We start from the raw sequence: 72,089 nt of genomic DNA, 5'->3' as shown, positions 1-72,089 counted from the left end.
AAATTTTAACGACGGAATTAAAAACCGTCGTTTCTCAAATACAAAAAGCAAAATAGTGAAGTCCAAATTCGCTATTTTTCTCAATTTTCAACGACGGCAATAAAAACCGTCATTTTCACAAACACAAAATAGTGAAATTGAGATTCACTATTTTCACAGATTCCCAACGACGAAATTACAAACCGTCATTTCTCAAAAGAAAAGCAAGATAGCGAGATTCAAATCCGCTATCTTCACAAATTTCAACAACGGCATTAAAAGCCGCCATCTATATAAAAAAACACAATAAAACAAAATCAATAGCGGAATTTAAATCCGCTATTTTCACAAATTGTTCAACAACGCTGGCGAATGTCAAGCGAACGGCATTAAAAACCGTCAAACGTTCAAAAAGGGATAGTGGAATTCACTACCCTTCACCGATCTCAAATCACGGGAAGGCAAAATTAAAATCATCCTCCCCAAACACACATCAAACGACAGAATACGCATATGTCCTTTTCCTACAAAACAAGCGGCAATAAAAACCGTTATCTCTCTTCAAGATTCAAAATCACCGCCGATCATGGGGGCCAGGCTCACAAACCTATCCCTTTCTGGCGCCACAAATATACATTACAAACACTGAAATTCCCCAACAGGATATCAGAGGCTTCCTCATGGAGCCCGCTAATTCAAACAAACTTCCTGAAATAGGCCCATCCAACACGGCTATTTCGCACATTCAATATGGCTGGCGAGTCTCACAACGCGTATTCGATATGGCTGGCGAGCCTCACAACGCACATGGTCGGCGAGCCTCATAACGCACATGGCCGGCGAGCCTCACAAAGCACATGGCTTGGGAGCCTCACAATGCACATGGCTGGCGAGCCTCACAACGCACATGGCTGGCGAGCCTCACAATGAACATGGCTAGCGAGCCTCACAACGCACATAGCTGGCGAGCCTCACAACGCATCACATTCGCCGCGGCTAAAGAGCCCCTTTCATATACGCACCGCTGCTGGCGAGCCCCTTTCATATATGCACCACGGCTAGCGAGCCCCTTTCATATACGCACCGCTACTAGCGAGCCCCTTTCATATACGCCCCGCGGCTGGCGAGCCCCTTTCATATACTCCCCGCGGCTGACGAGCCCCTTCATATCCGCAACACGGCTGGCGAGCCTTTGTCCGCAAACAAGAAACAACTCAAGGACATATCCCGAAGATGCCTCAGGTATGAATCCTTCTTATGGCTGGCGAGCCTTTATACGTAGTCTAACGGACTTTAAACAACCCGCACGGAAGTCGATAGACTCTAAACTGTTCCCGATGACAGGTCCTCCGCTCGTACCCTCGAGTCGCCTTGGCGTCGCCCTTCCCGACGGCAGGTCCTTGGCCCGAATCCTTTCGAGCCGCCTCGACGTCGCTTCGGCCTCCACGTTGTAATCTTCGATTGACCTGGGGGCAATACTTTGACTTTCGCCCTGTCCAAGCCTCAGTCAAAGTGGGGGCTCAGTAGATACCCAGTATCTGTTGAGTCTCCAACAAACACCCGATGATTATCGGACTACAACATGCTTAGGAATCGCAGCGTTTGATCGACAGTTCTGTACAACTATACGTCGGTAAACTTAAAACGATTTCGAAAATAAAACATTTCAAAACTTTTCAAAAGTACCTGGAGTGTTTAATGCATGACGATGGGGTCACAATGACACTAATTAGAGTCAAAACCGACACTGAACCAAAAACCGACTCGAAAATTCAAATCCCGACTCCAACAATGAGTCAAATCGAGTCAAACATAAAAAATAAACTTTTCAAATACTTCCATGTTAAGGTTTCCCAAGTACAAATCAAGTTCATCCTAGGATAGAACAAATCATGATTACACTTGCGTGATAGTGACAAGGCACCTTGAAGACGCGCGAAATGGCTCGCGCCTCTTCAAGCAGCCCATGCGGCCACGTCGCTCAAAACGCACACAACCACCCATTTTCCTAAAAATACCCCTCAAATGCCACCATTTGAGAGTTACGCGAGTGTCCGCCCCCTCACCTCTCTCTTAAAATTCTAGACTCGACTTCTCAAGTCACAAACAGACACGTGTTTCCGATCTACCGATCGAAAACACAAGCTTTACACATTGTTTGGTACCGTCATCGTGTATTAAACCACTTGACCGACCATCTCGACCACTACACCATCACTAAACTTAAAACACTCTTTTACATTGCTAAAACGGTTTTTAAACCGAGTTTTCCGACCAAACAAGTTGATACACTTTCGTCGATTTCTCGTCTCAAGCCTAGCATGTAAGTATGAGGGTGTAAAAATCTTCTTCTATCATGTTCTTCATTTGTTTCACGATTATAAGATGCTAAAACATGCATAACATGGTCCAAATATAGGATAAATGAGCCAAAACCGGATTTTTGGTTGAGGCAGGGGCTGCTTGTATAGCAACCAGGCTCGCGCCTAAAGCCCCTCTCAGCCTAAACCCAACCGTGTTTGGTCTCTTCTTCCCCTTTTGTTTTCACTTCATATTTGTAATCGGTTTTTACCATTTTAAATATTTCAAATCATTTTTTTATGACAAATTTTTAACCATGAAACATTTTTCACCCTTGGTTCCTAATACCATGACGGTTTAGTCCGTGTTTCGGTGATAATACTTGGTTAATTACATTTTAAAAGGTATTTTAAAACCTTTTATTTCATTTCTTTACATTTTGAAAGGTATTTTAAAACCTTTTTTATTTCTTTACATTTTCAAAACAAATACATTAGTCACCAACACAAAATCATCCTTGGTTCTACATACCATGTCGGATTTTAACCCGATATGATGATAAACATTGACTAATTACAAACAAATGAACTTAAAACAATTAGTTCATAATTATTTTCAAAACTATTCATGTCAAGCTTGCAAAACCAAACTCGACATCGAATATCGTCAAAACAATGACAATTATTCAAGTCTCGTTCTTCACATCAACACAAAAATGGCCTAAACGGTCTTTTCAAATCAAGACGGGTTTAAACACTCTCTTTTCAATATATTTTACAAACTTTTTCAATGGTCAGAAGACACTCTTCCATCGTCTATTGACCCGCACCTAAACAGGCCACTCATTTTTCCATTTTCAAACCAGGGCAGACCAACTTGCACGCCTACTGGCTCGCGCCTATACTGGCTGCCTGGTGCATGGTCTGTTTCCTTCCAGCACTTGTCTAGGATGATCCCGACTTCGGTTAACCCGAATACAGGACGGATCAGATGACAAATCATCCCATTTTACATTATATTTGCAAAACGCCTTACTAAGACAAATGGATCACGTTATGCACCATAAACCTAACTCGGTAAATGGATGCTTAATTTCCGTCTTGCATGCAAATCAACATTAAATCCAACTTGACATCAAATATTTGATACTTGGATTAAAACAACCTACATAGAAAGCTCACATGTTAGCTTCAAACTCGTGGATGCGCATTCATGCATTTACCCGTTTTATCAACATTTGCATTTAACCAACAAAGATCGATCAGTAGAGGCCGCTACCCCGGGCGGGATTGGGTTTCCGATTAAAGGGCTTCCCAATACGTACCTTCACCTCTTACTCAGAAACTTTGGATAATGGACGACCTTATTCAAGGCATGCGAGAGTCATTCTAGAGATAGGATGCTAAAGAGGGACGATTCCTTATCTTTAGTACCTATGTCAAACACCGCTTTTTGCCTTGGTTGACCTAGGTATAAAGTGGATTCGAACGGGTTCCAAGCATCCCACAAATGCTTGGTGGCGACTCCGAACATCTCTTGCATCGTTTCGAGACCGTTGCCGAGACGAAACCGACCGATCTAAAATGATCCGATCGAAAGCAACTTTACACCGACGAGCGTGGCTTTCAAAAGGCCGCTATAAGCCAACGGATAGGCTTGGCATGTAGGTGGGCCATGTCCACACTTTGCATTAATTGATTGTTTCTTGTATTCTGCATATTCGTGATTGATGTGCATACATGTGAAAGTATGAGATTTGACGTGATATAGATATGTAATAATAATCGAGTTATACCCCGTGATATATACGCATACATAACCAACATGAGTTAGGAGTTATTTATAGGATTATAGATTGGAATCACGGGTTTGACCTGACGTTTAACCTTTGGGAGGCTTGTAGGTGGGGGCCCCTTAAAGAGGCTTCTAGAGTGGGATTAGAGCATGGAACCTCAAACATAGCCATTTGTGGAATTTAGTAACGAGCGTATAAGACCGCAGTTTAAGGATTGATAGGCGAACTTCGGGACGAAGTTCTCTTTTAGGGGGAGTAGATGTAATAATTCGGAAATTTAGGAAAGAGAAAGTACAGAATGTGAGAAAGTAGTGAGAATTGAGTGAAGAACTTTGGGATGAGTGTGATGTTAGAAAGAGCGTATACGGTTGATAAACATGTGAGGTGCGAGAGAATGCATGAGATTTAAGAAAATGAGAGTGTGAGGTGAACTTCGGGGACGAAGTTCTTTTTAAGGGGGGAAGATTGTAATACTCCGTATTTAATAATTATATAATAATAATATTATATCTCATTTATAAGAATTATGTTTGAGACGGAATAATAAAATAATAATAATTATTATGAGATGGTAATGATAATAATAATATGTAATACGTCACATGTATAATATATGTATACTATACTAACCTTATATACACTCTACCCTATCCATACTACCCTTATCCTATTGTAATCCCACAAAATCAACCATCCACCATACATCAAAGAGAGAAATAGAGAAAGAGAGAAAGGAAGAAAAGTGAAGATTTGCTATGCCTCGAGACCGTAAGGTAATACCATCTTAAACTAGGATTTATATTAATTAATTTATAACATCGACCCGCCCCGACCTTGACCGACCTTAACCCGTCATTTGACCACTCTTTTGACCACTGTTGACCACTCACAAACGAGTTGGACCGAGTAGATCTAGGTTCGTGTGACTCGGTTTAGGGCTGGGATTTTAACCCTTTTACCGCGACTAACTTAGGGTGGTTATGGGGTGGTTGTGTTGAGGGTTGAGAGGGGAGTATAGTGGTGGTTATGGGTGGCTGTAGGTGGCGGAATCGAGGGAGAAAAAGAGGGTGTACGGATGCCGGTTTTGGGTGTTGTCGAGTATGTTGCTGTCATTGCTGGTGGTTGCTGCTGGTGTCGCCGTGGTCAGGGGACACGGTAGGGGTGGCTGGCGTGACCGGTCGTGGCCGATGATGGCCATGGTGGGTGCATTTGTGCGGTTGTGTTGTCGTTCGTTGTTGGTGTTTATTGTTGTTGTTGGTGGTGGTGGTGTCGGTTGTTGGTGGGGCCTTGGGTGGCTGTTGCTGGCCGTGGCCACCACGACTAGTGGTGGTGGTCCACGGTGGCAGTGGTGGTGGTATTTGGGTTTAAGTCGGGTTTTTGAGTAAATGATTAAGACGGGTTTTATTTAATTAGTCGTATATGTATTATTATAAATATATTAGTATATATATACGTATTTGTATACATATTTGTATGATTAGATGAGTATATTTATACGTATTTGTATTATTATCATATTTTAGGAAATGAGTTTTGTGGGACGTTTTTACGAGACGGGCCTAGCTTGTGTGACGGTTTGCTTATGTGAATATGCTTTGAGGTAGGTTAATTCTACTCAGCTTTAATATATGTTTGAATGGTCATGTGAATCGTATTTTAGCGGTCATTGCATTATAACATGATATTGGTTAAGCCAATTGGATGAGTCGGTAATTGTTATGTTGTGTGGTATATTGCATTTATTGTTTTATCTTGTATGTCGGAGGACATGGTGGCTTACTTGTTGTTATGGAGACGTAAGGCGGTTGGGAGACCGTCTTACGCTTAAGTCGCCTCTTGGAACTTCCCACTCCAAGAGGGATGTACACATTAATGGCTTGAGTTACGGAGGGACTCGTGTGGTTGAGACACGATGTTTGGCAGGGGATCCGGTTGGCTTCTGAACCCGGTACGTCTGGGCATGTCCCGGTACCTGTTTGTGGTTGTTGGTATGTCCGGGCGTGTCCCGCTACCAGTGTGGTTGTCGGTATGTCTGGGCGTGTCCTTGTACCGTGGTGGTGGTAATTTGATAGTATGTCATCCATAACATAATCTTGTTGCATATTCACACACTCGACTTCGTCACACTTTATTTATTGAAGCTCACGTTTGTGTGTCTATGTCATTGTCACCTATCTCTTTTGGGGTGGCCTGTGTCGATCCATATGATATCCTTTGGTCATATGGGGAGCAGGTTCAGTACAGGTTGTTTGGATAGCACGTGGGAGACGGGACGAGCTCGATGAGTCACGAGACGAGTATAGTTGGCTAGAGAGTATAGTTGTCATGAGTTGTACTTTTATTCATTTGTTTACGTTTACGTAATTAACTAAACATTATATTTTTTTATAAAATGTTCTTTTATTGAAGTTTTGAAACACTACCTCGGAAAATGGAGATGGTAACACTCCAATTATCTTGGCCGGATAACCGGAGTGTTACAAGGTGTATATTTCCCCGCTCGGGGCTAATATCACCCTGCCCGGCAAATCAAGTCGAGTCTTCTTCGCTTCATTAAACACGTCAATCTCCAATGGTCATGACATCCAAGCCTTTATTCTTCATTCCTATGTCCGAGAACTCGTTCCTCATCACTTCTACCATGGGTTCCTTGTCAAGGATCGCTCGTTTTGACCTGAAATAAACACAAAACATACCAAAGCGTAGTATATATCGAAACATGACAAAACCATGCAAAGCTAATCTAAAATCATGCGAAGGGGAGTCAAAGTAAGGCCAAATATGCTACTAATAACATGTAAATTAAGCACTTAACAAATTCCCCCAAGCCGAAACCTTGCTTGTCCTCAAGTAAATACCCAGCAAACAATTAACAAACAAGAGGACAAGATAGTGAAATGGCCAAACAACTCAATTCTAAATGCATCACCCTATACGAAATTAGCATCATGAAAGTAAGAGCGTATTTCCTTGATAAATCAAAGGAAGTGGTGAAACCAGAAACATAATCAATAATCATAAGACGGTGCAACACCTCACTCCATGCTCAATCCTTAGTCGTGCAATACCATGTACTAGACGCTCACAGGATATCACTCAATCACTCATATAAACAGGGCAAGATTAATTATAGCACTCACATATTCAACCTGCAAGAAGGGTGCAAAAATGGCACTACGCCCACAACAAAGGATGGAATAACCCTCCAATTCAATGCATTCTGATCATACAAGCGAGCGAAAGGTTGTAATGAGGTTTAGGTTGATGGGTGAGAAAGTGGCAACGTATTTGGATAATGTGGAGTTAAATAGCTGGTAGTCGCGCATTTGTACTTACCAAATGAATATCCGAAAATGATCTTAAACCTTACAACAGAAGTGAAGTGAGAAATATGCTATAAAATTACTACTTCCCTTTTAAATCCCATTAGACACCATTTATCTAACACAATACAAGTAAACTCTAATTTGGACACAAACCCCAAAACTCAAATCAAGGACTAAACTCTTTCTTGAGCCCACTTAATGTCTCCATATCATTCCTTTTTTTTTCTTTCATGTCTTTTTTTTTCCTTCATGGGATAAGAGCAATAAAAACCGCAAAACCAAAGAATTAACAAATCTCAATATTACAACCCCAACAAGTGACTAGACAATTATACATCCTTACCCACCTTCACTAGCAAAATAACCACAAAAATACTACGCACGACTGACCCAGCTAGGGTCGGAAGTTTCAGAATGTAGCTATATAATGTGGGTTAAACAAATAAAATCAGGCTAGAAAGGCTTAGACGGGCTACAAGTAGAGGATTAATTCAAAGGGTAATAAATCAAGCTTTTTTTTGGCCAAATGGAGTTCAAATGATATCAAAAGAAACATGCCACATAGCGCTAGATGATCAAATGCACACGGGGAATGGAGGAATATGCCACACTAAAGTAAAGCGCATCCTGGAGGAAAAACTACTCACAATCCTAACAATAAGACCAGATACATGTTCGCCGGTCTTGGAGGCTCTAAATCCTCTCAATTTAAGTAGATAAGTCTAATACATGGTGTGGTAAAGGATCCCGCGTCCTATGAGGTTTCACGATGTCAAGACTCATCTAGCAGCATTTTCGAGTTGTCTTAGAAAGACAACTAAGGCCTAAAACATGCAATTAGCAAGCATACAAGGGCTAGCAAAATGAAATGAGACATAATCAAATGTTTAAGCATAGGCAAAATTCACTCACATAAAAGATAACAATTTTTTTGATCTTTTTTTTAATTAGATGAAAGGAAATGCAATGCAATAAATTACCTAAATAACTACAATGTATATATAATGAAATGTACCCTCCCCCAAGCCTAAACAATGCAGTATCCTAAATGCCTAAAGACAATAATCATAATAAGGGGTAGGGGTTGACCGACAATATGGTCAACGGCGCCTGGAAGAGCCGGGCGGATCATCCCACTCAAATGGGGTGTAGCAAGATGGTGAAGAGCCACAGAGGGTGAGAAGCACGTCTCTCATCAAGAGTAGCTTTCGGTGAAGCTCTAGGATCCACACAAGGGGTTTGGGGATTAACATGCTTTATCAATCAAAGCATTTAAAAGTCCCATTATCATATATTGGTTATAATCAGCCTTAGCACGCTGATAAGATAAACAAGTCACATCATAACAGAGGGATCTAACCTGGTTTTCAACTCGTTGGAGACGAGTGAGACGATCACTTTTTGGAACATACTCGGCATCCTCATTAGCTTTTTCTTGCTCTAATCCATCTTCGGTATCTTCTGTAAGTTTCAAAAACCCCTATTAAACTTATTTAATTGATTTTATAAATTACTCTTAATTTATACTCTTATGGATCTAGTTACATGCATAACAAAATTAACAAGGTTAGGAGAAAACAGTTTTCTTACATTGATAATGGACGAAATATGGGCACTAGGTTAGAACACCTTCCTAACCTAGATCTTGAGCTTAAACATATTTGGATGATCCTCCAAAATCTTCAAGTATTCATAGTGGAATACCTCCTCTTAGTTGCACTAAGACTATCCCTCAATACTAATATTATTACTAACTAGATAACAATATTAGTTACCTTAAATATTGATTCTAATATTTGTTATATTACTACCATAGTAATCTTATGTGAATATTAGAATTTATAAACAAATATTATGCATAAAACAATTTTATGTAGAGAGAAGAAGAGGTTTTTTAAGCATAAGCATCATCTTACAAAATGAGAACAATTATCTTATATTTTTAGAGGGGCAACCGATTTTGGCACATAGGGTAGTCCAATTTTTCTTCCTAATTTTGTCTTTTGTTCTTCACAAGAAAAACTAGAATAGGTGTAGGTATCTTTCATGCAATATGGTCATCATTATGTTTCAATTAGCATAAAATAATCACCCACTAACCCCTTCATAAACCAGTTTTATCCACTTAAAATGGACTCCATTTTATTTTTGTCATTTGTCATTTGTAATATGTTGTGACATGTGACATGTAACATGTCATTAGTAATATAAATTTATATTTAACTAATTAAATATCATTATATATTAAATAAATTACATTTAACAAATTAACAAGTAATTCACAATTACATGTATATAAAATGGGTTACATTAAGTCTAGTTAATATAATCTACAATATTTTGCAATTATGATTAACTAATTACTCTTATCTCAAATGTTTCATAAACATTAATCAATTTTAGTAATATAACATATTAATTACTAAATTGAATCTTATTTAATCAAATTACAATAAGATATAAAACTCTCTCTTATGAATAAAATTTGTTCAATTTAAGGAATTAATTAATCTGTATCGATATACAATTAATTAACTTTACAATTGAGGGAATCGTCCTTTAGGTGTGACCTTAAGGGATCAACTGACCACCACCGTCAAACGACAGTAATGTCAAACTTTAGTTAGCCAATCATTACCGATTAATGTTGATCAGTTGACTATATATATATTGAATCATCCCTTACGTATTCTTATCATGAGTTTCAATAATGTGATCGCACCATTGTTGAGGACACATACTCCAACAATCTCCCACTTATCCGAGACAAGTGTGCGTCACCAATTCTCTTGTCCTATTACAATCTCCCACTGAATCCAAGGTGTCTTGCAGGTCGTACTTGAATGTGATCATATCAAGAGTGGTTTCCTCGATCTAGAGAGTAACTATTTGACCGAAATTATCTACCGTAGATATTTTCCGAGCATGGCAACGCATTTCCAGTTTACTACTCCTCGAGTGGCCTGGAGATTTCAAATAACCCTGACAAAGGGTGGACAATTCCTATCGCACTATTCCCTTCGTATACCCACAGTTCATCATGACCCAAAAGATGCACTCACCCCTTTTGACAGAATGGCTTGAGGCAAAAATCAAAGTCAATCAGAAACTGTGCCGACTTGGGCGAACAGTCTCTAGTCAAAGAATTGACTCAAAGGAATACTATAGTAGCTCTCGCCATGACCAGGCTATACAAAATTGCCAGAACTCTTTAAGCGGTCACTGCCCGACAGAGTGTCCCATACAGTCTGCCTATGTGATCGACTAGTCATCCCTTATGACTCTATGGCAATTGAACTTGCCATCAATGGACTCACACTCTAGTCACTAGGAGATGTCACCACATATAAGTGACTAGGGGCGAATACTATTTTAATCCAGTTCACATTAATAGGGTTCAACATTGTCTCGACAACCTATTTGGAAAAACAAAGCATTAAAGAAATGAGTTTTGAATAAAACTCAAACGATGAGTGCATTATCACATATGTAAAATTGATACAATATCAATTACTACATAATCTATAATTCATTTTTAATCTTGTATATAGTGGATCTTCTCAATTTAATTGAAATGGCATGACACATCATGCTAAGCCTATGAGAAGGCTTTGGTTAGTAAGTCTTAGCAACACTTTGCACTTTCCTAACCTCACTATATACTTTTTCCCTTTGTTATGCATAATCTTTATTATAAAACTTTTGAGTACGTGTCTAGATCCAATCTAGACATAGGCTCTCTTGCCTTAAAATAGCTCCTACTGTCCTCACAGTGAGTAGGGATAGGACCTTCAGTTATTGGAACGAACTACCATAGTTCCTCCAATTCACAAAACCGAATCCTAATATGATCCCCTCCTTCTTGCATATCTCATTATTGCAAGTGTACTCAATTTCCGTTGTATATATTTCATTGTTCAATTCCCTAGGACGTTTCTAGCAGATTTCCTGCTTAAATAATATAGCCAAGATGGTTCTCTAACCATCTTTGTGTGTTTAGAATATGGTTATCGTGTAACACCTTGCACATAAATCTATATCATTTCTAATCACTTTAGCTTCATCTATTAATGCTTCATGAGTACTAACCAATGGACTATATGGCTATATAGAGATTCTCTCAAGGATTCTATTTGTAACATCTAGTCATACTCCAAGTATACGAGGTTTAAGAATAGTGATACATCTTAGCGTAATGAATTAATCCCGCAGCGGAAGCAAATGGATTCAATTTCTTCCTGTTCAATACTTTTGAACTTGTCAAGATTCTCATTAACATAAGAATATTAACTTAACGCTAATATCCTCTTAGAACTATCTTTATAGGTCTGGATACCTTATAGATGTATTATTCTTCTCCTAAGTCTTCCATCATTCACAATGATCAATATGTCGTTTACATATAAGACTATTAACACCATCTTACTCCTAATAAACTCCATGTATAAACAGAACTACTCGACAATTCGAGAAAAGTTTATCACATGATCAAAACATACAATTCAACTCCTCCACTTCTACTTAAGACTTCTTCTTAAGTTTTCATCCTACCTTAGGATAGTTGCGATTTTCAAAATTCATGCAAGATGATTTTAAAATCCAACTATTACAAATCCGAATTCAATGAAGCGTTGTTGTAGCGTGCAAAATTCTTTGCTATAAATCAACCAAGCTAAATAAACATCATGTTTATGCTCACTTCGGACTCTTATGGAGTTGAGACTAGATAAAGCATCTTAATAAGTTACAGGTTTATTACTTTCAAAGGGTAACATGACTCCTGTCCACTTTAGGTTTCGAAGAAATAATAACTGATTTTGACCAAGAAGGAACATCTTCCTACGTCTTATTCTCAGTTTGTGGCTCTTGAACATTTTCTCCCACTCTGTCTTTAAGAAATAATCCTCTTTTCTCAAAAGACAGCATCACGAGCCACAAACCTATTGTTCTCGTGATAGTTGGGTTACAAAGCCACATGTTTTCTTCCGAACTAAGCTACAACTTAGGCACCATGCCTAATCATATCATATATGAATTGTACTTGATTGCTTTAACTATGTTTTGTTTTAGTGGAATAAATAAATACTAGACAAACTGTGATAGAAACTACTTCCAACTTTATAGTAAAGATTCAATCATATCGTATAGGATTCTTTGTATCCTTATAATACACCTTATCTTTATAGGGGTGATTATGAAAGTGATCTTGTGATACCATATCACACTCTATTTGGTGTAACTCAAAGTCATTACTTTATTTTTCCATCCTTAACAAAGTACTAATACTTTGATTATATAATCTCTAGGTTTCGATACTTCATGTAAAGAATTCATTGAACTTATTCAAAGAATTTCTCTTCTTACCTCATTAAGTGGATATCAAGTATCTACCTAATTCGTTGGTAAAAGAGATAAAGAAGTAATAACCTTCTCAGATTTAAATTGTATTCGATCATACACTTCAGAGTGTAATTAGGGCGAATATCTTGCTCTATTCATAATCCTTTTCCAGAAAAAGTCATGAATTAACTTGCTTTGAATACAAGATTTGCACACACTGGAAGATTCCCAATAAAATGGTTTGGGAGACTACTCAAAACTAGTTTCTAAATGTGATTTTCAATCGAGAATTGAGAAATGATTGGGGTCACCAACTTGAGTCTTGTAAATATGACATTTATTTCTAGTTTGAATATAATTGCCTTGATAATTTATGGTCTCACCATAAACTTAATCGTGGGAAGTAAGGGCACAACGCTTATTTTAATTGCATAATAGAGAAACCCTTTGCGTTTTATACAAAAACTTGAATTATATTCGTATTTAGACTTATTGTACATCATAACAATTATTGAGGTACATTTCTAAATACAAAACTAAAATGAGTACACTACAACATTCAAATGTTCATGGATGAAATGGAAACTACCCTAGTTCCATTCATGCAAATTTCTGAACTTATTCTTGCTAGTCGTCACATGATAATGCCAAATATCATGACGAAATCCACAAATCTGTATCAAATACTCATGATGTAGTAATTGGCAAGAATGCAATGTCAATGTCATAGATATTCAAGAAGAAATATGTTGGAGTCACACGACCAACTTCCTTGATCTTTACTTGTTGGGGTTTGTATCTATTTTGGTGTCTAACACCTTCTGTTTCGAGCCTAATACTATCCTTAACAATTAAGATAGGTACTTACTTCTTATTGCTCTCACTGACTTCAAGAATTTCTACTTGATGAAGACTTATCTTAATATAAATTCCTAGTTAATCCTTCACAAGGGTTAACTCTATAGTGGTATTTGGTTAATCAAAATTTCCAACAAATTAATTTACCAATTTAACATTGTCATGTTCTTAACAACTTAAATGCTTGATGACAAGTGTTTAGTTTTAGCAATAAGACTTTTGAACCGTGGATGCATAGAGGATATTATCAAAGCATATTTTGACTAATCATCACTTCTATTCACACTTCTTCACAAGAAATCATACATAGGCATGTTAGGAATTTAAGATGCTAATTCTTATATGACATAGGACAACTCCTATGGAGTTCTATGGAATAGAACGATTCCTATGGAGCTAGTCCATGCCCTATTTAAACGGTTCAATTAAGGCCTTTTAGAAAGAAGATTCTATTTGTCTTTGGCTATAGTGGTTTATCGGAGACATTAGTAAAAATCGAAATGATATCGTATATTAATAGGAGAAATAATAAAGAGCAACATAAAACAACGAAATAGTGGGAAAAGAAACATTCATCGTTAATATATGAAAACATTTTAGCATGTTTTAGCATTTATATAATGACCTCCACCCAATTATATAAATGATTCCGAGATCCATCTTTACACAAACATGGGCACGGGAAATCGATATATCCCATACTTGCATAAATTCGGTGAATTAACTCTTTAATTGATTCTACCTTAGAACTCTCGATCGATGAATTTCATAAATTCCATCTCTAGCCCCGGAACATAAGACTAGTCTTTATATCCCGTTGATTCCAACCAAATTTCGCGTGTAATAACGTTTTATTACCCCACTTACCCAATGAAAAATGAAAGTACTGGGTCCTACTATTTGGAAAGGCTAATCTCAATTTATATATGTGAGAGGTCTTGTCGATTTATTATATATCACTTTTATGTGAACTATATTAGTGAACTAACGATAATTATAATCGATACGGTCGGAAAAACGATGTATATATATAAAAATGCATGTGATGTTAATGGCGATTTGGTAATGCATGCAACATATAAAGAAAATGCAAAGCAATATATAAGTTTCCTAGTATGGCCTTACCTAAAATAGGAAATCTAATAATCTATTACAAATTCGGAAACCAACTCCTTTGGTCCCTAGAATCTTCAAGTGGCACACTTCTCAAGGACTCCGTCTTGATCGGAACGCCTTTCCGATTGGCACCGTCTTGAAGGAACTCCGGAATTACAAATATAATAAAATACATAGCTATTCCTATTATACATTTGTAATATGAAAAACTAGTAAAAATAAAAGTGATACGAGATAAAATTAAATTACAACCAAATCAATATCCTCTTACGTTACGGGAAATATCGATTAAAACTAAGGCCATACTAAAATAAAATTACATAATTCAAAATTACATAAATAAAATATGACATTCATAAATAAAATATGAAGCATGAATATATGTGTCTAACATGCCAAATTAATGTGCCAAATCGCCCTACTAAAATCTTATATCGTATATAATCCGGTTTTGTGGAAATACGTGATAATAACTTATTAAAATCACAAATCAATACTTAAATCAAATTTAAGCTCAAGTTAATTACCCTAACTCTCTTAGGACTCAAAAATTAGTCTTTACTCAATTTTTTACAATAATTCAACTTAGTTTTCAATTATTGCTTATTAAACTTCTCTTAATCATAACAATTATGAAATAATTCCCAATAAATCATAAAAATTTGGAAAAATTCGAAATCACATTTTTGTAAATACTGAATATTATCACGATTCCAAACACTCAATAAAATTTGCCCACAAAATATTTATAATTTACTTCATTAATAAATCGTATAAATCATAACTTTTACCATTTAATCCAAATTAAACATAAAAATTATGAAAAAAAATCAAAATCAAAATTTCAACAAAAAATTTTATCACATAAAAATGGCAAAATTTCAACCAAAAATTTCGAATTAATTTTTTATGACTAATAAAGTTGCCCTTTTATCGATTTTATCACATAAAAATCAATAAACATACCAAATCAATCAAAATTAATCATAAAACTTTAGATCTGATGTCCATATCATATATACAACATTAGGGAAAAATTTCATGCCATAAAAATTCATTTTAGCTATTTTTGCTAAAAATAGTCACTATTTATATCATTTTAACCATTAAAATTATAAATCATGCATAATAAATCACATTTATCTCAAATTTTACATACAATCTCTAAAATATGCATGTGACATCATATTAAAATTTTATGGCCTGCTTCGAAGTTTAACTAGTTTTAGTCATTTAACCTCCATTTATACCATTTTTATCACAAAAAAATCATAAAACATGCAAAACTAATCACAATGTCCGAAATTTTACATACAATATGCAAAATATGCATGTGAGGTCATACTAAAAAATCACGGCCAGTAGTAAAATTTAACTATTTTTAGTAAATGAAAGTTTTTTTTACTCATTAAAATGTAATTATTTCACTAAAAATCATTAAAATAAGCAATAATCATCCATATATATTTTAGGACCAGAATATATTATATGCAAAAAATTTCGTGGCTTTATCCTTATAAATCACAAATTTTAGTTTTAATTAAGTTACATTTAACTCGGAAAAAGCAAACCGATTATGCATGTAACACCAAAGCTCTTGATGCCAATTGTAAGTTTCAAAAACCCCTATTAAACTTATTTAATAGATGTTATAAATTACTCTTAATTTATACTCATATGGATCTAGTTACATGCATAACAAAATGATGCGTATTCCAGTAAATTTCAGCGGGAATCCACAATAAAATCCGTTCGTTCAAGACCCGAAATTAATAAAACGGATAAATAAGCTACGGGTTGATAATTAAGGACAAGAACGCAAAACGAGGAAAACGGGGCTGGAAACCCACGGTGGGTGCCGTGTGGAAATGCAATGACGGAAATTCAAAGACGATTTATTTTTTCCTTGCTTTATAATTTACGTTGTCAACTCAATTTTCTTCAAAAAATTAAATTGCTAGATTGTGCTAGGAACTAGGTAGATTATATTTATTATGGGTCAAAATTATTTTTCCCCATCCCCTCCTTAGGTCGGTTTTAAGGCCTATAAAAGGCTGATTTGTACTTCATTTTTACACATCTTGAAGAATTTAAAAATCGTTTTGAGAAGTTTTCTCTGAACCGTCAAAACATTAGTGTGGTTTTACACTTGTGTAGAGACAACAATTGAGATCGTCGCGTTTCGATTCTCGACTTAAACCGCGGACGCGCTCCAAAGTTTAAGGAGAACTTCCTTGTCGCGTTACGAGGGTTCCAACCATTGTTATCGTTATAGGTCTAACGGTAGCAAATATCTCCAAAGTTCACACAAACTCAAAAAAAAAAACAAATCACTATTCACGTGGTACTGTTCACGGTACTGTTCATCACTAAAAAAAAAAACAAAAAAAAAATTTCATCCGTCAAAAATCCACGAAAATGGCGTTTAACCACGGCAAGCCCAGAATTCGAACCAAGCCGCTTCCGCCAACCCACCCCATACGTTGCAAATGGTATCAGAGCTTCGGCTCTTGATTTCCTTAAACCAAGACGATCCTATGGGGAAGAACAAGGTGTTTGATCCTAGTTTACCACCCGTTTTTGATGTTTACAGTGATGAAGTTCCATCCAGTCTGGAACGGTTCTGCTTGTTCAAACAGGCCACACCGTTGCAACACAACAACGAACCAGAAGGTGCTTCACTCTTTCACGATGGTTCTACGAAGGAGACTAATCTTGCTGCCAATTTTAATTTGCCTCCTATAGTCGGTGTCACTTTCAATTACAATGATCCAACACCGGAAACAAGATGGACAGCCCCGGAGAATCTTGGGATCAAACCTGAACCCGTGTGTCTCTTCGGTTCGACATGCTATTGTGTTCATTGGAAGGCCATGGTGAATGACACCTTTCATTTTCACGGTTTTGAAGATGCTCCAAGATCAGTTCGTGGGTTAAAGCATTTCGGGAAGAAGATGTTTCGGGACTGTAGAATTTGTGGGTGGAATCAGCAACAATCATCGAAGGTGTTCAAACCGGGCATTGGGTAGTCAAGGATGAACGCAAGGCAACAGCTCTCCTCGACACTTGAAGGTACAAGAATCGGGACGATTCTTTTAGAAGAAAAGGAGTGTTGATGCGTATAGAGGGGGGGTAAAAATTCCAGGAAATTTCAGCGGGAATCCACAATAAAATCCGTTCGTTCAAGACCCGAAATTAATAAAACGGATAAATAAGCTACAGGTTGATAATAAAGGAAAAGAACGCAAAACGAGGAAAACGGGGCTGGAAACCCACGGTGGGTGCCGTGTGGAAATGCAATGACGGAAATTCAAAGACGATTTATTTTTTCCTTGCTTTGTAATTTACGTTGTCAACTCAATTTTCTTCAAAAAATTAAATTGCTAGATTGTGCTAGGAACTAGGTAGATTATATTTATTATGGGTCAAAATTGTTTTTCCCCATCCCCTCCTTAGGTCGGTTTTAAGGCCTATAAAAGGCTGATTTGTACTTCATTTTTACACATCTTGAAGAATTTAATAATCGTTTTGAGAAGTTTTCTCTGAACCGTCAAAACATTAGTGTGGTTTTACACTTGTGTAGAGACAACAATTGAGATCGTCGCGTTTCGATTCTCGACTTAAACCGCGGACGCGCTCCAAAGTTTAAGGGGAACTTCCTTGTCGCGTTACGAGGGTTCCAACCATTGTTATCGTTATAGGTCTAACGGTAGCAAATATCTCCAAAGTTCACACAAACTCAAAAAAAAAAAAATCACTATTCACGAGGTACTGTTCATCACTCAAAAAAAAAACAAAAAAAAAAATTTCATCCGTCAAAAATCCACGAAAATGGCGTTTAACCACGAGGAAGCCCAGAATTCGAACCAAGCCGCTTCCGCCAACCCACCCCATACGTTGCACAAAATTAACAAGGTTAGGAGAAAACGGTTTTCTTACATTGATAATGGGCGAAATATGGGCACTAAGTTAGAACACCTTCCTAACCTAGATCTTGAGCTTAAACATATTTGGATGGTCCTCCAAAATCTTCAAGTATTCATAGTGGAATATCTCCTCTTAGTTGCAGCAAGACTATCCCTCAATACTAATATTATTACTAACTAGATAACAATATTAGTTACCTTAAATATTAATTCTAATATTTGTTATATTACTACCATAGTAATCTTATGTGAATATTAGTATTTATGAACAAATATTATGCATAAAATAATTTTATGTAGAGAGAAGAAAAGGTTTTTTAAGCATAAGCATCATCTTACAAAATGAGAACAATTCTCTTATATTTTTAGAGGGGCAACCGATTTTGGTACATAGGGTAGTCCAATTTTTCATCCCAATTTTGCCTTTTGTTCTTCACAAGAAAAGCTAGAATAGGTGTAGGTATCTTTCATGCAATAGGGTCATCATTATGTTCCAATTAGCATAAAATAATCACCCACTAACCCCTTCATAAACCGGTTTTATCCACTTAAAATGGACTCCATTTTATTTTTGTCATTTGTCATTTGTAATATGTTGTGACATGTGACATGTAACATGTCATTAGTAATATAAATGTATATTTAACTAATTAAATATCATTATATATTAAATAAATTATATTTAACAAATTAACAAGTAATTCACAATTACATGTATATAAAATGGGTTACATTAAGTCTAGTTAATATAATCTACAACATTTTGCAATTATGATTAACTAATTACTCTTATCTCAAATGTTTCATAACCATTAATCAATTTTAGTAATATAACATATTAATAAATTGAATCTTATTTAATCAAATTACAATAAGATATAAAACTCTCTCTTATAAATAAAATTTGTTCAATTTAAGGAATTAATTAATCTGTATCGATATACAATTAATTAACTTTACAATTGAGGGAATCGTCCTTTAGGTGTGACCTTAAGGGATCAACTGACTACCACCGTAAAACGACAGTAATATCAAACTCTAGTTAGCCAATCATTACCGATTAATGTTGATCAGTTGACTAAATATATTGAATCATCCCTTACGTATTCTTATCATGAGTTTCAATAATGTGATCGCACCATTGTTGAGGACACATACTCCAACATCTTCATCGTCGATTGGCTCACTCAAATAGTCTTCTAGAACATCAACGCGGTAACAAGAATATTCTGAAGAAGGTCCACTCATAGATTTATTCAATTCGAACTCACCTTCTCAGCACCAACTTGCAAAGATAACTTGCCACGTTTCACATCTATCAGTACCCCAGCGGTAGCTAAACATTGACGCCCCAAGATAATGAGTACTTGGGTGTCCTCGGGAATGTCCATGATAAATAAATCACATGCAATTACAAGTTTCCCAACAAGTAAGGGAACATCTTGAACTATTCCAAGTGCATATTTTATTGACCAATCAGCCTATTGCAAAGAAACTCGAGTCGGCTTCAAGTCCATCATTTCCAGCTTCTTAAAAATCGACAAAGGCATAAGGCTAACACTAGCACCTATATCACAAAGAGCACTATGGATCGAAATACCCCCAATAGAGCAAGGGATAGAAAAACTGCAGGGATCTTCAAGTTTCTTAGGCATCTCATTAAAGAGTATTTCACTACACTTCCTATATAGATTAACAGTTGTACTTGCCCCGAGCTTCTTCTTGCTTGATAGTACCTCCTTAAGAAACTTCCCATATGACGGAATCTCATAAATAGCGTCCAAAAAAGGAATATTGATGTGCATGCCCTTTAGAATCTCTAGAAAGTTACCATACTTTTACTCCAACTTTGCCTTGGCTAACCTTTGAGGAAAAGGTACCGGTGGCACATATACTCAAGGTGGAGTCAACGGAACTTCCTTCTCAGTAGCTTGCTTGTCTTTAACAACAATCTCCTCCATCACCTTGCTCTCATCCTTGATCTCAATCACTTCATCATTGACAGCACTACTGTTGGAGTGAGTGTCCTCCAAAATAGTGCGTTTACATCATAAATCTCATTAAAGGAATGTCATCAGGATATTTATTTCATGATCCTCGTCAGTTGATTAACGTAAATCGATAATGGTTGGCTGACTAGAGTTTGACGTTATTGTCGTGTGACGGCGGTGATCAACTGACCCCTTTCGGTCACACCTAAAGGAACAAACCCCAATTGACAACTAATTAATTGTATGAGATACAATTTATTTAGTCCCTTGATTTATTGACAAAAAGTTAGTCGATCTTTTTAGAGAGATTTCGAGTTACGAACTCGAGGCGCGGAAGTTATTATTTAATTATGCGATAATTGAATAATAAATTTTATGAGACGGGTTTTAGTTAATTAATTGTTAATTCACTAAAATTGTACTAATTGTTTAATGTGATAAATATTAGTACGTAAATAATATGTGTAGATGTACACGTATATTTACGGAGTGTTTTGGACAAAATTAATCGGGAAGCATTTAAACATAAAACGATGTTTAAAGTAAATTACACGTATTTGTGCGACAAATATAAGAACCAAAATGGACCCGTAAATGGGGCATTGGACCGTGTAAATAGAGTGTAAGTGGATGGTTATAAACATAATCACTGCACTCATGGCACTTTGTTCTTCCTCATTAATTTTGTTCTATTCTATGAACAATTATATTGGGCATAAAATAAAACAAAAACACTCCACTCCACTCCCCATGCACACTCCACCCAGCCTCCTTCCTCTTTATCACACCCATATTGTTCATTTTTCCACTCACTTGAACTTTGCGTGTGAAAAAGAAAGTGGTTTATCTCTCTAAAATAATAAAAATCATTTACTAAGAATTGTTATTAATCAAACTATTTACTAAGTGTGTTAGTAATATTTCACATATTATCAAGGTTAGATCTTAATAAATATCTAGTTAATATTTCTAAGGTATTGGGTAATTGTTCTTGGGTGCATATTGTTAGGAGATCTTCTCTTTGAAGATTTGGTAAGGAGGATCATCTTTTATTTTAAGTTCAAGATCAATCAAGATAGGAGATCTTGATTGTGCCCATTTTTACCATTAACCCATTGTAAGGAAATCCGATTTCCTCCATCTTTTTATTGCAATGCTTTAATATTGCATGCATGTTACATAGATCATCTAAACACAAATTATGAGATAATTTAACTTTTAATTAGAGAGTCTAATTAGGATCTATGATCTATTAAGTGATATCAGAGCTTAGGCTTGTAATTTGCATGTTAATTTTTAGCATTTTTAACAAATTATGAGATAATTTGAAAAAACCAAAAATGGTGTTAAAAGAGGTTTTAGCACGAAAATTTTTGGGCATGTATACCTACTAATACCAAAGAGTTTGTGGTAAAATTTGGTGACTTGTGAAGTTATTTTGCTATTTTTGATGATTTTTGTAGAAAACCGAGTCAAAAATGCCGTATTTTGGTTAAGAGTTAACTAAAAATAGTTAAAGGTTGATTTGGGTCTTGAAATTTTTATATTATTGCATTTATATTTTCTACAGATTGTATGTAAAATTTCGAAGGTTGGTTTGGAGTTTTGCATATCTATTGATTTTTATGAGATAAAAGTCGATAAAAGTGAATTATTTTAATCATAATTTGAAACGAATGTTTCTGCCCTTGATAAATTTATGTACATTCAAAAATAGGTTTTCAAGTTAAAAGTGAAATTTAAAATGTCATTTCACCTTGTTTTGATGTTTATTGGTTTTAATGATTAAAAACCGATAAATATCGATCTATTTCTTCATAAAATTTATCCGAAATTTTTTGGCAATTTTTTTGACCTTTTGGTGCTCCTGGGAAATTTTTGGTAATATTTTCAATTATTTTGGACTTATTACTTAAGAGATATGATTTTAACGATAAAATTAGCAAATAACACCAAATCAAACTAATTATTCATCATCAAATTAGTGAGGACTAATTTTTGAGGTCCAAAACTGTTTGGATAATTAGTTTGGACTTAAATGAGATTTAAGTGTTTATTATTGATTTTTAATAGTTAAAAATCGACTAAATCCACAAAACCGAGCAAGATACCAACGATTGTGTGATAGGGCGATTTTGGCATCTTTTTACAGCATTTTTAAGCATATTTATTTATGTTGAATGAATGAATGTCATTTATTTAAAGTATTTATTTTGTTGTACCTAGTATGGCCTAGTTATTTTTAATCGTTATTTCCCGAAATGTATGGGAATAGCGATTTGTTTGTAATTTAAATACGATCTGGTATCGTCGGTTTATAATTAATTAATAGTTTTTATTCATTTTTATTAATTAATGTATAATAGGAATAGTTATGTAATTTGATTGTAATAGTTATTTTTTACCGGCGTTTCCAAAAGACGGAATTTACATCGAGACGGAGTCTATTTTTGGAAAAAGGTGTTCCAAATCCCACAAGAAGGAGCCACTTTTGGAAGATGTTCCTATGAAGAGGCAAGGGACCAAGGAGTTGGTTTCCGATATGTAATAGTCTAGTTATTTTTAACTAGGAGGCCATACTAGGATTATTCATATGCTTGTTTGCTTTTATTTTTTCCGCGCATGCCAAAATCGCCACTCATATGCATTTTATTTTCGTGGTTGTCAATTCACGTTATTTACATTCGCCGACTTAGTTCACTTATAGGGAATTTATGACTAAAATTGACAAGATTTCTCACATATCTAAAATTGAGATTAGCCTTACCAATTAGTAACACCTATAAATCCCTTGTTCATTAGAGCCACACTCGCCCAAGCGGGGTGTTCTCTTTTTACCTAGGGTAAGTAGGGTGATAAGGGTTATCACACGCCAAACTTGGTTGGACTCAACGGGATATTAAGACGGTCTTGTATTCCGGGGCTAGTAGATGGATTTAAGGAAATCCGTCGACCGAGAGTTCTAAAGGTAGAATTAGTCAAACGTTGACTTACCGAATTTACACAATTATGGGATGTTTCGCCCAAGCGATGCTCATTTTTGTTTAAAAACGGATCTTGGAATCATTTATATAATTTAGTGGGAGATCATTATATAAATGTTAAAACTTGTTAAAAATGTTTCACAAGTAAATTTAAATCAATGAATGTTAATATTTCCTTGTTTTGTTGTAGCATTTTAATTCGCAATGGCGTCTTCATCAACTCTATCGACTACTCCACTAGGCAAAGATTCATGGCTAACATCTGTAATTGACAAATGTATCTTAAAAGATGACGGTAGTAACTTTCTTGAATGGGAATCTAACATCAAAAGCGCCGCGTTGTCCGACACTGTATTCGCTTACTTGACCGATGCCCCTCCCATCAAGCCCGGTCCAAGGGCTTCTAACCTTGAAGGTCCATAACCCCAAATTAGACACTCTAATTAGGTTATCAAAAAACTTTATTTCAAAATTGTTGGATCTATGAAATATGCATGTAATATTTAAGCTATTTTAAAGAAAAAGATGAGGAAACAATTTCCTTACATTGAGAAATGGTAATATAGGGCACAACCAAGATCACCATCTTGGTTATTCCTGAGCTATTCATATTGGTAAGATCATCCAAAAACCCAAATCTTCAAAGTAGAAGATATTCTCTCTAATGGCACCCAAGAACTTACCCAAAACCTTACAAATATTAACTAGATATTATGTAAGATTACCCTTGATTATTATGTAAATATTAACTAACTCTTAGTAAATATTTAAGTTTTATTACTAACAATTAGTAATGAGGTTTTCCTATTTTTAGGATTTTAGAGAGATGAATACTCTTGAATTTTTCCACATACAAAAAGATGAAAAATGAATAATGCAATTATGTGGAAATGGGGAGTGTTGATTTTGTGTTTTTTATGCACCACTAGAATGTGGCATAGGATAGAGAAATGTTTAGGAAGATGCACCACCAATTAGATTAAAAGGCATGCACAAGTGTGTCATGGTTGTGTCTTGTGCACACTACCATATACACAAATTACACGGTCTATATTACCCATTTATGGGTCCATTTTGATTCTTATATTTGTCTCACAAATACGTGTAATTTTTATTTAAACATCGTTTTATGTTTAAATGCTTCCCGATTAATTTCGTCTAAAACACTCCTTAAATATACAGGTACATCTACACATATATTTTACGTACCAATACTAATCACATTAGTCAATTACTACTAATTTAACAATTAACCGTTTATTCATTAATTCTCGTCTCAATTAAATTATTATTCAATTATCGCATAATTAAATAACAATTTCCGCGCCTCGAGTTCACAACTCGATATCTCTCTAAATTAAATTAATCGACTAACTCTTAGTCAATTTATCAAGGGACTAACTAAATTGTATCTCATACAATTAATTAGCTTTCGTGTTGGGGCTCGTTCCTTTAGGTGTGACTGAAAGGGATCAACTGAACACCGCTGTCTCACAACAGTAACGTCAAACCCTAGTTTGTAATCCCCTATAAAATCTAACGCAAAAAAGTGGCGGAAACACTGTCGAATGGGATTAAATACATAATGAAAATGCTATGTGAAATAAAAACTTGGATTAATAAAAATAACCCTCGGGAGAAAAGTTTCCCGAAATGGTAAGTCTCAAAATAGCAATTACTAAATATAGTAGCTACAACTCGTCACTTGTATAAAAACAAGGACTTATAAAAACCAACATAAAAAAAAGGGTTCTAAACATAGCTTGAAAGAAAACAGAGAGTAGGTCCCAATTGACCACTCGCTAGCTCTCACTCAGATCCCAGCAAACCAATACCTGTCATGTTATAAACATAACGGCCACAATCAGTGGGGAGTAACTCAGGCGTTCTCCCAGCCACATTTCATCAAGTTAAAACAAGTAAATGCTAAAAATAACCAAATACTTGAAAACTGAAAACATTAATAAATCAACATATGTTTAAAACATAACTAAATAGAAAACCTTTCAAACCAAGCCATAACTCGAAAGATAAACTACCACGTTATCAAAATCTCAACTCTTCTTATGGAAATCAGCTTAGTGTCTTAGTATAGATTTTCACTCAGATCATGCTAAAGTACCGTAATACCACTCAACCATAACAGGGCGGCGTCTTACTCCGCAGTGCGAGACCCTAGTCTAAGTGTATGTACATAACTCCTAGGGTGCAACACTCCCAGACGACTACTGATGACAACCATCAGTTCTATAGCGCGGCGACTTACCGCGTAGTGCAAGGCCCTAGTCTAAGGTATGTACATATCTCCCGAGGTCCAAGACTCCCGGTACGACCACTGATGCATCACTCCAGGATAACAACAGTTCTATTAGCTGATGGCAAAACTAAGCATATCGTAAGTTTATTATTCTAAACCTTACACCTAACTGTTCCATAAGTATTCAAAACCACTTCAAAAGTGTTCATTATTCAAATTCTTTAAAAGGAAACCTTCCAAGAAGGCAACTTCCAAAAATAGTAACTTTCCATAAATAGAATCTTACTTAGAATAAATACCTTCTCAAAGTAGAAATCTTATGAAAATAGTAATATATGATGTTATAAATAATGTCATTTAAAAAGATAGAAAATAAAAGTTATTATCTTATTACCAAATTGGGTAATCCAATTTAAATACTAATCCATTATTTAAAATGATAAAATAATTTTATTCAGATATTTCTTATAAAACAGACTCTTAACACATTCTAGAATCATATGAAAAATGACCATAATACCCTTCTCCATGAATTAACTTCAAAACCATTATTTACTCGGTTTAACCAAAACAGTGTTTTATTTTTATAAAATCGAGTTTAACTTCGATACTCATGACATTTAACGTAGTCACTACTAATAACAACACTGACCGGCATATAAAATTTCGTAAAATGATATGTTAATTTGGTATTTTAACCGAATTAAAAACCAGATTGACAATAAAATCGAAAAACACCAATTTATTTAATAAAAATAGCTTCTGACCAAATGGGTTCCCAAGAAAATTTGTATCATTCTGGAATGATATAAAAAGACCAGAAATAATTTCTCCAGAAACCAAAAGTCAAGAAATTGATTTATTATAAATACATCTCTAAAACAGCCAGATTTGTATTTCAATTATTAGAATTATAAATCGACACAAAATAGCTCATATAAAAATTTGTATCATTCTTAAATTCATTATTTGAGCCAGTAAAATAAGCCACGAAAATTAAAACTTCAAAAAACTATCTATTAAAAATCAAACATCAATTCTGCCCAAACAAAGAGTCAATCCTTTTAATTATAAATTAAACCTATAAACCGGATATTAAAAGTTCTTAAATATAAAAATACATCATAGGACTAAAAATAATCAATCTCACGAAATTATTTCGTTATTTAATAATTAATACATCAAAGTTGGTTAAAACTCATTATTATGACCAAAAGATGATTTCTTTTAATTAAAACAACAAACCAACGATTTTATACTTGAAATTTTATACGATTCTCCTTTCATATTCAGATATATTATTATAAATTTTATAGGCCATAAAACGAATTTTATATAAATAACAAATTAAACATTAAAAAGTGCATAATCACACAATTACTCATAAAACTGATGAAACATCGAGTCACGCCCATAATAGTTACCTCTTATTCGCGTTCCAAATCGATTAAATATTCGTCCTCGTAGGGATCTTGACGATTGCCTCCAAAAACAAAAATACATATATGTTAAATCATATACTAATTAAATAAAAACCAAAACTAAATATACGACAACGATTAAGGGCGATAATTACCCTTAGAATATGGATGAACGGATGATGAAGAAAGATCGATCTTAATAAAGAAGCAAGAAGACAAGCACGTACGTAGAATTTGGAAATAAAGAAGCAGGAAGGTAGGCACGTACGTAAATTTACGTTTTGAAATACCGCAGTAGAGGAAGCAGTAGGGTTTGATTTTTTTTTTGGTTGTTTTCTATAGAAAAAGGAATAAGAATGAATGTAGACAAAGTGAGGAGTGTTTAATAGAAAATAAAATAAGAAAAGATAGTATAAAGTCTCCTTATTTGTCTAACAAAAAAACCAACCAAATAAAATGATAACAACCAAAATATCTTCTCCATTTTGTTGTAAAAAAAATGGTAGAATAATAATAATTATAATAAGGATTTCAAATAAAAGAATACAAAGGATAAATTTAGTTAAATAATTAACTTGTCTATTAAACAAAAATGCAGTCTATATATCAATGGGGCCAAAATCGATTTACCATTTTTGCTTATAAAAATGTCATTTAAATAAAAAAAATCGGTACAAGAAGAAATCAGACTGAAATAAGATTTAAAACGGCATTAGTTAACGATTTATACAAAACCGATAAATATAAGTATTAAAATTTAAATTTTATAAACAAAAAATAAATAAGTGTGATTATAAAATTGCGGGTGTTACAACCTCCCCCACTAAGAAAAAGTTTCGTACTCGAAACTTGAAATTAGAAAAAAATAAGATTTGAAGAACAAAGACTTTTAAAACATTTGAGCTGACAAATATATTTGAAAAGTCTTTGTTGAGATCAAAACAATCCATAAACCAGTTTTCAAAATCAAACAATTAGAAATTACTTGTCTCTTCTCATGGAACGATAGAATACCCATCGCGAACAAGAATTCTGTCGTTCAAGATAAGGGCAAGTTAACATTTGAAAAATCAAATCTTAAAACCAAACATTAGCGAGTACCGAACTGGTCATTAGACGTCTTTAATGACAAGTCCTAGCATCCAACCAATGTCGAAATCCAAAAGAAGATGTGTAGATTTTATTTAAAAACCATAGGACAAATCCAATGTGTAAACACCATATAACTTTTGAAAGTTTTTCGAAGCATCAAACAACATTATTTGAAACAATTTCGAAATCTTTTCAAACGAGTTTTAAAACATTTTGAAACAAAACCAAGTTTAGACACTAATCTAGTGTAACACTAAATATGAAATAAAAGTTTTGAAATCATAACTCAATATTAAAATTTCCGAGAACCAAACATTATAAAAGTCGAAACTCTTGTATAAAATGGAAATATTCGAGGAGAAAAGCTAACGACAAGTAAAAAGCAAAAGTTTTCAAACTTAAGCAAGGGTCGAGGGAATTGATAACAAGTGGAGTAATCTGATACTCTAGAAAACAGGAAAGGAGTCAAGAGCCACACAAAGCTCTCTCAAGGATAGAAAAACAGATTAATCATCTTGAGATTCTCGGTACAACTCCTCTATGAAACTCTAACTTTCCTATTTCCATCGAAACCAACACCAAGCTTGTTAACACCAGGCAACTAAGTTGTCAACCTCAGAGTTGCCTAACTTCCTAGTCTATATCCTCCAATCTCATCGATTGATACAACTCCCATCCACAACATTACATAATTGTTCAACCTCTCAAAACATCATGGTAAGAATCCAAGTAGTTCAAAATCCAATGTTACTAACCAAAACTCCACAAGTTATGAAAACATAACTAATCCAATTAACTCATAAGGCTCTTAAAACTGTTCAAACACATCAGGCTTAAACTCGAGAAGAATTCTAAACCAAGAATAGTCAAAATAAGACATACCACGATCAAAGATTCTACTCTTTTAAGATCTCAACCAACGAAACAAGGTTACTAAATCCATAAGACTCCTAAAGTAATGGAACATCTAACAAAACCCACCATCTAACAACACCATTCCATCAAAGTCTTTTAAAATTCCTACCAAAATTCCAATCATAACATCGCAACACTAGGTGGTTATCAACTCAACTAAGGGAGAATCTCGATGGTCTAAGGTCCTCAAATAAATATTTCCTTTAAGTTAATTCGAACCAAAATATTCCTCGAAGTATTCCATATATTATGGTTAAGACATCAAAGCACGAAAGGTACCCAATCCTCAACTTCAAGATCTTACCTTCCTTAAATAAACACAATCAACCCACAATGCGATTGTGCAATAACATTGCTTATTCACAAGGTTACCACTAATCAACCCAAATAAAGTTAAGTGATAGCACCTAAAGTTCAAAGGTTACAACCTTATATCAGAACTCAACGATCTAAATGCATAGGAATTGAAACTTAGATCAATCTAGGTCAACCAATAATTATATATGGTTACTATTAACGCCTTAATCACATCTAGTCCAAAATATGCAAGATACCTATTATCCAAAGCCAATATTTAAGCCAAAACTCTAACTTCATAAATCATTAGTCACCATTTAAGTTAATCCATAAGTAAAATCTCTTTCAAGATTAGGCATTCAAGGTAAAACTCAGTACCCTCAAACCAAAAGTAACAAAGTTCCACTACACCTCAAACGCACTTGACTACCATCACAGTTCGCAAGGAAATGGTTAGTCTAACCAATGAATCTCAAGAGAATAAATAACAAGAGTGGAAGAATCGCAAACAAGGATTCATTCACCAGAATAGGTAATGAAAATTTGTAAGAGTGAAAGAAGAATAACCTTGATCGCAAACTATCAAGATTTGAGAACAAAGAAGGAATCTTCAGACTTCCGAAGATACAAGGGGGTTCACTGGGTAACTCCATCTTCTTACTCAGAAACAAACACTCTAACCTTGGGTCGCTCCATCTGACGGATCCACAGTATAATCATCTTTTAATCTACTACACCACTTTGAGACTTGAGTCTACTCTTGGTCATCTGGCATGTAGCTCGAGCAAAACTGAATTTGCACTGGAAACCACTTATGCATCTTCCTTGCAGCACCATGTCCTCGTCCCTTCATCTTCTTTGCCGGGAAAAAAAACAATAAATTCAATGCTAACCATTGAGTTACACAAACACATAAGCTAGCAAACAAGTCCTTATTTATTTCTACCCATCTCTCTCTATCTCACTTTAACTCAATCAGACATTTATTAGTCTTTTTGCCTAAAGATCAAAGTGTGAGCGTCGGGAGCAGTATGCTCTGATACCAACTGTAATCCCCTATAAAATCTAATGCAAAACAATGGCGGAAACATTGTCGAATGGGATTAAATACACAATGAAAATGCTATGTGAAATAAAAACTTGGATTAATAAAAATAACCCTCGGGAGAAAAGTTTCCCGAAATGGTAAGTCTCAAAATAGCAGTTACTAAATATAGTAGCTACAACTCGTCACTTGTATAAAAACAAGGACTTATAAAAACCAACATAAAAAAAGGGTTCTAAATATAGCTTGAAAGAAAACAGAGAGTAGTTGACCACTCGCTAGCTCTCACTCAGATCCCAGCAAACCAATACCCGTCATGTTATAAACATAACAACCACAATCAGTGGGGAGTAACTCAGGCGTTCTCCCAGCCACATTTCATCAAGTTAAAACAAGTAAATGCTAAAAATAACCAAATACTTGAAAACTGAAAACATTAATAAATCAACATATGTTTAAAACATAACTAAATAGAAAACCTTTCAAACCAAGCCATAGCTCGAAAGATAAACTACCACGTTATCAAAATCTCAACTCTTCTTATGGAAATCAGCTTAGTGTCTTAGTATAGATTTTCACTCGGATCATGCTAAAGTACCGTAATACCACTCTACCATAATAGGGCGGTGTCTTACTCCGCAGTGCGAGACCCTAGTCTAAGTGTATGTACATAACTCCCAGGGTGCAACACTCCCAGACGACCACTGATGACAGCCATCAGTTCTATAGCGCGGCGACTTACCACGTAGTGCGAGGCCCTAGTCTAAGGTATGTACATATCTCCCGAGGTCCACGATTCCCGGTACGACCACTGATGCATCACTCCGGGATAACAACAGTTCTATTAGCTGATGGCAAAACTAAGCATATCCTAAGTTTATTATTCTAAACCTTACACCTAACGGTTCCATAAGTATTCAAAACCACTTCAAAAGAGTTCATTATTCAAATTCTTTCAAAGGAAACCTTCCAAGAAGGCAACTTCCAAAAATAGTAACTTTCCATAAATAGAATCTTACTTAGAATAAATACCTTCTCAAAGTAGAAATCTTATGAAAATAGTAATATATGATGTTATAAATAATGTCATTTAAAAAGTTAGAAAATAAAAGTTATTATCTTATTACCAAATTGGGTAATCCAATTTAAATACTAATCCATTATTTAAAATGATAAAATAATTTTATTCAGATATTTCTTATAAAACAGACTCTTAACACATTATAGAATCATATGAAAAATGACCATAATACCCTTCTCCATGAATTAACTTCAAAACCATTATTTACTCGGTTTAACCAAAACAGTGTTTTATCTTTATAAAATCGAGTTTAACTTCGATACTCATGAAATTTAACATAGTCACTACTAATAACAACACTGACCAGTCTGTAAAATTTCGTAAAACGATATGTTAAGTTGGTATTTTAACCGAATTAAAAACCAGAATGACAATAAAACCGAAAAACACCAATTTATTTAATAAAAATAGCTTATGACCAAATGGGTTCCCAAGAAAATTTGTATCATTCTGGAATGATATAAAAAGACCAGAAATAATTTTTCCAGAAACCAAAAGTCACGAAATTCAGTTATTATAAATACATCTCTAAAACAGCCAGATTTGTATTTCAATTATTAGAATTATAAATCAACCCAAAACAGCTCATATAAAAATTTGTTTCATTCTTAAATTCATTATTTGAGCCAGTAAAATACGCCACGAAAATTAAAACTTCCAAAAACTAACTATTAAAAATCAAAAATCAATTCCGCCCAAACAAAGATTAAATACTTTTAATTATAATTTAAACCTATAAACCGGATATTAAAATTTTTTAAATATCAACATACATCATAGGACTGAAAATAATCAATCTCACGAAATTATTTCGTTATTTAATAATTAATACATCAAAGTGGGTTAAAACTCATTATTATGACCAAAAGACGATTTCTTTTAATTAAAACAACAAACCAACGATTTTATACTTGAAATTTTATACGATCCTCCTTTAATATTCAGAGATTTTATTATAAATTTTATAGGCCATAAAACGAATTTTATATAAATAACAAATTAAACATTAAAAAGTGCATAATCAGACAATTACTCATAAAACTAATGAAACATCGAGTCACGCCCTTAAGTGTTACCTCTTATTCGTGTTCCAAATCGATTAAATACTCGTCCTCGTACGGATCTTGACGATAGCCTCCAAAAACAAAAATACATATATGATTAATTCATATACTAATTAAATAAAAACCAAAACTAAATATACGACAACTATTAAGGGCGATAATTACCCTTAGAATATGGATGAACGGATGATGAAGGAAGATCGATCTTAATAAAGAAGCAAGAAGGCAAGCACGTACGTAGAATTTGGAAATAAAGAAGCAGGAAGGTAGGCACGCACGTAAATTTACGTTTCGAAATACCGCACATAGAGGAACCACTAGGGTTTGATTTTTATTTTTATTTTTTTTCTATAGAAAAAGGAATAAGAATAAATGTAGACAAAGTGAGGAGTGTTTAATAGGAAATGAAATAAGAAAAGATAGGATAAAGTCTCCTTATTTGTCTAACAAAAAAAACCAACCAAATAAAATGATAACAACCAAAATATCTTCTCCATTTTGTTGTAAAAAAAAACAATGGTAGAATAATAATAATTATACTAAGGATTTCAAATAAAAGAATACAAAGGATAAATTTAGTTAAATAATTAACTTGTCTATTAAACAAAAATGCAGTCCATATATCAATGGGGCCAAAATCGATTTCCATTTTTGCTTATAAAAATGTCATTTAAATAAAAAAAATCGGTACAAGAAGAAATCGGACTGAAATAAGATTTAAAACGGCATTAGTTAACGATTTGTACAAAACCGATAAATATAAGTATTAAAATTTAAATCTTATGAACAAAAATTAAATAAGTGAGATTAGAAAATTGCCGGTGTTAAATAGTTGGCCAACCTTTACCGATATACGTTGATCAGCTGACTAGTATTGTCAATGAATATCCCATGCATATTCCTTAATGAGATTTTAATAAGATCGCGCACTATTGTGGAGGACAAATACTCCAACAATCTCCCACTTGTTCGAGACAAGTTGTGCGATGATTATAACACACAATTGTGCATAACACCTTATCCCAACAAAATTTTGCTTGTACTATACAAGGGTGTGTTACCGATTCTCTTGTCCGTTTTAATAACAATCTCCCACTCAATGCAAGGTGTCTTTCAGGTTGCACTTGCACATGAACATATCGTGAGTGGTTTTCTCGAGCGGGAGTGTGACTGCAAGACCGGAAAAATCTACCATAGATTACTTCCGAGCGTGGCCAGGCATTTCCCAGTCACAACTCCTCGAGTGGCCTAGAGATGTATAAACCCAACGTGGGTGGACAATTCCTGTCTGCCCTATCTATCCTTTTGCACAATACAGATCACCATGACCCAGTAGATGCCCTTTGGCCTTCTTTCACGGCACGACCTAGGACAAAAACCAAAGTCACTCGGAAACTGCACTGGCTCAAATAATAGTCTCCAGTTTGAAGAATCGACTCATAGGAATATCAGTCTCTCAGGAGACGATGTTCGGCTATCAGAACTACTCTAGTTCCATTAAACTCCGGATATCTACTGTCTCTTTTACAACATCGGATGTTGTAATGTACTTAGCTTTCGTTCATGATTTGTACGTATAACACTTATACATACACATCCTTCATATGACATCTTTTATGCATGACTCCTTATACATATATGTATGACTCCTTATACATATTATTCTTTATTCACATAACACTTTTACATGCTAACAATTACTTAACTAGGCCCATAACATCTTATAAGCATAAGAATGTTATCGTGTAACCCTTTTACACGAAATTCATAAATTCCTCCAAACTACAAGAGTAAATCCTCAGTGCTTCTCAAGTACTCAAGGATGCTCTTGATAATCATCTAGTGACACTCACTAGGAAATGATTGGTAATGACTTTTCATATTTTCAATATGATAAGTTCCAATGAGAGCAGCTTCTAGCATATTTAATAGATACTGCAACGGAAGCAACATAGATCATATTTTGTGTTCAACAATTTGAACGAGTCAAGAATCTTATCACATAAGTCTCTTGTTTAAAATGCTAATATCCATGAAGATCTATCTCATTAGATTCGGATATTTAAGATGCGCCATGTTACTCTCAAGTATTCCCCCTGAGAATATTTCCAGTCACTAATATGTCAAACACATATTTAGACTAAGAAACTCACCTTAGCTCACACTAAACTCCATGTATCATTATGGTACCTCGACAACTCGAGTAATACCATTCTGATTAACGACATGATTGAACCCAAGGTTCCAATTCCTTGACGGTGCGGACCTATGTAATATGCGTCTATTGATGACTATATTACATCGGCGGTGCGGACCACCTATGATGACTATATGAGGATGTCCAATGATATAAAAAATGTATTGATATGGTCGATGTCCTCAAATCTCAAGCTTGCATGCATTTCTTTGAATGCGTACGAGATATTCACTCGTATGACTACTATGTTTTCACAAACACCCAAAGTCCGCCAACACGAAGCGACGGCACACTTCTTTGAAGCAAAGCTTGAGAGGGGCCAAAAGGTTGGTCCCCATGTACTAAAAATGGTCGAACATGTCGACACCCTAGAGCATCTGAAGCGTAACATTCCTAAAACTCTTGCGGTGGATCGCATCCTCCACTCGCTTCCTACCAAGTTTTCCCACTTTAGGGTAAACTATAACATGAATGGCATGGATAAGAGTTATCATGAAATTCATGCGCTCCTCACCCAAGCGGAAAGGGATATGGAAGCTAGTGGGAGTGAGAAAGGGGATGTTCTCACTATGAAGTTAAAGAACATGTCCCTTGAAATTAGGAAGGGAAAGGGGAAAGAAAAGTCCCAATTTAAGAAACCGTCAAAGAAACAAGACAAGGGAAAGGGGAAAGCCACTGATAATGGAAAAACCAAGACAAAGAATGTCAAACTCTCCGAGGTCGAATGTTTCCATTGTAATGGGAAAGGGCATTATAGGAGGAGTTATCCCAAACACTTGGAGGACCACCAGGAAGGGCGTGTGACGCCTATTGGTATGATCTCCTCTCTCTATGTGATAGACGTTAATTATGCTTGCACTTCCACTTGGGTATTAGATACTGGATGTAGGTCTCACCTTTATAATCATTTGCAGGGTTTAAGGGACGTGCGAGCTCTAGCAAAAGGTGATGTGGATATCCGCATGGGGAATGGATCTAGAGTCGCGGCCGTTTCCGTGGTGACCTATGTTCTCACTTTAGCTAGTGGTTTAGAGTTTTTTTTTTTTTTGAAAGGGAAAGCCCGAAGGCTTTACTGCATTACTAATAATGAATCAATGGAAACAGCATTGTTCGCAGTCGGTGGCAAAACATCCGACCATAGAAATCTACCAACTACTCTAGGAAATAAATGAGCTAAAGCATGCGCCACACCATTGTTTGCGCGACTAGTATACGACCACAAAACCGAAATAAAAGAATTACATAACACTAAAATTTCCTCTAGAATTAAAGCAAGCATATTTCTTTCTGTCTTCTTCTTCTTCAGCGAGTCAATCAACACCAAGCAGTCGCTTTCCACAACGATCTTCCTGTGCCTATGCCGCTTCGCTTCCTTCATACCTTCTAGCATATCCACAGCTTCCGCAATTTGAGGCTCCCAATGTTGCTCCATGACCTCCGACACCCCCCACACAACCTCACCCCTATCGTTTCTGCAAACCACCCCCACACTAATCCCCTCGCCTTCTTTAACACCCGCATCCACATTCACCTTAACGAAGTTCTCCTGTGGCCGAACCCATCCCTTCCTCGCAATCTGCCCCTCACGTCCTACCTCACCCCGCTTAATCACCCTCGTGAATCCTCCACCTTCGATCTCCTCCACCACTTCCAGCGCCCTCCTTACCACACCCCACGGGTCCACCTCCTTAGCATAAAAAATGACGCTATTTCTGTGCTCCCACAATGCCCAACACCCCCACCATAAATAACGTGTGTTCCCGACAGCCATACTCCCTCCACCTCTCCTCGACCCAGCCACGCAAATCCCCGCAATCAGCTTCTTCGTCCATGGAAAGATCAAGACCCTCTCAAACCCGTTTAGCAATAGGACAATCACGAAATAAATGGACACTAGACTCTAAAAAAGAATTGCATAAGGAACATAAAGACCACTCACCTCGAACTCAGATTGCTATGTTCACTCTCGTTGCCAATGATTCATTGCAGAGTTTCCAAAAGAAGATCTTCACTCGGGGCCACACCGGGACTTTCCAGAGCCATTTCTCATTATCCCCATTCGACACACCCTCAAAGTCCAAAGCTTCCTTCTCCCCGGCTAATCTCCTGTAAGCGGTTTTCACAGAAAATATACCATCCTTCTCCGCCACCCAATACCAAGTATAATCCGGCTTAAGCTCACTAACCCGGATATTCTTAATGCGCTCGCATTCGAAAGGAAGGAATAAGGACGAGAGGAGCTCCGTGTTCCACCCGCTCCCAGTAGTATTCATAAGATCAGCTACTACCATGGTGTCATACCCGTCCACTCTAGGAGATAAAACCCTCCCCGTTTGCGTTCCAACCGACCACGCATCATGCCAAACCCGAGTAGACAACCCGTTCCCAATCCTTCTTCTCCAACCACTCCCCAACGTGTCCCTCGCCTCCAAAATGCCCCTCCATGTATAGCTCGGATAATTGCCCAAGGTTGCGGCCATAAAATTCCCGTGAGGATAATACTTAGCAAGCATGAGGTGTGCCCATAACCCCTCAGTCTCAGTCATCAAACGCCAGACTTGCTTACCAATAACAACAACATTAAAGAGTTTGAAATCTCAAAAGCCCATACCTCCTCGACTCTTTGCTTTGCACAGCCTATGCCACGCCACCCAGCTAATGCCTTGCTTCCCCTCTTCATGACCCCACAAAAAATGGGATATCAAAGATCTTAGCTCATCGCAAAAATTAACGGGAATTTTAAAAATACTCATCACATAGGTAGGGAGTGAATTGGCCACATCCTTTATAAGAACCACTTTACCAGCCCTAGACAATATTTTCCCGCGCCAGCCACTTAGCCTTTAGCTTAGCTTATCTCTCAGAATATCCGTCAGTGCCTTCTTAGAGCGCCCTAGAACCGTGGGTAAACCCAGATAACGCTCCTGCTCCTCAACTTCGACATAACCCAAACGCCTAGCCAAATTACTTCTTTTCCCCCGTGGGAGGCCCTTGCTAAAGGAAACAGTAGTTTTGTCGACACTAACCAATTGGCCCGAGGCATACTCATAACGCCGAAGAATATCCAACACCACACCAGCTTCCTCAATAGTAGCCCTCGTAAAGAAGATGCTATCATCAGCAAATAACAAATGCGATATGATTGGTGCTCCATTCGAGATCCTGACGCCATGTAAACTACCACGCTCCACGGCCCTCCGCATCATACTCGACAAAGCCTCAGCACATAGGATAAACAAATAAGGCGATAACGGGTCTCCTTGCCTGAGCCCTCTAGATGGTGTAAATTCTTCAGACGGTGTACCATTAATGAGAACAGAAAAAGAGACAGTCGAAACACAAGCCATCACCCTATTGACCCACGCCCTATCGAAGCCCATAACATCGAGAACACTCTTCAGGAATTGCCACTCCACTCTATCATAAGCTTTGGCCATGTCGAGCTTAATTGCCATATATCCCTCAGTACTATGCGAGCATTTCATGTAGTGAAAGACCTCAAAGGCGATCATGACGTTATCCGAAATAGCCCTACCAGGTGTAAAAGCGCTCTGGTTTTCCGAGACAATCTCATTAAGGAACAGCTTTAGTCGGTTAGCCAACACTTTTGACACAAGTTTATACGCCACATTACACAGACTAATGGGTCGAAAGTCGCGAATTTTATCTGGTGCTTTTTTCTTAGGAATGAAAACAATATTTGTCTTATTTAAATTCCTTGGAGAAAGCTCACCTCGTAAGATAGAAAGAACAGTACCCATCACTTCTACCCCAACAGTGCTCCAGTAAGTCTGATAAAAAAGGCCATTCATCCCATCTGGTCCCGGGGCCTTTAATGGATGCATTTGATTTAAGGCCTCCATCACCTCTGTTAGAAATCTATATCTCATTACTTAACATATTCATATATGTTTCAAAATTAATTTAGTCATAAAATTAATTAGATCTTATGCATGCAAACAAAAGTAAACATAAAGAAGAAATCATCATTCTTACATTGGATATTTCGGATTATTGGGCACAAGTGAGTTCACCTACTCACTTGTTCTTGAGCTCTCCAAATATGGATGAACAAGGATTCAAGTATAGAATCCCTCCCAAGGAATAATACCCAAGGTAACCACTTAATAAAATTAATATTATTAATACTAGAACAATATTAATTTAAATAAAATTGACCCAAAAAATCTTTATTTTGTTCTCTTAATTTCGGTTAAGAGAAGGAGAAGAAGGAAGAAGATTTTATCTCTCTAAAACTCAATATTTAGATGTGTAAAAAATGAATGAATATTACCATTTCACAAGAGTAGTCTATATGCAAAAATAAGACAAAACCCTTTGCTTGGTGGGTTGGAAAAACCGGGTATGGGAGGGAGAAAAAGACCAATGCATGAGCCTCTATTCTTCCCAAGAAAAGACTAGGCTTGCATGGCTAAGAGACTAGGTTATAATTATGTTTTCCACTAAAATATAATTAACACAAAAATAAGCCTAATAACCCTCCTTATTTCGGCACATTTAGGTGTAAAATGGAAAATCCATTTTACACATTATTTTGTCAATTTGTCAATTTGTCAATTTGTCACATGTCACATGTCACATGTCATGTAAAATTGTTATGCATTTTTAACATATTAAAAATCAACGCATTAATAAAAATACGTCATATACAAAATCGACTTAGTAATTCATAATTACATGTACCAAAATAATTTACCAATTATAAATCACAACATCTGGTATTTATAATGAATTATTCATTCAAATGCAATTGTTTCCTTAAACAATAATTTCATCTAAGCAATAAAACAATTCGATCACTTAGACCGTATCTTATTTAATCAAATTATAATGAGATACGTAAATATTACTTCCAAAATCGTCCGTCAATTTTAAGTAATTTAATTAACCCGTATCGTCATACGATCAATTAAATAATCAATTAAGAGTGTTACCCTTTAGGTATGACCTAAGGGGATCAACTGATCACCACCGTCGCACGACAGTAATGTCAAACTCTAGTCAGCCAATCATTACCGATATGTGTGGACAAGTTGACAGTAAAATATTACTTCCCAATTGTATTCTTAAAATGAGACTTAAACATGTGATCATTATGATCGACAGTTGTGATCGCATTATTGTCGGAGGACACATATTCCAACAACCTCGTCTTCACTGTAATCACGCCTAAGCTCGGCATTCATGTCTTCCGTTACACGATTAGGAAGGCCCTGCAAAATATCACTAGCAACCATAGGATTCGATGACGTAAACAGCTGTTGAAAATAGGCATTCGCAACCCCCGCCACGCCCTCATCTCCCTCCCTGGAAACCTCCTCATCATCCACAAGCTTGGCGATGAAATTTTTACGTTTTCTTTCCCCGGATCGAGTATGAAAAACTTAGTATTTTTATCCCCATCCTTAAGCCAAAGTGCTCTAGATCGTTGTCGCCAAAATTGCTCTTCCTGTTTCCGCAAAGTCGCCAATTCAGCCACAATTTTCTTCCTTCTATGCACATTCCCCACGGTCCTCTCCTTCTCGTTCAAAGAACCGAGTTGTTTCAGCTTCTTTCCAATACTCCTGCCAATTTTCGAAATATTAATACTCTTCCAAGCCCTCAGCTCTCTCGCACATGCCTCCAACACCCTCGGTAAATCTCCTCGCCCACGTTCAACACCACGCTCAATGGCCTCAGTACAACCGTTCTCACCCACCCAAATTTGCTCGAATTTAAACTTCGAGGTCTTCACCGCACCCCTCTCTTTATGATTAAGAACCAGCTTAATTGGGGCATGGTCAGTCCGACCATTCCCTATCAAGGTAAAGCAATCTCGCATAAGGAAACAAGTCTAACCATGAAGACGAAATTAAGGCTCTATCGATCATACTCTGTCTATTCGCTTCGCCAACCTGACCATTATCGTAGGAAAAATTATACCCCTCCCACGGGGCATCACGCAAACCACAGTCCTCAATCGCCTCACGGAAGTTGTTCATTTGCCATTGTGGACGGCTTCCCCCCTTCATCTCAGTAGAAAATAATATCTCATTAAAATCACCAATACAGACCCAGGGCAGCTGTGACTTTCTCTTCAGAAGCCGAAGTAATTCCCAAGAGAGATGCCGGTCAGCCACCGATGGCCAACCATAAAAACCAGTAAGACGCCATTCCCGTACATCTTCACGAATAGTAAAATCCATATGATGAACGGACGCAAACCCAAAAACGCAATCCACCTCCTTTCTCTATAGCATATCAAGTCCCCCCCGACCTCCCCACACTATCCACCTCTATACCAAAATACCCATCCAGCCTCTCCCTCACCCTCCTCATCTCACGACCACTAAGTTTCGTTTCACATAAAAACAAAATGGCTCGGGCCTCTCTCCGTACAAGTGCACGGAGTGCAATAACTGTGTCGGGGTTGCCCAGGCCCCGATAGTTGATGCTTAAGATATTCATTGGGCCTGGCGGGGTTGACCACCGTCAACCTCCGCCTCAGGTATTAAGACGCCCCCGTCTATGATAGGTTTGATACGCTTTAGACTCACATCGACCCCCTGCTCATCTCGACTCCTCTTATTACTCTCATGCACCCTCCTCATACCACTCCCCCCTCCTTCACTTCCCTGGCCCTTCTCCCTCGCCAGCCTCTTAAAATTCCGTACCCCTCCCCCTTTTTGAGCTCCCTGTTCCCCCATCACAGCAGTACCCGCCAGTATCCCATCAGCCTGGGCATTAACCTCCTCCCTCATCTCCACATCGAAAGACAAGGCATTATGCACAGGGGACGTCGTCATCAGAGCTTGCACCTGCCAACTCCCATCACCCATCTCCTCAGACTCACCTCCCTGCACCCTTTCCACATTCCAAGTCCCCTTCGTACCCGTCTCGACATCAGCAGCACTATTAGAACAATGGACATCACTCGGTTCCACTGAAGATTTCTTTTTCCTGAGATCAATAGCAATTGTTTTCAGTTTATCAATCATTTTCGAGATCGTATCCTCAGCTTCTTTAGGACTCACTTCATCAAACTTCACACGCAAATCTCTCATAGCTTTCCCCGTACCTTCCTTCACCGTTTTCACGACTTTCCATGGCGATGCACGAAGCCAGTCCCCAAATTTCAAATCGTCTTCTTCGTATGGTCCATCATCACAGTCCTTCTCCCCATGTCCAATCAAACCACATCCATAGCAATACGTCGGGAGTCGCTTATATTTAACATTATAATTAACAGTTCGGCCAGTCCTCATACGAATTGGCAAGCTAGCTTTCAACGGATTCCGGATATCATAGAGGACTCAAATGCGAATTGCCCTATCCAGCTCTACATTAGGGCCATGCTCGAAGCTCATAAAAGTTCCCAAACAATTCCCAAGTCGTTCAGCATTCGCTAAACTGATTCGCCCCGAGATGGGGAGATCATAGATACGTGCCCATATGGGAAAAAAGTAAAGAGGAACTTCCGTGATTTTACCTGCCTGTGATGGTTCATCGAAACACCATAAGAATTTCTCGAAGTGCCATGGTTGGCCTTCTAAAACCCTAGCCTTATCTCGTTCTGACCCAAATCGAAAAATGAATGACTTCTCCTTCGCATCAACCACATTGCCCATCATTGGCTTCAATGGATTCCACAATCACTTAATCATAGTCTCGATCGCTGCCTTAACGTTAATCGATCTTGATGCCCAAAGTTTACCCACCAGTAAGAATTTATCATCCTTTTCCTTATCACCGACGTCCTCCTCCCATTCGAATAATCCTTCTTCTACCCCTTGAGGCTCTTTCCCGTCCCGGTGGTGACTCGTTGATCCACTTTCCATTGACACCTGCACAATAAAGCAAAAAAAAAAAAACAAAACAAAGAGAGAAGCAAAACCAAGTTGGAACGACCAATCTCACGATTGAAATCACAAGATGAGCCTCGATCGAGAGGAGAAAAATGAAGAAAATAAGACGGAGCCCTAGGAAACCCTAGACTTCTAATTAAGTAATTATACCACAACTCTTGATGGGTTAAAGATTATTAATTGTTTAGAGTTGTTTTTAAATAAGTGTTATTTTGTACCAACTTTAACCAAGAACATCATCTCCATTTCCGCGTTAGACGCGGAAGGCTTTTGTTTTATGATTATGGACAATAGTTGTACTTTTTCATTGAATGATTTGGTTTATGGCAAGGCCATTTCAATTGGAAGAATTTTTATTTTAAATGATGTTAACGACGTTTATCATGTGGAAACTAAAAAGCTCAAAACGGGTGATCCAAATGAATACTACCTTTGGCATTGTCGTTTAGGTCACATAAACGAAAGACGCATTAAGAGACTTGCTTCATCAAAAGTGCTCAAACCATTTGATTTTGAATCCTATGGTATATGCGATTCTTGCCTTTTAGGCAAGATGACTCGTGCACCTTTTGCGGGAAAAGGGACACGAGCAAGTGAGGTTTTGGCTCTCATACATACGGATGTGTGTGGACCATTAACCATCACCGCTAGAGGAGGTTTTCACTACTTCATTACTTTTACTGATGACTTGAGTAGATATGGGTATATCTACTTGATGAAGAACAAGAGTGAAGCTTTTGACAAGTTCAAAGAGTTTCAGAATGAAGTTGAGAACCAATTGGATAAAAGGATTAAGACCCTACGATCGGATCGTGATGGTGAATAACTAAATTCTGAATTTGATTCACACCTAAAAGATTATGGTATAGTATCACAATGGACTCCTCCTGGCACACCACAATTAAATGGTGTGGCCGAAAGGAGAAACCGAACTTTATTAGATATGGTTCGGTCTATGATGAGTCTAACCAAGCTTCCTGATTCGTTTTGGGGTTTTGCCCTCTTGTCTGCAATATTTTCACCAAAATGGAAGCCCGACTAAAGCAGCCGATAAGACTTTATATGAGATATGGACAGGGAAAGTCCCTCATTTGTCATTAATGCACATTTGGGGTTGCGAAGCTTATGTCAAGATTAAATCTGACAATAAACTTGCACCCAGGTCTGACAAATGTCTTTTTTGTAGGATATCCATGGGAAATACGTGGCTATTACTTCTACAATAAAAACGAGAACAAAGTGTTTGTGGATCGTGATGCTGTCTTCCTAGAAAAAAAAGTTTATTTCTAGAAGACAAAGTGGGAGAAAATTTTAACTTGACGAAGTTCGAGAGCCATAAACCGAGAATGAGGTAGAGGAGAACGTGGAGGATAACGTTCCCTCCTCCTCTGAACGGTAATTGTTCCTAGAAAGTCAGGTAGGATTTCTAAGCCACCTGTCCGCTACCTTGGTAACATCGAAGAGGATGGTGTTTTGTTACTTTTGGAAAGTGACGAACCCACTACCTACAAATCGGCCATGTGTAGTCCCGACTCCTCGCATTGGCTAGAAGCCATGCGGTCCGAAATGGATTCCATGTACGAGAACCAAGTATGGGACTTGGTGGATTTACCTGAGGGAGTGCGACCCCTTCAATGTAAATGGATATATTAAAATTAAGCTCGGCGTGGATAAAAATATAGATGTTTACAAAGCTAGATTGGTGGCAAAAGGTTTCACCCAAGTTCATGGTCTACACTATGACGAAACCTTCGCTCCAGTCGCTATGCTTCGCTCTATTAGGATAATCTTAGCGGTTGCCGCGTTTCATGATTATGAAATATGGAAAATGGATGTCAAAACCGCCTTCTTGAATGGGATTCTAGAAGAGGAAGTGTACATGATACAACCTGAAGGTTTTGTGGATACATCTAACCCTAAGAAGGTGTGTACACTTAAGAAGTCTATCTATAGTCTTAAGGAAGCATCTCGGAGTTGGAATCATCGCTTTGATCATGTTATTAAACAATACGGTTTCACTCGAAGTGTTGAAGAACCGTGTTTGTACATGAAGTTTAGTGGGAGTAAGCTTGCTTTCCTTGTCCTATATGTGGATGACATATTGCTCATCGGGAATGATATTCCTTCGCTCACTTCCGTTAAGGAGTGGCTAGGGAATCACTTCCAGATGAAGGACTTGGGAGAGGCACAACGAATCTTGGGTATCCAGATCTATAGAGATAGGTCCAAGAGGATACTAGCATTGAGTCAAGAAGCTTTTATTGACAAAGTTCTTGACCGGTTCAATATGAAAGACTCTAAGAGAGGATTTCTACCTATGGGCCAAGGGATCACTTTGAGCAAGTCACAACCTCCCTCTACCCCTAAGGAGATTGAACGCATGAAGACCATCCCTTATGCTTCCGCTGTTGGGTCTATCATGTATGCTATGATTTCCACTCGTCCCGACGTCGCGTATGCCTTGAGCATGACAAGTCGTTATCAAGCCAAGCACGGTGAGAGTCCCTGGATAGCCGTAAAGAACATTCTTAAGTACTTGAGAAGGACTAAGGATTCGTTTTTAGTGTTTGGAGGAGAAACTAAGCTGCGTGTAAGAGGTTACACGGATGCAAGTTTCCAAACCGATCGGGATGATATGAAATCCCAATCCGGCTATGTGTTTATGCTAAATAGAGGAGCTGTTTGCTGAAAGAGCTTCAAGCAATGCGTTACCGCGGATTCTACAACATAGGCTGAGTACCTTGCAGCGTCTGAGGCTGCAAAGGAAGCTGTTTGGATTCGGCAATTTATGGAGGGACTAGGAGTAGTCCATTCCGCCAAAGATCCAATCACTCTATATTGTGATAATAGTGGGGCTATTTTTCAAGCCAAAGAGCCGAAGTCTAGTAATAAATCTAGACACATTGAAAGGAAATAGCATGTAATTAGAGATTAAGTGGAAATGAAGGAAATAAACATTTTTAAGGTTGGGACAGACGATGATATTGCTGATCCTTTAACCAAGCCTTTATCAAAGGCCAAGCATGATGGTCATGTCATCGCAATGGGATTGAGACGAGTACTAAAATTTCTTTACATTATGGATATGTAATAATTGGATATTGTATCACTTTTATATATATGATAATCGCATTCATTGTTTAAGCATTCTTTTATGAATTCTTTTATTTAGTGTGACTAAATTTATAATACCTTGTTTATCTGAATAAGTTGTGGAGACAATGTTGAACACTATTCAAGTGAATAAGATGAACATTGTATTTTGTCCCTAGTCACTTAATGAGGTGACGTCTCGGAGTGACTAGATTGTAAGTCGATTGATGGTTAGTTCAACACCATGAGGTCATACGTGATGACTAGTCGATTACATAGGCAGAGTGTGTGACACTTTGCCGGACAGTGACGATTTAGAGAGTCCCTTAGTTCTATTATAGACGCCTGGTCGTGGCAGGGATCTCTAAGATGTTCCTATGAGTCGATTCTTTTGACTTGAGACTATTATCCAAGTCAGTGCAGTTTCCGAGTGACTTTGGTTTTTGTCCTAGGTCGTGCCGTGAAAGGAGGTCAAAGGGCATCTTCTGAGTCATGGTGATCTATATTGAGCAAAGATAGATAGGGCATACAGGAATTGTCCACCCACGTTAGGTTACTATATCTCAAGGCCACTCGAGGAGTTGTGACTGTAAATGCGTGGCCACGCTCGGAAGTAATATATGGTAGATTTTTCCGGTCCTGTAGTCACACTCCCGATCGAGAAAACCACTCGCGATATGTTCATGTGCAAGTGCGACCTGAAAGACACCTTGCATTGAGTGGGAGATTAAAATGGACAAGAGAATTGGTAGCGCACACCTTGTGTCGGACAAGTGGGAGATTGTTGGAGTGAGTGTCCTCTACAATTGTGCGTTTACATCATAAATCTCATTAAAAGAATATCATCGGGATATTATTTCATGATCCTCGTCAGTTGATTAACGTAAATCGATAACGGTCACACCTAAAGGAACAAACCCCAATTGACAACAAATTAATTGTATGAGATACAATTTATTTAGTCCCTTGATTTATTGACTAAACGTTAGTCGATCTTTTTAGAGAGATTTCGAGTTACGAACTCGAGGCGCGGGAGTTATTATTTAATTATGCGATAATTGAATAATAAATTTTATGAGACGGGTTTTAGTTAATTAATTGTTAATTAACTAAAATTGTACTAATTGATTAATGTGATTAATATTAGTACGTAAATAATATGTGTAGCTGTACACGTATATTTACGGAGTGTTTTGGACAAAATTAATCGGGAAGGCTACTACTAATTCTAGTTGGACTTGGAGACAAGTTTGCAGAGTTAAGGAGCTATTACAGGCTGGTTTTTTCTCTAATGGCTGGTTATCTAAGGATTATGTTTTGAGTGAGGTATATGACTGGCTGCTCAGGGATCATTTGCAGGTCGGTTGGGTGCCTTATGTTTGGAATAGACTCTGTTTACCAAAGGTTTGTTTCATTAGTTGGGTTTATGTGCATAAAAAATTGCTGACCAAGGATAGACTCCTGCGGTTTGGGATCATTAGTGATGAGATTTGTGATCTTTGTGGTGCACAGCAGGAGACTCAGCAACATCTCTTTTTTGAGTGTGCTTACAGTCAGAAATGTCTGATGTTACTTCAGCAGTGGTTAGGGTATACCTGTCAGAGAGATCTTGTTATATGGCTCATAAACTGGAGATGCAGGTCTTTGCTACAAAAGAAAGTTGTCTTGGCTGCCTTTGCAACTCTGATTTATCTCATTTGGCTCAATAGAAATTCTGCTAGAATTGAGGGAGTGCTGCAGCATCCTCAGGCGGTGCTGGGCAAGATTCAGAATGTATTAAAAGGGAAGATTGACTCTTTAGGAAGTTGTAAGAGTTATAGGAAAGCTTTGATTTGGCTTCATAAGTTAGACTTAGTCTAATTTTCTCTTGAAGTATTGTATGATGAGAATATGCTTGGTGTAATGTTCTTAATTATTAATACAATTTACATTTCACCAAAAAAAAAATTAATCGGGAAGCATTTAAACATAAAAAAATGTTTAAAGTAAAATTACACGTATTTGTGAGACAAATATAAGAACCAAAATGGACCCGTAAATGGGGCATTGGACCATGTAAATAGACTGTAAGTGGATGGTTATAAACATAATCATTGCACTCATGCCACTTTGTTCTTCCCCATTAATTTTGTTCTATTCTATGAACAATTATATTGGGCATAAAATAAAACAAAAACACTCCACTCCCCATGCACACTCCACCCGGCCTCCCTTCTCTTTATTACACCTATATTGTTCATTTTTCCACTCACTTGAACTTTGCATGTGAAAAAGAAAGTGGTTTATCTCTCTAAAATAATAAAAATCGTTTACTAAGAATTGTTAGGAATCAAAATATTTACTAAGTGTGTTAGTAATATTTCACATATTATCAAGGTTAGATTATAACAAATATCTAGTTAATATTTGTAAGGTATTGGGTAATTGTTCTTGGGTACATATTGTTAGGAGATCTTCTCTTTGAAGATTTGGTAAGGAGGATCATCTTTTATTTTAAGCTCAAGATCAATCAAGATAGGAGATCTTGATTGTACCCATTTTTACCATTAACCCAATGTAAGGAAATCCGATTTCCTCCATCTTTTTATTAAAATGCTTTAATATTTCATGCATGTTAGTTACATAGATCACCTAAACACAAATTATGAGATAATTTGACTTTTAATTAGAGAGTCTAATTAGGATCTATGATCTATTAACTACTACCTTTAGTCCTTGTAGAATCTTCAAGTACCTTCCCATTCTTTAGGGTCAAAGCATTCATTTGACCCTTTGGATTAGCTTAAGTGTTTCCCGGGAACTGACCTTGAGGTTTCACAAACTGACTTACTTGTTGGGCTATTTGAGCAAATTGAGTTTCTACCATTTTATGTGAGGATTTGAGTTGAGAAATGGATGTAGAAAACTCTTTATTTTTTTGATTCTGGTCACGCGTATATTGAGATTGTTGAGACAAAACTTGCTCTAACATTAGCTCTACATTTGATTTTTGAGGAGCTTGAGGTTGTTGAAAATGTTGTTGCTGCTGGAATGGAGGACACGATTGTATGGGTAATTGTTGATAAGACGGCCTTGGCCGGAAATTAGGCGGTTGCTGAAAAGGCTGCTTCACTTGGTATTGAGGATTCTGAATATTACTGGTGTTTCCATATGAGAGTTTAGGATTCTGAGCCCATCCTGGATTGTAAGTATTTGAATAACGGTCCCATTGTTGCTTCCCATTTAGAGCATTAACTTGCTCCACCATTGAAACATTCACACAATCAGAAGAATCATGCCCATTAACCTCACAAAGCTGACACATGGGAGATGAAGAACTAGAACCACTACTCAATTTGAGTTGAGCTACTTGACTAGATAGATCATCAAGTGTCGCTTGCATTACATTAACGTAGTCATCAGTAGCCTTGCTCCCTTGAACACTGCGGTCATTGCCCCAATGAAAAGTGCTTATTGCTAGATCCTCTATATGTTTCTTGCCTTTGTCCCATGAAATCGAATCTAATCTTCCCCCCGCGGATGCATTAAGGTTCATTTGCAGCTCTCGTTTTAGAGAATTGTAGAAAGTAAGAATCAATGTCCATGTACATAATGGAATCCTGTGATGAGGACATTGCCATTGGAGTTTCTTGAACCTATCAAAAGCTTCATACATGGTCTCATCCGCGTGTTGGACAAATCTAGTAATATCGTTTCTAAATTTAGCTGTCTTGCCTGGTGGAAAGTATCCTTACGTAAAAGAGTCAGGATCACAATTGTTCAACCATTCTCGTGCACTCCCTCAAGGGAGTAAGGGAATAACCCCAGCCAAATAGCATCATCAGACACTCCATTCTTGATGTCAGCTTTATGAAGGAATCTATTTAGGTGCTCGTTTAGATTTTCGGTTGTACTGAACTGATAAGTATGAACTAACTGGATCAAAGAAGTCTTCAACTTAAAATTGTTTGCAACGATCTTTGGCTTTGAGATACTGGAGTTAAATTTCGGTTTAGGAGCACTTTAATATCGCATAGAAGTCATGATAATAGGAATATCAGTTTCTATAAGAGACTCAGTAATAGTATCGGGTTCAGGCTCCTTTCTTTTCCTCCTTCTTTCAGCATTTCGTTTTCTAGCAGTAGCTTCAATCTCAGGGTCAAATAACAAATCACCTATGGAATGTCGTTTGCGCATATAAGACTAACAAGAAAACTGAAGGAAATAATTAGTAACAAAAGAGGCGTACTTGCATACACAAAGTAAATTCGTAGTCTGAACTAATCTAAGTTAAACTAATATTAACCGTTACTTACCCAGCAACGGCGCCAAAAACCTGTTCAATTAAGTACCAGTGTGGACATGGGCCACCCGCGCCGCGCGCACCCGCGCGTTGTGTTGTTTGAGGCGACGACACTTCTCCCACGGAACCTTGGATAGCCAAAGCATGTCATGTGCCGTTACCGATTTGTGAGGCATTGAAACCGGTGAAAGATCGAATAAGCCTGTATTTGTGGAGTCGCCACCAATTTTTATGGAAAATTGGAACCGTTCGAATACCTCGTGTCATGTCAAGACACAAAGTAGTGACATGAACACTAAGAACTCGTTACTCTTAGCATTCTATGTCTAGAATGACTCTCGTGGATGCCAATGAACACGGATGTTCATAGAGATCTTGAGTAAGGGATGAGGGTACGTATTAGGAAGTCTTTTTACTGAACTTCTAATCCCGCCCGCCTCGATAGCGGCCTCTACCAATGATTAGGGAAATCATTTGTATTTGATATGTTGTCGATTATATGCATGCAATGCAACATCCAACGTATTAATCCTAGCATGTGAGATTAACTATGTCGGTGAACAAATAATTTAGGCAAACCATTATGTCGAATTGAGATTTTAGAATTGATTACATGTGAAAGACAAATAAATAAACCATACAATAAACAATAAATACGGTAAATAACGATAATTGAAATTACAATGAATTACAATGGATTAATAGATTTACGTCAAAAATACACTTAAGACGGAATTTGGAAGATAAAAGAAAGGAAAAAAAATAAAAGGTTAGAAATTAAAGTAATAAAATAGGACAGATTAAACGTGGTATTAAGATTAGTAGTTAATTAATTCCGTAATTAAAGCTACGTCAAAGCAAGAACGGAAGTTCAGAGACATAAATCATCTCAGAACAGGCGCAGCATCTGTTGCGTCCCTTGGAAGAGGCGCAGCTGTTCCTGCGTCTGTTCTTGAGTTGAGCTCTGGCTGTGAAGTCAGAACCGCAGGTAGTTAATGTTCTTTGGTATGTTTATGATTAATTATTGACATTAGACTCAAGTGAAAGTGATTTAGCATATTAATTACATCTGACATCATCATAAAAGCGATAAACACGGATTAGAACGAATTGAAAACGAATTAGATTTATTTACAATAAAGAAACTAACTTTGAAAGAATAAAACTGAAAATAAACAATGGAAATTATGTACAAAAGGCGAATCCCAGAAACTTGATATAGACAAATCGAGTCTCTCAAATCCGAGTTTGATTTAATGACGAAAACCCGCAAATATTGAGTTATAAAGGATTTAAGTCGAAAATAAAACGTTATAATTGAAAAGGAATATTAAAACATGGTTTATGTACAAAGGAATGAAAGAAAATAAGAAAATAAGATAAAAGAAACGAAACCATGGAAACCCGAGGAAGAAGAAGAAGAGCAGAAGCAGCGGCAGCCTCTGTAAGAGCCGCAGCAGAAGCTGCGACCCTTCGAAGAGGCGCAGCTGCTGCTGCGTTTCTTCTCGACGTCTGGTTTCCACTGTTACGTAAAAACTGTTTTATAAAGGGGTTTTTAAAGTCGGTTTTAAATATGCTTTTGACGTAAATCTTACATTAATCGGTACAAAAATAAAATACAATAAAAAAGATGGGATTTACACCCTCAAACTTACATGTTTGACGAAACGAGATTAACTAAGTTAACGTTTAGTGATTGCTCGACTCGAACGTATGTAGAAAGTGCCCTCGTTGGAGGATTTTAGATTAATTGATTGATGTGTAGTGGTCAAATTGGTCGGTCATGCAACGTGACTGGAACTCAGAATGATCTGAGCTTACGTGGTCGATTGATCAAGCACGTAGGCATCGAAAGCTTAGAGCAAGGTCTAGAATGCAAAGAGAGAAGACGGACATTCGCGTGAAAAATATGGAAACCGAAGGTCTCTATTTATACCAAACAATGTGAAGAGTTTTGGAATGACACAAACTTTGGAGCGAAATCACGGAAATATTCCGTAAACAGCAAAAGAGGGCTGGAGAAGAGGTGCAGCAGCTGCTGCGGTTCTTCCAAGAGGCGCAACACCTGCTGCGTCATTTCCCCAGAGGTTTCCTCCTGTGGAAGAAAGATTTCCGCGTTTCTATTATGGAATTGCGGTAGATCTCTACTTCCTTATTCCGTAAAATATGATTTATGGATGATATTTTACTAAAAGATATAAAATTTAATTATGGAATAAATATCCGGAACATTCTAGAACATTCCGACTCGGCATTTTAAACGGTTTCTTAGAAAATGAAGCAGTTTTTGACCCGGACTCCAAATGAACTCTAATTATCAAAACGACCGTATCGGTGCATAGATGACGACCAAGAGGTAGACACAAGTATTTGAGCTATCACCTGATGATAAACTTACGGACTGTCATATTTCATTCCGTGTACCAAACATACGGCCAAATCATCACTGGGTGGTTGGCGGGAGGTGTAGAAATGAGGTATCTACAGAGCCCCCACTTTGACTGAGGCTTGGACAAGGCGAAAGTCAAAGTATAGCCATCAGGTCAATCGAAGATTACAACCTGACGACTATGGCGACACAAGGCGGTTCAAGGGGTCTGAACCAAGGACATGTCGTCGAGAACATTTTAGAGTCTGTCGACTATCGGGGAGGGTTATTTAAAGTCCATTAGACTACATGAGAAAGCTTGCCAGCCATAAGAAAAAATCATACCTGGGGGAACCTGTCTGTCTCTGTTCTCAAGCAAACTCTCGCTGGGAAACATATAAGGCCTTGAATGTCAACAGCAACACTGCACAATATCGCTGGAGAAGCATATATAGACGCCTAGGAACATCTTGAACGTCATGGAAGAAATCTTGAGTGAGCAATACTGCAAAATACTGCTGCGGTGGGGAAAATATGAATGACTCTGTCTGGATTGAATCAATTTCTGGGAGATCTGCTTGCATTTGCTTTTAAACAAACTCCATTCCTTGAGAAGTGCATCGGTTGTCATGAACTCTCATTGGATATAAATGTATTGATAAAGGTGTGTCTTAAACACCGTCGAGGAAAAATGAGGAGGCTCGACTGATAGTGACGCGTCCTAAGCACCGTTGGAAATCCGCTCATTGTTGCAAGCGAAATCTTGATAATAAAGGATGAGCCCGTGAACTGGATTCAACAAAATCATTGTTGGGAGATAAAACATCTTGATGGTTTGCAGTCTATTTAGAAAAATACGGGTCCGAACGGAAAGAAATGCCCAAAAGAACCAAGTGTATAATGTAAGGTGTCAGAGAAGAGGTGCATAAAACTTGGGCCCACAAATAATAAACTTATAACGAACTTTCAAAATTTGAGCTGGAAAGACGCTGGAGAATAGGCGCTTGCGGCATTTGGAAAGGGCGCAGTAGATGTTGCGTCTTTTCTTGGGCTTGTCCCTGTCTGGGTAAAAACCCGGTTTTAATAACAAAACACAAATTCCTCTCAAATTCTCTCAAACTCCAACCAAAACTCGTCAAAACCTGATCAATTCGTGCCATAAACCATGACTAATCGAGGTATGTATCTTATTCTTGCTTTAAATTCACGTTTTTGATTGAATTAGGGCCGAAAAATTTGGGTTCCTTCTCCCTTTATGTCGAACAAATTGGGGCTTTTGCCTCAAATGGATTTGTTTGATAAAATTGACATTAAAAATGGATAATTGGCAATGTTAGGAACATAACCATGTATTCTTTTTGAATTTTCGTCAAGTATTGAGCATTTGAGCGAAAAATGAGACGGTTTCAAAAATTGCTTCGAAAACGACCTTATGATTGTCCATTTTTTTATGAAACTTGGTGTTTTGGAACTCTTGTGTAATGGGTAAACTTGCTATCATGTCAAATTTTTGATTTGTAACAACTTTTTCAGGACACTTTTCTAGGGCATAATCGCTATTATAGCGAAATGCTGCCGAATTTTCGACTCAAACCCGCGACTAGGCTTGAACTTAGACTTGACTTTCCCCAACCTACCACATGTGTGGTCGGGTTTTGAAAGAAATGGCCAAACATGGTGATAAAACCACTTTTAGAATGCTTGAAAGGCTTGAAATGTCTTCAAAAGGGCTTGTCATGGATTGACACGTCTTTGTTTATCTCAATTTTGCAGGTGACGTACCTTCTATGTCGGGGAGGGCCCCCATGGACATAGACTTCGACCCTTCGTAGGAGGAGAGAGGCGGGAGGAGATCGAGGAGGAGGTAGAGGAGGTCCCAAGGAGGGCCAACGTGGGACGAGGTGGACGCCAGCTAGTGGGTGCACCAGAGTGGGCTGAGAAATGGGATGGTAGACATCTTCTTTGGGTAGCAGAGAGCCACCTGTCTTACAGGACGACGAGGAGTCTAGTAAGTTTCAAGCTTGTAGTTTTCTATTACCCTTCCTATTTGTCTATTGTTTTATTTCTCATTTGTTTTAAGCTAAAGATTGCTTTTGTTTTGAATTGATACAGGAGGCCAGGAACATGAGGTCCTTTTTCGGTTACACGACGATGATGGACGCCTTCGAGAGGCTGTCAGAGGAGGAGAAGTCCATCATCGAGTTGGGAGCCTTCGGGGCTTTGGTGGGAGCTTGGAGGGTGATCAGGGAAAAGAAGATTCGGGCTAACCTTAGCCTAATTCGAGCTTTCCTTGATCGGTACTGGGACACGACCTCGACTTTCCATATGCTTTTTGGAGAGGTCGGGGTTACTTTGGAGGACTACGACATGATCTCGGGTCTGCCGTGTGGAGAGGAGGCTTTGGTGTGGCCGTCGACGGCCATGAGAGTGGACTCAGTCGAGGCGAGGAGGCTGATCGGCTGGAACCTGGTGGGAGGTGCTGCCAGCGTTCCTGGGTTGGTGCCGAGTTCTTGCGTCAGGGACTACTTCGCAGGTAGGACCCTGGCTACAGTGATGATGGACGGGAGGAAGGTGGTTCCTCCTCCTTGTACTGCGGAGCAGAGGGCTCGCCTGTGGCTGTGGTGGTTCTTGTCTTCGATTTACCTCGGAGACAAGGGGGAGAGGTCGTCGACAAAGCTTCTTCCTTTTCTTTCTGACCTGAGTAGCCTAGGTCGTTGGGACTGGGTTACTCCTGGCTTTGCGTTCCTCACTCGCTACATGAGGGCCATGGTATGTCCGGAGCTGATGGAGAAGGGGACTTCTACTGTCGGTCTGGGACTCTTGTTGGAGGTACGAATCTTTCTTTTGCATTAAGAAAGATCATTATTTCTTTATTTCTTTATTGCCATGTAGAAAAATAAATGATTATCTTGTCTACAGGCGTGGGTGTACTCATAATTTCCCGGCTTCGTGCCCAAGAGGACGGAGCTTGAGCCGATGGCGTACCCCGTGGTGAGGGACTGGGTGGTATGCCGTAGGAAGAGCCAGTGCTCTTTTACAATGTTTGTCGACGGGGTGTGAATGCCCTGACGTTGAACAACGTAAGTGCTTTTGATCCTTATTTGATTAATTTTCTTCTTCTGTCTTTCATTTAGAAGCGATCAAGTAATCATAGGAATAACCCCTTTCCCGTTTAGAGCATATCATAGGAATGACCCCTCGTTTCCTTATTTTAGTGGGTGTCTAGACCTTGGGAGAGCTACCCTGAGGCTCCAGCTTTCGTGGCTGAGGTCCTTCATCCTAGGAGCAAGAGGCGGTTTGATGCGACCATAATTGGCGCATATTTAGCCCCCGAATTACCATTGTTTCTATGCTTTTTAGTGCCTATTTGGGTCATTTCTTATCTTTAGTTCTTTGTTTTGCTTATTCTTTGAGATTTTGATCCCTTGGTAGGAAAGGAGTAAGAATCTTGCATTTTCATGGCAAAACAAGGCTAAATTGATCATATTCAATGACCAAGCATCAAGGAGAGACAAGACTAGAAGGCCTTTGTACATAGCATAGTAGAAGAGCATTGTTGAGAAAAGGATCCTTGAGTCCCCAAGGAAATCCCCAAGGAATTCGTGAAGAAAAGGGAAGAAAAAGAAGAAGGAAAGCTGCTGAACTACAATCCGAACGGATTGTAGAGAATCCGTCCGTCCTCGCCAATCCGAGCGTCCCGCAAAGGAATCCGCTCGATTCCCCTCGCCGATCGAGCGTCTTGCCCAAGAATCCGCTCGGATTCCTCATCCCAGATCCGGCCGTCCCGACTCCCATCCGCACGGATCACAAGACAAAGACGTTTTCATTCCTCAAGCATCGATAAGAGAAGCCCTTCTCTCGGATAATCCCGGAGGCTCCTTGCTCAACTTAAAAGTGTAATTACTAGTTTAGCCCTTAGTTAACCCTAATGCATCCTCCCTAATTTTCACTATAAATACCCCATTAGTCTAATTAGAGGAGCATGTTCTTCTTATCAATAATTAGTGTAGTTAATATCAATCAAATCTCTCTTCAATATTGTAATCAAATATTAATCAAGTTTTAATCCAAGTTTTAGTTCTTTAATCTCTCTCTTGTTCTTACTTTATTTTGGGTAATTGAAGATTATTTGGGTTATCATTGGGAGATTGACAACCTCTCAATCTAGGATTCAAGTACTTCTATTATTCTTGCTTTATTATTGGAATCATTAGTAGGTATAATCTCTTAATCCCTTTTTAATTATTGCTAATTACTTTCATTTATTCATCATGTTTCATTATGTTAGTATGATTGACAACCTTTCTAGCATGATCAATATGATAATGAGTGAGTAGTCTCTTAGCTAGGGTTTAATGGGTGATTAGGGGAAACCAACATGGGGAATTATTCATGCTTAAATTAATATGCTTTCATATCTTATTTGCTTGCTTGTTTTGATCTTAATACATGCACATGTTATATTTGATGAAATGCTAAGCCTATGAATCCTTGCATTTACTATCATCTTCTATCCTTTCAACTTGACTTGTAAGACATAACCCAACTCGAGTCTTGTTAGACCATGCATGTGTTAAGTAGGGAAGATTAAGTCGACTTGTAGGTGTTGTACAATCCAAGAGATTCGGCTCCGGACCCAAACTTTCCTAGGATTGTAAGATATAACCCAACTCAATCCATCACAACAATAATTGCTTGCTTATAATTTGAGAACATGTTTGTATGATCATATCCCATGATTCCCCTATGAACCCATGACACCCTAGTGCTTTTAATCAATTGTTTACACCCTTATTTCATTTATCTTGTTAGTTTATTTTCATTGCTATTTTAGTTTAGTAACCTTCTACATCAACCAAATTTGTGACACCCCTAGACACCACTAGTTACAATAGAATCTTCATTTCAATACCCGTCCCTTGGGATCCGACCTTTACTTGCCTCTTTACTAATTGTAGAGTTGTTTGTGAAGTATAAATTGTGTTTTGTATCGACCATTGACCAACGACCACATATGCTTAATTGTGAACACGAAATGGCTCCGATCAAAAATGGCGCCGTTGCCGGGGACGGTGTTTAAATTGATTTAAGATTTCTTTTATTGTTTTTAGTTGTGTCTTTTTCACCTTGGGGAAGTAAAACTCCTCAAGGTTTGTTCTAATTATTTTCTAGTTGTTTGATATTTTGCGAGAATGGATTTCATAGATTGTTTTGTAGAGGACCACTTCAGTATCCCTTACTTCAAGGATCCCATGCAAGCATTAGAGGCCTTAGAAGCAAGTAAGGCTAAGAGCATGTATTGGGAGTTGGAGGTGGATCTCTTTGAGGCCGCTCTAGCTAACAAAGAACTCACCCATGCACAATCCGAGTTGGTGCATAATGTTCTAGTAGAAGCATGTCAACCCATAGAGGATGAGCAATCTATCCTAGAGGATATTCTACAAACTCAAGAGCAAGAGGAACCCATCATGGAATTTGAATATGATGAGGTTAATGAAAGTGAAGTTGAGTATGCTATGAGAATGGAATGTCTAATGGAGATGGAGCAAATTCTCAATGACACTCCAAAGGAGGAAAGTGAGGTACAAACTCCTACTTTAAAACCCCTTCCCCAAATTTGAAATATGCTTACCTTGATGAATCAAAGACCAAACCCGTGATTGTTAATGATAGACTTGATGATGACCAATTGGGAAAATTACTTGATGTGTTGAAACAACATGAGAAGGCTATAGGTTATAGTCTAGATGACCTTAAGGGGATTAGTCCCAACTTTTGCATGCATAGGATTCATCTAGAGGACGACCATAGACCTACCATTCAACCCCAAAGAAGATTGAACCCCCACATGCAAGAAGTTGTCAAAGGAGAAGTCATGAAATTACTTGATGCGGGAATCATATATCCCATATCGGATTCTTTGTGGGTTAGCCCCGTCCAAGTGGTACCTAAGAAAGGAGGTACTACGGTAGTGACAAATGAAAAGAATGAATTAATACCCACAAGGATGATCACCGGTTGGCGTATGTGCATTGACTACCGTAAATTGAACTCCGCAACAAGGAAAGATCACTTCCCCTTACCATTCATTGACCAAATGCTTGAGAGGTTAGCCTCTAACAAATTCTTTTGTTACCTTGACGGGTATTCGGGATTCTTCCAAATCCCTATACACCCGGATGACCAACATAAGACCACCTTCACATGCCCCTATGGCACTTTTGCATATAGACGGATGCCTTTTGGATTATGTAATGCCCCCGCTACTTTCCAAAGATGCATGATGAGTGTCTTCTCCGATTATCTAGAGACCATAATGGAAGTTTTTATGGATGATTTTAGTGTTTATGGAAAGGACTTTGACTCATGCTTGCATAATCTTTCTCTTGTATTGGAAAAATGTGAAGATGTTAGTCTTGTTTTAAATTGGGAAAAGTGTCACTTCATGGTTAATGAAGGAATTGTTTTGGGTCATTTGATTTCGGAAAAAGGCATCGAGGTCGATAAAGCTAAAGTTGAGGTGATAGAGAAACTCCCACCTCCCGTGAATGTTAGAGGGGTGAGAAGTTTTCTCGGTCACGCGGGTTTTTATCGTCGATTCATAAAAGATTTTTCTAAAATAGCAAAACCCCTCACTCAACTTTTGCTTAAGGATGCCCAATTCCAATTTACTGACGAGTGTGTTGAAGCTTTTAATAGAATCAAAGAAGCATTGATCTCGGCACCAATCATCCAACCCCCAAATTGGGAGTTACCTTTTGAGATTATGTGTGACGCTAGCAACTACGCCGTTGGAGCGGTACTTGGCCAACGGGTAGAGAGAGCTCTTCATGCCATCTATTACATAAGCAAAACCCTCGACCCTTCTCAAGTGAATTATGACACGACCGAAAAGGAGCTTCTTGCCATTGTATATGCTTTGGATAAATTTCGGTCCTACTTACTTGGATCCAAGGTGATTGTATTTTCGGATCACCGTGCTCTTCGACATCTCTTGATAAAGAAGGAGGCAAAACCAAGGTTGTTGAGATGGATTTTGCTACTTCAAGAATTTGACTTGGAAATAAGAGACAAGAAAGGAGCCGAGAATGTAGTGGCGGATCATTTGTCAAGGATCCGGTTTCATGATGAAAATGGAGAAACCCCGATCAATGACTCATTCCCCGACGATATCTTGATGGCTATTCAAACTCAACTTGAAAGGCACATCACCCCATGGTTTGCCGATTATGCTAACTATATTGTTGGAAAAGTGCTCCCTCCAAACTTGAACCACAACCAAAGGAAGAGATTCCTATTCGAAGTGAAGAGGTACTTTTGGGATGATCCAAACCTCTATAAGGAGTGTAGTGATGGGCTCTACCGGAGATGCATCCCTCAATGGGAAATCCAAGGAATCTTGGAAGGATGTCATTCATCACCCTACGGTGGCCACCATGGAGCAAGAAGAACCGTTGCAAAAATCCTCCAATCGGGTTTCTATTGGCCCACAATGTTTCAAGATACAAGAGAATTCATCATTCATTGCGATGCTTGTAAAAGAACGGGAAATATATCTTGGAGAAACGAAATGCCGCAAAGGGGCATTCTAGAGGTGGAGATTTTCGATGTTTGGGGAATTGACTACCAAGGACCCTTTGTGACATCTAACGGGAACAAGTACATCCTTGTGGCCGTAGATTATGTTTCAAAGTGGGTGGAGGCAATTGCCACCCCAAATGATGATGCGAAACGGTCACCAAGCTTTTCAAGAAGATAATTTTCCCAAGATTTGGAGTTCCTAGAGCTATCATTAGTGATGGAGGAACACATTTCCATGAAAAGAAGCTTGCATCCCTTTTGACCAAATATGGTGTTCAACATCGAACCGGCTTGGGATATCATCCTCAAACAAGCGGTCAAGTGGAAATTTCAAATAGAGAGATCAAGCAAATTCTTGAAAAAGTTGTGAACAAGACTCGGAAAGATTGGAGCACAAAGCTTGATGATGCTCTTTGGGCTTATAGGACGGCCTATAAGACTCCCATTGGTGCCTCCCCTACAAGCTTGTATATGGAAAAGCATGTCATTTGCCAATCGAATTGGAATACAAAGCTTATTGGGCAATCCGAGCACTCAATCTTGATCTCAAATTGAGCGGTCAAAAGAGGATGATCCAAATCCAAGAGTTGGAGGAATTCCGACTACAATCTTATGAGAATGCAAAGATTTACAAAGAAAGAACAAAATTGCTTCATGATAAGAGGATTCGACAAAAGGCCTTGCACAAGGGAGACAAAGTCCTTCTATTCAATTCCCGCTACCGACTTTTTCCGGGAAAATTGAACTCTAGATGGATGGGTCCCTATGTGATAACCGAAGTTGGGAAGTATGGAGATTTCGAACTCAAGGCGGAAGATGGAAGCAAGTTCAAGGTAAATGGTCAAAGATTGAAGCCATACTATGAAGGAGCATTTGTTGGAGAGGTCGAGGCTACCTACCTCGGTCCTCCTTCTCCTTGACATCTCATCAAGAATGAGAGTTTGGTGGAGTCCTCCCTAAACCACCATTTGTAAATATACTAACCCTCTAACTTGTATTTTTTTATTGCATTTGTTTAATAAGCATAAACTCTTTTCATGAGCGCAAGTGAGGGAGGGTTACTAAGGAGTTTTTGAATGAAGGAAGGAGAAAATTCCTAAGTGTGGGGATGCATTGAAAGAAAGGAGAAAAAGTCAACACTCACAGCAAGAAGCCGTGCGTCTCTCTGGAAATCCGGACGTCCTGACAGAATACGGACGTCCAAGGGAAAAACCGCGCGTCCAGCTGTGTTGAGAAATTGAAGGTTTCTGGACTGAAGAAGAATCCGAGCGTCCTAAGGAAGAAGACGCCCGTCTGAGAGAATCCGGCCGGATTAGTGGAAAGACGCTCGTCTTTTCCCCTGAGCATTTCAAAGAAAAATCTCTGTCGAAGAATCCGCCCGTCTTCTCAAGAAGACGCCCGTCCTGACCCTGATGAATCCGAGCGTCTTATGCTCGGGACGCCCGTCTTGAGGCGAGAAAAATTCTGGGATTATACTCTGTGGCAGAATCCGAGCGTCTTGCCCAGAATCCGCCCGTCCCGTGAGAGGAGAATCCAAGCGTCTCAGCTTCGAATCCGCTCGTCTCCCTGCCCGTTTCTCGACCCGACTTTTCCCAATTAAATTACACCCCACCACCCATATAATGACACATCACTACTCCTTCCACTCACCCTATAAAACTCACCCCCTTGTAACTCCCATACATATCCAAATCACTCTCTTCACCCACAAAATCAAAAACCCCCAAATTTTCTAGGGTTTTCAACACTCAATCAACAAGTAGCAACCTTACTCTCTCACAAATCAAAAGAACTCAAGGATGGCACCTAGAAGATCCTCCTTTAGAAATGCAAGACGACCTAGGATGGTGGGAAGTTCCTCTACCTCACATCTCAACACCATTAGAAGAGAGCATGTAGAAATTGTAGACCTCACAAGGCTCGACGATTTCTCGAATGTGGAATTCCTTGATGATGTGCAGCGATTGGTCTTCCATCGACTCTTAAGTAAGAATATTCTTCCCACTAAATTCCTTTGTCATGATACTTTGAGAAAACTTGGAATCTTTCACCAAGTGGAGGCTTTATTTGAGGTTTTTGGTCTTTCAACACTCTTTCGCATGTTTGAACCCACCTATCGGTCTCTTGTGCTCGAATTCTTGAGTTGCTTAAAGATTACAACTTCAAACAAAGTGATTAGCATAGAGTTTAGGTTGGAGAATGTCTCTAGAACAATGACCCTTGTGGAATTTGCGAGTGTGTTCGGTCTTGATGTCTCGCCTACCCGAACATCAAGACCCAAGAAGTATAGTGTCGCACCTTTGTGGAGGGCCATGACGGGTCGGGACTTCATTCTTACCAAAGAGTGTCTTGCTTTTCACATCCAAAACCCAATCTTGAGGCTCACATACCGATTTCTTTCGGGTACCCTCTTCGCCCGCCGAGACCCGGCTATTGTGAATCAAATGGACCTCATGTTCATGGAATCCTATCTAAACATTCAAGGAAGAGACGGGTATCATCTCAATGCACCTCTAGTCTTGCTAGAAAAGTGGGCGAAATTCCGAAATGGTGATGATGATGGGAAGAAGCATATAGTGAATGGTGGACTCATAACAAGACTTGCAAAGCACTTTAATCCTAGGTTCAATGAGAACAATGAGTACACTCCACTCTCGGGAGGAATGAGAATTAATGAAGACCTCCTTGTTGTCCAACACCATTGGATAACCCTTGAGGGGGTTGATAAAAGGATCAAATGGTTGACGAAAGGAAGTGATCCTATCTACCTTCCGATGGCCGACCTACCTCGAGTCTCCCCAAGGAGAGGAAGCTTGTCCCCAATACCCTCTTACCTCATTCAAAGTCAAGAAAGGCAAGCTCCACCCCCACAAGCTCCCCCACCGCAACAACAAGAACAACAAACCCAAGGTGAAAAGATAAAGGTGCCTCCCTACCCCTTTCCCTACCAACCTTACAACCATCCGAATCCCTTCATCCTCCATCGTGACGACTTTGTCACGGGAATCTTGCAAGACTTGCACTACCGTCAATATGAAACCAAGGTGGACAACTATTATGCTCTTTACCCTCAATACCACGACATGGTTAAAAAGGGACGGATAAGTGAAGAAGGAGCTTTTCCTTCATGGGCTCAAATGGAGTTGCTCTTTCCTAACTCGGACAAGGCCAATGAAGGGGCAAACGGTCGCAAAGGGGAGGAGAGCGGCGACTCTTGTGGAGGTGATACGGTGAAGCTTGAGAGTGAAGAAGATGAATTCATGGATCCAAGTTTAAGTGATGCTTCTAGGGATATTTGGGATACCGATATTGAAGGAGATGATGCCGATATCTAGGAGATTACTTCATCACTAGGTGGAGCGGGCAAGAGGCACCCACCTTAGTTCAAGTGAAGTTTTCTCATCTCTCCTCTTTATCTTTATTTTTCATGAAAAGAACTTTGCATCTTGTTTGTTTGTATTTTATTTAACTTTGACTAATTGTTGGTTTAGTCCTAGCAACATCAAAGGACTCACACCTCGGTTCCTTTGAGGTGTTCTTTATTGTTCCCATTTTTGAAAATCCAAAATGACAATCTAGTTTCATGCATAGCATAGCATGTGCATGAACTTCCCCATGCTTTGACATTAGCAATAGTGTCTTACTTGGTTTGGGGAAGTTAATGCATACGCAACAGGAGGTAATTTAAATTATCCTCTCCGTCATAACAAAAACCATGCATCATGTAGTATAGCTTAGTGTAGAATTGCATTTAGTATAGAAATCATGCATCATCTTTGCATAATTTCCATCATTTTGGCCATTGAGGACAATGCCCATATTAGTGTGGGGATGGGAATTCTAACACTTAACTTTTATTCAAAAACCATAAAAATTGAAAAATTTCAAAAATCATAAAAATTTGAAAAATTGAAAAATCCAAAAACAAGTTCATTTCCTTTGTATATATTGTCTTGTATATATTGTGTTTGTTTCATCCTTGTTCACTTTGATTGACTACGCCACATCCGAGACATGAGGATATTAGACCGCATGGTATGATCTTTCCAATCTCCTTTTTCCTCTTTATGTTAATGACTATGTGGCTTTATTTTGATTGATGCGGTAAAACAATGTGAACTTAGGATTGCATCTAGTTTATTTGGCATATTAGTTGGTAGAATCATATGCATTAGGATGTTTATATGTTAGTTGCATCATGGCATGTAGTTGCATGTTAGAAAAATTTTGCGAAACCGTCTACTTGGGAAGCTTGACAAGTGTATATAGGCCCTAGTAGATGCTTTTTATTCTTAAGACTTTGCTTGTTAGAATACTTGTAAAACACCCTAGGATGTGTCATGCTAGTATCCTTTGACCCATGGTTTAAGGCCTAGTCAAGAGTACCTTGTGGTGTGATAACTCCTTGGCTACCGTTTATTCCAAGGTGACCCTTGAAACCATGCATACTTCTATCATTCATCCATGTTCTACCATATTTTTGTCATCAAAGGGAATGGGCACAAAACAAAAAGAAATCAATTTGAGTTCAAAGAAATGAAAAGTGAAAGAAAGTTTGCAAAATGCATCAAAAGAAAAGAGGAGCAAAAATAGAACTCCTAAAACTTCAAATACAAGGCACCCTCGTTACTAATTGGGGTGACTTTGAAAATGTTCAAAAGAAATGCAAAAAGTTGTCAAGTATTGAAATGCCAAAAATCAAAAGAAATGGCAAGAAAGTGTTCTCAAATGTTATATGCCACAAGAAATTGGGGGGAAAAACAAAAACAATGAAAGCAAACTCCCAAAATAAAACTCAAATACTATCGATCCCTTTTCCATCTTATTCATTTTTGTGCATGGTAGAGAGGGGACGACCCTTCTTCTTGTCTAGGCAAGAGGGGGAATTCCGCGATCCTCCAGTGTTTCTAACACCATAGGGAGTCTACTCTTGACAAAAGCATTTAACGATTGAGGACAAAGGTACCCTAGCTTGACACATTTTGGAGGTGATTTATTGGTATCCTTCTAGGCTTAGTAGTTTGAAGAAATTGCATCTACGAAGGATTGTGTACCCTTGAATTGCTTCCCTTGTAGATAATTTCCGCCACTTAGATGAGGAAAGTGGCTATTCTTTTTGTAGATGCATCCATTATGTGTTTTTGTGTGCTTTAAAGTTTGGATGTGTCGCCATTTTGGCAAGACCCACCTTGCCTTGCAAGAAGGCATCCTACCTCATGGTTGTCTTGTTGTGAGTTGAAGGGGCGGAGTGAGACCCGCTAATTGTCTCATATCGGCTATTATTATTAGGTTAGGTTAGTAATGGTCCTAGTCTTTGTCACCTCTTTACTCGGGACGAGCAAAGGTTCGGTTTGGGGATATTTGATGCGACCATAATTGGCGCATATTTAGCCCCCGAATTACCATTGTTTCTATGCTTTTTAGTGCCTATTTGGGTCATTTCTTATCTTTAGTTCTTTGTTTTGCATATTCTTTGAGATTTTGATCCCTTGGTAGGAAAGGAGTAAGAATCTTGCATTTTCATGGCAAAACAAGGCTTAATTGATCATATTCAATGACCAAGCATCAAGGAGAGACAAGACTAGAAGGCCTTTGTACATAGCATAGTAGAAGAGCATTGTTGAGAAAAGGATCCTTGAGTCCCCAAGGAAATCCCCAAGGAATTCGTGAAGAGAAGGGAAGAAAAAGAAGAAGGAAAGCTGCTGAACTACAATCCGAACGGATTGTAGAGAATCCGTCCGTCCTCGCCAATCCGAGCGTCCCGCAAAGGAATCCGCTCGGATTCCCCCTCGCCAGTCCGAGCGTCTTGCCCAAGAATCCGCTCGGATTCCTCAGCCCAGATCCGGCCGTCCCGACTCCCATCCGCACGGATCACAGCACAACACGTTTTCATTCCTCAAGCATCGATAAGAGAAGCCCTTCTCTCGGATAATCCCGGAGGCTCCTTGCTCAACTTAAAAAGTGTAATTACTAGTTTAGCCCTTAGTTAACCCTAATGCATCCTCCCTAATTTTCACTATAAATACCCCATTAGTCTAATTAGAGGAGCATGTTCTTCTTATCAATAATTAGTGTAGTTAATATCAATCAAATCTCTCTTCAATATTGTAATCAAATATTAATCAAGTTTTAATCCAAGTTTTAGTTCTTTAATCTCTCTCTTGTTCTTACTTTATTTTGGGTAATTGAAGATTATTTGGGTTATCATTGGGAGATTGACAACCTCTCAATCTAGGATTCAAGTACTTCTATTATTCTTGCTTTATTATTGAAATCATTAGTAGGTATAATCTATTAATCCCTTTTTAATTATTGCTAATTACTTTCATTTATTCATCATGTTTCATTATGTTAGTATGATTGACAACCTTTCTAGCATGATCAATATGATAATGAGTGAGTAGTCTCTTAGCTAGGGTTTAATGGGTGATTAGGGGAAACCAACATGGGGAATGATTCATGCTTAAATTAATATGCTTTCATATCTTATTTGCTTGCTTGTTTTGATCTTAATACATGCACATGTTATATTTGATGAAATGCTAAGCCTATGAATCCTTGCATTTACTATCATCTTCTATCCTTTCAACTTGACTTGTAAGACATAACCCAACTCGAGTCTTGTTAGACCATGCATGTGTTAAGTAGGGAAGATTAAGTCGACTTGTAGGTGTTGTACAATCCAAGAGATTCGGCTCCGGGACCCAAACTTTCCTAGGATTGTAAGATATAACCCAACTCAATCCATCACAACAATAATTTGTTGGGGTTGGTGTCCTTAACAGTTAGTGCAAGGACTTATAAACCTCTAAAAGGATCAAAGGGCATACTTTGGTATTATTATCAGTTGATCCACGTTTATCAATAACGGTTGGCTTGCTAGATAAGTTTGACGTTATTGTCATACAGATGGCGGTGATCAACTGGTCCCTAAAAGTCACACCTATAGGATACGTTTGAGAGACGTGACAGTATGAAAATACTGTTATGTAGATGCCAAAATTGACTAACCAGTTAGTCCGAGTTATTTGACTAGTAATTAGTCAAAATGTGATGTTGAGATATTATATTTAATACGGATTAAATATCATGGGCTAAGGCGAATTAACCAGTTAATTCGTAAAGTTAAATATAAACAATTTATATTTAATTAAATGTATATTGAATATAATTATACAATACTGTTTTGTCGGACACGTATTAATAATTCAGCTAACCCGTATTATTAGCTGATGCCTTAATTTCCGATAACCGATAACAGTTTATAATCAGACCGCGTCATATACACTTAGCGAGATGAGTCGGACCACGAGTTTAATAAGGAGGAAGTGGAAAGCCCACTCCCTCCCTAAGCAAACCCACGGTTTGGCCGAGCTCAACAAAAGGAGAGCTATTCTCTCCTTTTGACCTAACTGATTCATTTGAAACAAAACTAGGGTTTTGGGAATTGTGCCTCTCAGAACTCGGATCTCTCATCCAACAAAACTCACAACAAGTTCTCCCAATATTGCAAGGCAATCGGAGAACACGTTCTAGCACAAGGGCATATCTCGGACAAGGTCTTGGGTGCAACAATTAGGAGGGAATCTCGTTTGATTTACTTCTTTACGCCGTGCATCAAAGGACCCGAGGTTGATTTCTAATCTTTATCGTTTCCTTGTTATTTTGTTTTATGACTATAAATTACATATGGAATTTGCGTTATAGTCCTACAATTAAAGGGTAGTATACGGATATTAACCCACAAGTGGTATCAGAGCCAGGCCACGTTTTTTTTCCTATGTAATTTTCATTAAACGAAATGAATCGATGATTTTTTGTTTAAAAATTTTGTCTCGGCAGCCAAAATTTTTTTTTACACGGCAGAAATTTTTTTTCTGTTGTTGCTGCGTTTTTGGTTGCATTGGGAACCGTGTCCTGTTTACACGGTTGCTCTTGTTGTCGTTTTGTCTTGAAAACCGTGCCGTTTCATGTTTTACACGGCTATTTTGTTTCAATTTTCACATTGTTTTTACATGTTGTTATTTTATACGGAGATTATAGCAACATGTCAAGTTTTTGTCAATTGTTAAATTTGTTTTGATGCGTTTTGATCAAAATTGCAATTGATTTTGTCTCGACAAACTGTTTTCACGAGGGTTTTGAAGTTTCAGCCATGTTTGCATTCGATCGAGCGTATTTCTACTCGATCGAGTGCTATTTCTGTCTTGTTTTTGTTCGATCGAGTCCCTGTTGTACTCGATCGACCCCTTTTCAAAACCCTCTGCTCGATCGAGTTGTCCTCGTACTCGATCGAGTAGATTCGCGATAAAGGTACTCGATCGACCACCGTTTAGTCGATCGAGCACTTTCCTTTTGGCAACCCTCTCGATCGACTTGCAGTTCAGTCGATCGAGCCCTTTTGTCCCTCGATCGAGCACTTATGTCCCTGGATCGAAGGATTTCTGTTTTGACAGCTTTGAAAATTTATTCTTTTTGCTTTAAATTTTCTTTTGGCCTTAATATGTACTTTATACGGATATTGTACACTCGCTATGATTGTGAAACGGTTCACACACGTACCATTAAGTTATTTTAAAGCATATTTAAAGTAACGGATTGTAATGGATTAAAATTAAATGATAGAAGCGGTTTTATCACATGAATTTTAATCATTAAAAGGTGGTTTGGATAAATTTAACATAATTACGGAATTATGTCACGAATGAATTTGTTTTTAGTTGATGCATTTTTATTTATCGTTTATCTTGAATGCCGTGAATGCCCTTTTATTACGTATTTAATTTTTACAATCGGTTGTAACTTAGTGTGGCCTTAGTAGAACGTGTTACCGTAATGATGGAACACGGTCTTGGTTGTATTTTGAGATCTCGTATCTCCGTTTTGGTTTTTTCACTTGTAATTACAGTTTTTAATTAGAATGTAAATAGATTTATATTTTGTAATTTTAATTGTAATTTTTGAGAAGACCAAAGATGGAGACCAGATGCTCACTCCCGCTACTTGGATCAAGATGGAACATCAAGACAAGCTTTTCGGGTCCAACGGCGGATTCCAAAGTTGTATTATGTTCTTATACTAGGATAGGCCACACTAGGAAATTTTTATTTACGTATTGCATTCTTTTATTTATTTTTTTTCGCAACGATAATATGCATCATATTCCGCCTAAAAACCAAACCACCTATTTATTGCATGAAAACTGACACATATAGAGGTCACGAGTTAGTTTTCATTGACATTCTCATGTCACACGTTTCAAAGCCATCATCCAAATAAATTCATTCACGACAGACGCTAGTTATTCGTTCACTTAAAATGAATTATAATTTTGTTGATGGGATCTTCCTCGTATAAACAAAAATTGAGAACGGTCTTTATAGGTCAAACTCCAATGAGTCCCTTCTTCGTCGGTAGGCATAATATGACCCCTTCTACGTCGGGTAAGTTGGAACCGATTGACCTATTTTATCTCAACACTATGGTCACTCGTACGATCCTGTGACTATGGTGGACTATAGATAGGATTTACGGAAATCTATCGACCAAGAGTTCTTCCGGAAGAATTAGCTAAACAGTTGGCTTATCAATTTACAGAAATTGAGTCTTGGGATCACTTGTATCTTTCTTCAGGGAGATCAATTATGCAAGTGCGAGAGTCTACATGTTTAAAATGATTTTAAAATAGACTTAAATCACCTCGATGAGTTGCTTATTTCGTTTTGTTTTTCTTTCTTTTCAGTGTAGATCACGATTTTAAACTGCTAAACAACCAATGGCTGGTTCTACTGAAAACCCAATGCCAAGTGCCACATTGGACCGTGAGTCCTGGCTTAGGATCTTCATGAATCAAATGAATCAGTCTACTCGACTGAAGAATGATGGATCCAACTTCGCGGACTGGGAGGCGGCATTACGGAATGCTGTTGCTGCTGACGGGAAGCTCAAATATCTATTAGAGCCCATCCCGGCAAACCCAGGTCCCACGGCTAGAGCTGCTGAAATCACCAAGTTTAATGATTTCTGTATGGAAGCGGGTGCGATTAAAAACGTACTCATTTTTGCAATGGAACCCAATTTGCAGAAACGCTTCATAGCCCATGGTGCAAACAAGATTTTCACCACGCTCACTAAGGAATTCTCGAAAGCACCGAGAATCGTGACCTATGAGCATACCACTCGCTTCTTTGATGCGAGACTCCAGAAGGGCCAACCGGTTAGCCCACACATTCTCAGCATGATTGAGAATGTCGAGAAACTGGAGACCTTTAACTGTAACATCAGCGAGAACATTGTTATCGACCGCATTCTTCACTCACTCCACGATGGTTATTCGCAATTTAGAGCGAATTACTATATGAATGATTTGAAGAAAACTCCGCATGAACTGCACTCCCTCCTCGTACAGACCGAGAAGGACATGAAGTTCAGTGGGAGCATGAAACAGGATGTTCTCGTTGTGTCGAATAAAGGGAAAGGTAAGGGCAAAGCTCAGGCAAACCTAGCAGTAGGTAAGGCGAAGTTCAAGAAGTCGGGTTCAGGTAAGAGTGGGCCTGGTGAGTCGAGCACCTCATCAGGCGTGACAAAGAGCAAGAATGAAAACATGGAATGCCATCATTGCCACAAGACTGGGCATTGGAGACGCACATGTCCTGTTTATCATGAGGACTTAAAGGCAGGTCGTGTTAAACCTGTTGGTATGTCTTCCTCTTCTTCTACTTTTATTCATATGATTGAGATTAACCACGCAAGTTACGGAACTTGGGTACTTGATACTGGTTGTGGTTCTCATCTGTGTAATCATGTGCAGGGGCTCCGAAACATCGAACCCCTCGTAAAGGGTGAGGTGGACCTGCGTGTTGGGAATGGAGCAAGAGTGGCTGCCATCTCAAAGGGGACATATGTGATCCAGCTTCCTAGCGGATTTGAGTTGTCTTTATATGACTGCTATTATGTTCCTAGTCTTTCGAAAAACATTATTTCGGTTTACGCACTTGATAAACTTGGTTTTTCATTTGTAATAGAAAATAATACTTGCATTTTCTCATTACACGATATGATTCTACGACAAGGCGTCTCCATGAACGGAATTTATGTTTTAGATCAGACCACGGAAATATTACACGTAATGAATAAAAGGTTAAAGGTTGGTGACAAAGATCAAACGTATCTATGGCACTGCCGTATGGGACACATTAATGAGAAACGCGTAAAACAGCTCATCAAACATGGAGCTATCTCGGCCTTTGATTTTCAATCATTTGGCACGTGTGAATCATGTCTCATCGGTAAGATGACTCGTATTTCCTTCAAAGGTTTTGGAATGCGCGCTGCTGACCTATTAGGACTCATACACACGGATGTATGTGGCCCTATGTCAATCACTGCACGAGAAGGCTATAGATATTTCATCACTTTCACAGACGATTTGAGTAGATATGGCTATGTCTACTTAATGAAGCACAAAAGTGAATCCTTTGAGAAATTCAAGGAATACCAAAATAGGGTAAAGAACCTATTAGGTAGAAAGATTAAAACACTACGTTCAGATCGTGGTGGCGAGTATCTTTCTCACGAATTTGATCAACACCTCAAAGACGTGGGATTGCCTTACGATTAACTCCACCGGAACACCTCAATTGAATGGTGTGTCCGAACGGAGAAATCGAACTTTACTTGATATGGTTCGATCCATGATGAGTCACACGGTTTTACCTGATTCATTATGGGGTTATGCTCTTTTGTCAGCCGCTCTAATACTTAACCGAAGTCCGTCTAAAGTTGTTGACAAGACACCATATGAACTATGGAAGGGAACGGTCCCTAACTTGTCCTTTATACGGGTTTGGGGCTGCGAGGCTTATGTCAAGTGGAGACACGAGGATAAGCTCGGCCCGCGATCGGTCAAGACATAC

At 38.0% G+C, this 72,089-nt stretch overlaps 1 protein-coding gene and 1 non-coding gene across 2 annotated transcripts; one reads left to right on the top strand and one right to left on the bottom strand.

Moving 5' to 3' along the window:
- Positions 1 to 36,054: 36,054 nt before the first annotated feature.
- LOC141613781 (uncharacterized) lies at positions 36,055 to 37,276 on the bottom strand. Its single transcript, XM_074432525.1, has 2 exons — positions 37,010 to 37,276; positions 36,055 to 36,885 (listed from the first exon to the last, which is right to left on the bottom strand). Exons 1-2 carry the CDS (start codon positions 37,274 to 37,276, stop codon positions 36,055 to 36,057), a joined length of 1,098 nt encoding a protein of 365 aa, XP_074288626.1.
- Positions 37,277 to 49,539: 12,263 nt separating this feature from the next.
- Positions 49,540 to 49,646, top strand: LOC141615450 (small nucleolar RNA R71). Its single transcript, XR_012529872.1, has one exon. It is a non-coding gene; the product is annotated as a small nucleolar RNA R71 (small nucleolar RNA).
- Positions 49,647 to 72,089: the final 22,443 nt, after the last annotated feature.

The sequence above is a fragment of the Silene latifolia genome, chromosome 11 (assembly GCF_048544455.1).
Source record: "Silene latifolia isolate original U9 population chromosome 11, ASM4854445v1, whole genome shotgun sequence".
NCBI lineage: Eukaryota > Viridiplantae > Streptophyta > Magnoliopsida > Caryophyllales > Caryophyllaceae > Silene > Silene latifolia.
The sequence above is the reverse complement of the archived record's forward strand: the minus strand, read 5'-3'. Positions and strand labels throughout refer to the sequence as shown.

What these genes read in the sequence shown, in the direction of transcription:
- LOC141613781 (XM_074432525.1), bottom strand. Translation starts at nt 37,276, where the DNA reads ATGGTAGTAGCTGATCTTATGAATACTACTGGGAGCGGGTGGAACACG. An exon ending in AATGGCTCTGGAAAGTCCCG is followed by an intron (nt 36,886 to 37,009) that starts GTGTGGCCCCGA and finishes ATTCTTTTTTAG; the next exon opens with AGTCTAGTGTCCATTTATTT.